The sequence below is a fragment of the Brachypodium distachyon genome, chromosome 1 (genome assembly GCF_000005505.3).
Source record: "Brachypodium distachyon strain Bd21 chromosome 1, Brachypodium_distachyon_v3.0, whole genome shotgun sequence".
Lineage (NCBI taxonomy): Eukaryota > Viridiplantae > Streptophyta > Magnoliopsida > Poales > Poaceae > Brachypodium > Brachypodium distachyon.
The window spans coordinates 36097428-36169516 of record NC_016131.3 but is presented as its reverse complement, the minus strand read 5'-3'; the positions used below and the strand labels follow the sequence as shown (position 1 = coordinate 36169516).

The window sequence follows — 72089 nt, the reverse complement described above, 5'->3', positions numbered from 1 at the left end:
GACCACAGCCTTGAGAGGTTGATATCAAGCCTTTGGCGGTTGAAGAGGTGGAATAGTTCGTTGAACTCCACACTAAAGGTGATAGGACGTTCCTGAATCTTTCCGGTTTCTTGGTCAAAGAAGCCATAGTTTTTTGGGATTCTAACATTGATCTGTTGGGCATACTGTTTAGAACCAGCTGATGCTTGCATGTAGAACTGATGAAGCTCTTGCATCTCTCTGGACATGGCACACAGGGAATCTTCGGTGACCATCGGTCTTCCAGGATAGTAAAGAAGCACCCAGTCGAACTCCCTAACCACGAAATAGGATCCGTCTTCGAATCTCTGGCCTTGATATGGGTTCTTGATGAGAATGTCAGGCCTATTGTCCTCCCAGACTCCAGTTATGTCAGGCACACGGTGCATCTCATGTTGAATGACAGTGGAGGACTCCTTGATGGTCTTGAGGCCGTGCCCCCTCTTTTTATGCCTCCTCTTACTGTCCCATGCCTTCTGCTCCTCTGCCTTGTACTTGTCATCAATCTTGTGGCCACCCATGGACTCAGCGGCACCCAAGAGAGAGAAGGTGGGAGGGACGCTTCCAGCCTGTGCCGACCCTGTGGTCTGGCTATCTTTGAGCTGTGCAGGCATCGACATTGCCCGCTCTTCATCTCTGCTGGCATCAATAGGAGGAAGTATCCTAGGGGAAAGGCCGAGCGGCGAATGAGAAGTACCTTTTTGGGCGGAGGGAGATGGAGTCATAGAGGGCCAGCGCTGGTTGTAGAGAGATACCAAGCTCTTAGGCCACATAATTCGGTAGTTTGGACAACCGCCTAGAATATCCACGCCTTCCTCCGGAGGTAGCGGGATAGCATAATCCCGATGGTCGTCGACGACGGAGTCCACCATCACACTCACTTGTGCATCGTTCATGAGAATGCCGTGCACCAGTGGCGGTGATTGTCTGGGCATCAGGCGGCCAATGGCGCCTACAGGCTTCCCAGGCTTGTCAACATGGATACGACACTTCACCGGTGCTTGCGCGTGACAAGAAGAAGGCATATGTGCGTAAGATCTTTATTCATGAAGGTAAGGAGTGAAAAACAGTTTGAAAAGCTTGCTTACAAGGATGTTGTCGCTCGGACCCGGATCGTTATCCCGGCTGCCCTCGCTTGGGGAAGGTTGGCTAGCGGGGGGGTTGTCCATGCTAGGAGCCGGGCTGTAACCTGGGGTGTAGGTGTCTTCGTCCTCCATACGTGTGTCGGAGGCGGCGCTGCTCTTCAGCGGGGTGCTCTTTCGCGGGGGAAGAGGAGGAAGGAGGTTCCTCAAACCTTCCACTCCTCCCCCGAGTATGGCGCCAAGGGCGGGGTGGTCTTTGGCCAATGCCGACACCAAATGATGGACGGCTTGCACTGCATATTCCCGCGACACCTCTTGAGACACGATAGATGCCTGCTCTCGCGCCTCCGCCTTAGCTTGTTCTATTATCTCACAAGAAGCGGGGAGCTTTTTCTGGACCCTGCTTCGCTTCGGAGCAGGCGGGAAATAATCATCCCAGCAGGCCCCTTCGCATTCTCCTAGAACACGGCCCGTGTGCTCCGCTTTTTGCAAGCCGGTGGTCACAGCCGACTCCCACCTCTTGCTCTGCACGGAGTTGTCGGAGGTTTCTGACCTCTTACTCTCCTCCCATTTGTGGGCATTTTCCTGTTATCATATAAGACAGGACGGGAGTCTATATGGATCAGGAGTGTCATAATTAACGCCGAAAACAACTAAATGCACGTGAACCCTTACCGTAAAAATTTTAACAAGCGGCTGCATTGGCTCAATGCCTGCCCACTCCTCGGGTGTCATGTGCTGACGTGCATATTCTCTAGCATGTTGGTCCTCCAGCATGTCATGCACTGGAGGCACCCTGCCTGCCGCCTCGAGAATTTGGTTCTGCTTGCGACAGACCTTCTTCTTCCCCTCTTTCCCTGCACTCCCTAGCCTGTGGTTCAAGGGCTTCCTTAAACGGAGCGCCCTCATGCGTTCACTCTTCGCAATGAAGGCAGGGTCAGACGATTCCTTCTTGAGCTTTTCCCATTCGGCCTCATCAGTTACCGACGGCCATTTCTTCTTGATGATCTCGTACGGTTTGTCCATCCACCTTCTAGCGGTGGTTTTCCAATTAGCAAGTCCATTGCTGACTGCTATGTTGACGGCCGCTAGGAATCGCTCGCGCCACTCGTCGGTGACTTGGAACCTCCTTGCAACGTCCGCGATGCACGTGTCTCTAACGACTTGGGGGATGTCACTCCACTCGTCGGTGATCTTGCAATACTTGCGTGCAACAGCTCCACAGGTCGTTGCGAAGGCCTTCTGTGCCCTCTCTGGGGACTCCAGGCGGCCTCTCTCAGAGTGCCGGGTGACCACGTAACAGAACTCCTTCAAGTTGTGGATCCCCCTCGGCGTCTTCTTCCTTGGCTGATGTGTTGAGATGGATGAAGTTGAAGTTTGATGAATAAATTTATGCATTTTGTCTAGTTTTTTTTGCTAAATTTGGATTGAATTTTTGGGAGTGACAAAGCCATGTACTAACATGCATACACAAAAGTACATCGATCACACATTTCTCTAGTATTTGACCAATACAAAGTTTCACACATAATTTCACTTAGTAGAAAGTTTGCATTAAGATTCAGTACGAGTACATTTTTACAATGTGACTGCTAGTGCTTCTCCTTCCTTCGGTAAGTCATAACTTGACTCCTCGCAGAACTGCTTCTGAGGTAGGGTTTTTGCGGTATTTTCTCGCTCTCGCTCCCATCACTTCTTCTTTTCCCTCTCCTTTTCCTCGTTAATATCGTGCGTTCCGCTTCTTCGTCATCTGCGGCGGTCGTCGGATCATGGAAACCTTCATAGTCTTCTTGTGAAGTAACTCCGTCCACTCCAACAATGCTTCTTTTCCCTCTTCTTACTACGACGCGGCCTTTATTTGCCGGGTCGTCTATGTAGAAAACCTGCTTGCATTGTTTAGCAAAGACCCATGGTTCCTCTCTTGCCGGGATTTTTCTCACGTCAACTTGTTCACGAGGGATCTTAGGAGGTAGCACCATCGTCATGAACCTATGACTTTATTCTTTGTCACCTTTGGTCCATCTTACACGGAACATTGGGATCTGGGGTCTCAGCCAGAGATGGCACGCGGGCGTCGCGGGCGTGACGGGCGCGGCTTTCCTTCGGGGAAGACAACCTTGAAAGGTGGGTCCCACCTGTCAGTGGCAGCTCTGGCGCGCGCGGCGCGGCTGGGCTGCGGTCTGGCTTGGCCGGTCAGCCGTGCGGGAGAGTCGGGCCGGTTCGGCCCATTTTGCCGGGCCGGTCCGTTTCTTCTTTTTTTTCTTTTTCTTTTTTCTTTTTCTGTAATTCCTTTATAACTTTTGATTTTGAACTCCAAATCAATTCAAATAAATCCCAGAAAATTTGTAAAATCATATTATAATATGATTCAACTTATGGGACTAATTTGCCCTCAAAATAAAATAGTTAAAAATAGATTTGCTTATAAAATTGCCTTTAGGGCCTTATAGATTATAAAACAAAATAGTTTTTGTACCCAAATTTAAACACCAAAAATATGGGATAGCTTAAGAATGCAATAAACCCCTTTTTTTCTCAAAACCTTATTGGTTTTAAAATCCAAAACTCAAATAGGTAAAAGACTAAGGTTTTAAAATGGAGGAAACTCTTTTCAAAGCCTTTTTGGAATTCAAATCTTGGTTCAAAAATACAATTGTGGCATGATGCTCATGAATGCAATGCATATGAAAAGGTTTAAAAAAAAATTGGGATGTTACAGCTCCACTCCGTATAATTTTTCTCCCTGACACACCACTGTGAAAAGTTGCAACTGCAAATGGCACCAGTCACTATTTGTGCATGCCGCGTCTATTAATTTTTGTGAATGCAACCGTTATCAAGTTTGATGCTTTATTTACTGCAATCATCTCCTCAGATTTTTGCTCAATTTAATGCAATCATCCCCTCAGATTTTTGCTCAATTTAATGAAAATCATCCCCTCATATTGCTGCTCAATTTAATGAAATCGCTAGATCGATGCAGAATTTAATGCAATCACCTCATATTATTGTAAAATTTAATGAAATCGACTCAATTGATGACGAATTTAATGAAATACCTCAGGTTGCTACTGAATTTAATAAATTATAAATGAAATCTTACTAAAATAGATATCAGTAGCAGTTGTATTAAATGGAACCACGGTGGATGTTATTTTGTTTTGCTTTGAGATTCATTTTTAGATTGGTGTCGCTAATGAAGCATGGGGCCCACATGTGCGATATAAGGGCATCTTCAACAACAAGCTGTTACTAATTTCTATTTTATGGTTTCTCTCTTTTCTTTCTTTTTTTTATTCACTTCTCTTTCCTAATGGACCCATACGTCATCCTCCTTTTGTTCTTGGTTCCCGTGTACATGCTGTTACTTCTACAAGTAACAGGTACTATTATTTTTTACCTATCTTTCCGCCACATAGGACTAGTACCTGCTTAGTATCAACCATTGGAGATGCTCTAAGGCTCCATCCACCCCGTAGAAGATTTTCCCTGCCACACCGGTGTGAAAAGCTGCAAGGGCAAATGCCACCAATCACTAGTTGCACATGCCAAACCGTTATCAAGTTTGAGAGCTTCATGTGGATAGAAGCACAATGCTTCCTATAGTCATCGCAAATTAATAGGGTAATTTAATTTTACACTTGACATGATGTAGATTCTCGGCGAGGTCATCCTCAGATGCTGCTCAATTAAATGCAATCATCTCCTCAGATTTTTTTGCTCAATTTAATGCCATCATCCCCTCAGATTTTTTGCTCCTTTTAATGAAATCACCCCTGAGATTGGTGCTCAATTTAATGAAAACGCTATATGGCTGCAGAATTTAATGCAATCACCTCAGATTATAGCAGAATTTAATGAAATCGCCTCCATGATGCTTAATTTAATGAAATACCTCATGCTACCGAATTTAATGCAATATAAATAAAACCTTACTAAAATACATATCACTAGCAATTGTGTTGAATGGAACCACCATGGATGTTATTTTGCTTTTGCATTTATTGAGATTCATTATTAAAATGGTGTCGCTGATTAATCACGGAGCCCACAGGTTTAGATCACACCTCAGTACGCCTTGCCGCCGCCAGCGACCGCGCGGCACCCGTCGGCCTCCTCTTACGGCGGCGAGGAGAGAAGACGAAGTGGAGAGAGCAGGCGGTGGCTGCGTCGGAGCGAGAACATGATTTTCGGTTCTTTTTTACGGCCTGGCAGTTGAACTGTCTTTTCAATTAGAAGAAGAAAACAAAATTCAGCGAGTATAAACTAAAAACACACCATCAGGCAAACACCTAGAACAGAGATCCCCTAGTACAAATCTCAAAAGCTACAGTGATTTTCGGTTCTCAACTGCCAGCTTTGATACGTCCCACTTTTTAGACGGTGTACATGTGTGTTTCGTGTAATTAACTTTAAAAGTTTTACAATACTAAGAAAATGTTAAACTGGGATTGAAGCATCTTTTGCTAATACTGATATTCATAAACTACTACGGAGTAGTAAATGTTGAGTACCTTTCGAACAGATCAATAATAATGACAAGCTTTTTTTTTTGCGGGTGTATAGTAATGACAAGTTGACCAGATAAGTGCCCGTACTTCTTGTTGTACGCTCGTCGTATGTATCCTTATATAAAATTCAATCGATGGTAATGTTACACATAGTTTAATTTAACTAATCCTGCCCAAAAAATTAACTAGATCTTGACTTGGTTAGTGTACTGTGTACACCATTTGACAATGTTCGCATCGGCATCGATCGGGCTGCGTAAGATGGGAAAACAAACGGATCCCAACAAAAGGACGACGCTTTCTTCCTACCTAGCCAGGGCGTCCTCAAATTAATCACTAGTCAACCCAAATGGCGCTGATGAGCTGCATGCTGTGTTCAAATTTAGCTGGAAATTCATTTCCTTTTTGTACTCAAATCAAGAAATTAAACAAAGAAAAGCCCTTTCCATGTCTGGAAGAGCTACTCCTCGATTGAATGACCGTCCAGAATCCGATTAAGCTTAGCTCTTGGCCCTTCTCACCCACCAGTTAAGCATGTTCGCTGTCTCGCTGATTACAGACTTCCATCAGGAATTCAGGACAGCTACGACAACATAGGATTAAGAGAATTCTCTGTACTCGCCAGTGTGGCAACTAAGGAAATTAATTGTACACCTATTTATAAAAATATCCTGATTAGATCAGTTGCCGTACTTCTTTGTACGACCCCAACCCATCCAATCAACTCCTTATCTAATAATCTAATCCTAGTGGCTGTAGTTACTGTCACATGCATGCACCTCGGCAGAGGTTGCCCCTAAAGAACTGACAATATCATGAGGCAAGATGCTTTTTGAAATTGGTGCATTCAAAATTAAGTACCATGTCCAACAAAGGATGTCTCAAATTTGACTAAATTTGAATGCGTCTATACACTAAGTCACGCTTAAATACATCCAAATTTTTGACAAACTTGAGACATCTTTTATTTGTAGGGAGTAGAAATGAAGCTTCTTGTTGTGACTAGGGCCTAGATTCTCTAAAGACACAACAAATATGTATTATATACGAATGGCTTATGTGGTATCAGTGATATGGTAGAGCAGGTGATTTATGTCGTATACGCTGCAAGATTGTGTTGTTGCGGGAAGATTCACAGACGACGGAAGAAACTTTTCATTTGTGTGCTAATGTGCTGACTTTCCTGTACACACATACAAGAGTGAATTTATTGAAGTCTTTTCTTTTCGCTCAAGCACATATATTAAGTTTGCGCTCATGATAATCCTGTATATTATTATGACAAGAAGGATCTTAGCGACGATGGGTAACAACATAATTTGCGATTCCAGGTTTCTTAATGTTCATTCTTCCCAGTTGTAACTTCTCTCTCGTTGTCATTTTCCTCCTTGCTAGACCTTATGGCTGTGTGAAGCGCTTGTGCAAAGTCCGGATGCAAACTATGTTTGGATATATCTCCTTAATGCAACTTCTCAGTTTAACATTTGCTTTCCATCATTCTTAATCGGCACCTGTTTGTGGTTGTATTTTTTTAATTGCTCTTAAGTGTTTGACCAAAACACGCATCCGACCACGTACAGTACACGTACATTAACCTGCCCCAGCTTACAACAAGTTTCTTTTTTCTTTCTTTTTTGAAGCGCGTCTTTTGGGTTTGCATTGTCCATGTGATGAAAATCAAGGAAGTAGGTGATTTGTTAATGTCACCCACGTCTTCCTATATATTTTCTTGCGAGATTAATTAGTGTTCGTACTTCTCGTTGTACGCCCACCAGGACCTAGCTAATTAGCATTTAATTAGGTACTGTAATACTCTAATCAACTTTGGTACTTATACTTCAAAGCGAGCGAGCAATAGCTTACCGGTCATCACAGATAATACTATTCAAGTTATTCCATCAACATAGATCTTGAGGGAAGCATGAAATGAATAATACTGCAATACAACATTCCCATACGACATTTATTTTAAGGATTGTTCTCCTTCTTTAGTTTTTTTATATGAAAGCTTAGTGCTACTAACATTAATTGATTCGTTTTTCCAAGCTAACACACATTGTGTTTTCTACGAATTGAACGATTCAAGATTGGATGCTAGCTAGCCTAACACTAACATATACATCAATATGTCAAAATCAAGTTCATGTCACGGATCGAGTTATCAAAATCGATGAAGCTCTTCTTCTTCTTCTTCTTCTTCTTCTTCAAAGCTTATGTTGATCATCGTCTACGTATACGTATGAATTAAGAATTAACAAGCTACATATACATATGCATGAAGCTACCTAGCTAGGCTACCATATAACAAGAGGAGACCAACAAGACGCATGCTGGATCGACGACGTTGCCACCCGGTCCATGCATGCACATGTATTTGAGTGCTTGATGACGTCTAGCCGTACCGCATCATAGGCTCGTTTTCTCAAGGAAACTTTCACGGCCGTGCTGGTACTCTGGTACATAGAGTCGTTAACTTAAGAATTTGCAGGCGACTAAACGTTCCAAAGATGCCAAAGCACATGGTGTGACAACACAGTAGATGGCTTTTATTTTATTTTATTTTTGACGAAAAGACAACAGCGCTGCTTTTCATTAATTAAGACGAAAGAACAATTTAACGGAGTTAATTACAAAGCCGAGAGGGGCAGCTATAAACTAGGAAGAACACTCGGGAGGACGAACCCTATGAAACCAACAATTCTCAATCATCTAGAAAGAGGCGGCCGACTTGCATCCTGCAAACTTTCAGGCCATAAGCTCATCGAGCGCTAGCTCACAAAGCTTGCGGACATAGAGGGATTTGGAATGGAAAATCCTCTGATTGTGCTCGAGCCAGATGTGCCACCATCCAAGCATGACAGTGGTACCAAGCCGCTCACGAAAAGCAAGCTGGAAGAGCAGCGCCGGGCTTCATCAAACCACCATTCAGAGAGAATTATCAGAGAGGTGAGGCAAACAGTGAATGTTGACCTTGGCTTGCCGTAGGAGCAGAACCCAGAACGGGACGCAAAGGAGCAAGCGGCAAATAGGTGGTTGCCATTCTCCGACGAGGTTCGGCACATCTGACAGATAGGATTATCAGGGATACCTTTTAGAGTTAAACGATCGGCAATGAGGCATCTTTGGAGAGCTACAGTCGAGGAGAAAAATTTGACTTTCGCGGGGATCTGAATTCTCCAAATGAGAGCAGCTTCCAAAGAGGAAATTCTTCCAAAGAACTGAAAGTGGTAAGCAGAGGCAACAGAGTATCTCCCAGACGACTCAAGCTTCCAAGAAATTGAGTCTGGCATGTCGGTGAGGGAGATGCTTTGAGTATAATTCCACGGCTTAATGAATTGCAAGAGAACTTCATGGGAGGGCTCACGCTTGATGTTGCGGATCCAGCAGTGGTTATGGAGCGCCGTCTTGACACAATTGCCTCGGGCCCGCGAATGATGAAAGAGGACAGGCGGATCCAGAAAGAACACTTCGAGCCATCTCCGAGATGAAATTTGGTAGCAGCATGAAAGAGAGCAAGCGTCGCCTTATCTTTGGCGAAGTGGCTGAAAAGCTCCTTATTAGCCCGTCCCAAGCAGAAAATAACCATCGACCTCTGAAGGCTCTTCCATGCCGAGCAAGATCAGGAATTCCAAGGCCATAGTCTTTATGAGCACAAACTTTCTGCCATGCGACAAAAATTTTAGCTCCTGTCGGAGAGTCTGAACCGGACCAAAGGAAGGAATGGCATAGCCTCAGGAATGGCTTTAATTAGATATGCAAGTTATGATATAATGAATTTCATCTATCGTTTCATGGATTCCATTCCGTCATGGCCCCTCTCAGAGGCTACGCTGTTTGTTTGAATCTGAATAACATAGATTATGTAGGAGAAATACCTAAATATAATTGTGAGTACCAGAATTTAAACCCTGATAAGTGGAATCATGCACCCACAAATACACCACCACATCGTCAGAAGGTGTTTCTCGGGAATAACATGAATTCAGAATGATTGTACTCCAGTTTATTTTTTCCTCAATCCTGTTCAAACTCGAGCAAATCAAAACTTGGCTGATGGAGAAGCTAGGGGTGGAAAAATAAACGACCTGACGCCAAAAAGAATATAACAAGGTGACACGACAGAATATAACTTCCAGGTTGAGACGATTCCGTGCAAGGGTTGACATTACACGCAAAACGGTGATGGAGATAGCTTATCACCTATAATTAAGTATGCAACTCGTACGGACAGGATGTCATAGATAAGCATGGCTGTGGGAACTAGATATATTCTGGCTGCTTAAAATAGTACCAAGGCCGTACGTATACACCTGATAAACGCAATTACCTAACGTACGTCATGCCGGAGCTCAATGGATCCTGACCAGCTGGTTAAATGGATGTTCCACAACATGTTCACATGCATGTTGTCAGCTCTAGCCTTTCCCGGCCCCATGTTATCTCTTCTTTGATTGGTTCTGTTCATCGTGTCGATCGAGACCAAATTAAATTGAATGTGTGTGCGCTGTGCTACTTATTTGGCCAGCCAGCCTAAGTCTAACTAATTGGAGGTTAATGAGTCCATACTATATATGACAGTACCGATCAATATGTCTAGGTTACCTGCTAATCGTGCGTGCATAGGTGGGGAGGCATGTGCTCCACCTCTTCAGTTTGAATATGGGCGATTTCTTTGCTAAAATGCAGTCCATTCAGCGTTAGCAATTTTGTGAAAACACTTTTCGAGACAATTTCACAAGTATTTTATAAATATATTAATTAGCGGTCAAATTTTCAAAAGTTTGAGTCTACGCATGTTTGAAATAAAAGTGAAGAACTGTATACGCCAGGTCCGGGTAATTAAAGGGAAAAAAATAATCCTATAAAACCCAACAGAAAAAGTTGGATCCTTTGATGCATTGATTCAAATCCAACGCAAATTTTCAAGCGGTTCAGATCCAATAATACAATAATGGGTCCAACGCTGGACCACCCCCCCACCCCACCCCACCCCACCCCTCCCCCACACACACACAGACACACTACCAATGGTAGCTGAGTCAATGTGACAAGCCAAATCAAGGCATCAATGGAGAAAACCAGATCAACAGTTAGCACCGAAAGGACGAGAAACTACGACCAATATGAAGATATTGATGAAAGCTTCTTCTTTTTATCTCACACGCAAGACCATTAGTGTACATCGAGTGGTCACGCGAGCACGCTACCACCATTCATTAAGGAGGCTAAGCAAGGGATGGTGCAGGGATCCCTCACTTATCCTCGCTACTAGAGAATGATAGCACACAGTAGATGAAAGACACGCTGCTACCACCACTAAGTCGGTGGCAACAAACTAGAGGAGGATCCATGAGATGGACATGCATGCATGGTTTTAGTTTCCTTTTTTATATTAAACTTGGTGGTGCCGTAGATGTCCATCTACAAGGATCCTCCTCTTGAACCGCCTCTATTGTTTAAAGGTTGCCAATGGTCAAACCCGGAAATCTCTTGTGCGGTCTCCTATCTCCAGATCTCAGGTAGGGAATTTCAGGCACGGCCCACGGAATGAAAGGCACAAGGATTTTTTACCTATTCGCATATTTCTATCACCGGTCAATTAGCCAACGTGACGGTCAAAGCGCCAACTGTCTGGTCAGCGGATTGTCGGACACATCACCCTTCTCCTCCTCCTGCGTAGGCGTTCTAAGCGCCAACTAGACGTTCTATGTCACCGCCCTTCTCCTCCTCCTCGTAGCAGGCGCGGCCTCTCTCCTCCTCCTCGCAGCCTTTGCAGCCTTCCTCCTTCTCCTCCTTGCAGCCGTTAGTTATAAATTGGGGGATTGAGGGGATGAAACGAGAAGATAAAGGGCGGAATCGGTTCTTGGGGTGAAAGGAAATAACTCCCATGATTGGATTTGAAGATAAACATATGGGAGCGAGAGAATTGAAGGCCAGTTCAACACACCTACACCAGAGTTGCTCTCTCGTGGAGGTCGAACGGGAGGAGGAGACGACCCCGTAGTTGGGCCGGGAAACATGGTCAGCCAATTCATGGGCCATGAGGGGGAGGTGTGGCCCAGGAAGGAAAATATGAAAAGAAGGAAGGAGAGGTGGGCCGTGGCCTAGTAAATGAGCAATAGTTAAAAATACAGATCAACGGACATAATTAATTCTGGCGAGAGTACTGAAAAGTACTGAGAAGTACTCGACAATCACCGTAAAAGAGCTCTTGTGGAATTTGTTATGGTTTCTTTTAAGAACAACGAGTTGACATCATAGATTCAGAAAACAGAGTTCAACTATAGATCAAAAAGACTAAAACATACACAAACAACCAAAAACTTTGATAATACAAAACGTTACACAGATTCCTTCAAAGTTAACAACTCTAACTCAGTTCTTGCATCTTGATGTTTCTTCATGTAACTGGAGACGAAATAGCTGAAGAGACGAAACATTCACAACCTAGACTACTCATAGATTTTCAAGGGCTGCATGAGCCTTCCATCCCAAAAGTTGTGAAGCTAAAATCGTTGTACAGTATTGTGGATTGGGACACACTCATCGCAGGCTGCGAAAACAATTTTCTTCGTCACCGAATCAAAAGTACGACCATAAAAATCACTAGCTCCATGAAACAGATTGCGATGGTTATACTAGAACGGGAATAGAGCGGCTGGCCAGTGGCTGGCTTGATAGGTCGCAGTCGGATCGTTAACAACTCAACGTCTCCTCCACAACAAATCGAGATTAATTGATCCCATCCAAAGATCGGGCTACCCAAGCAGCTATCATGCGCCGATGGCTCTTGATCTGATGGGTTGTTTTCTGGCAGTTCTTCCTAACTTGGCGGTGGCAGTGGTCAATGGTGATGTATTTTTTGGATGATATAAGTTTTCGTTCTCTTGTGCTCTCGGTCTTCTGTTGTGGTACGGCGACGAAACCTGTGTCGTAAAGAGTTGTGTGCCTAACCACAACGCGTTTAGCAATCTTGGTTTCTTACCCGTTGGGGGTGGACGGCTCATACGAGCATTCAAAACCATTAAGGTTGTGCATTTTATCTTCAACAGTTTCTTCACCAGAAACATGCATGATGTGCTCTAGATAAATCAGAACTATGTCTTCTACGCACAAAGAAAGAGGCCTACTAGTTGGAAATGTTTAGTCAATATGCGAAAGCAAATGGGTCAGCTAAGTCAGCTCTCTATTCTTCAGTGACCGGGGTAAACAATCAATCTGGCAATCAGTTTGCTTATTCAGTCAGCCACACCAGATTTTATTTCTAAGATAACGAAAAAAAAATTTGCCCTTGCTTCAAAGGAGTTGGATCAGCAGAATAAGCCAGCTCAAGGACGTGTTTTTGCAGTAAACCAACAAGATGCACAAGCCACAGGTTCGGTCATTCGTTGGACTATGCTAATTTATGGTACATCTGCTAGACCCTGGTTCCACTCACTCTTTTCTGTCCCCGTTATCTGTACCGAAGAACAATAGGGTTCGCCGCTCCATGTAAGTCTTTTAGTAGCTACTCCAATGGGAGATTCCTTGCTTAGGAAATGAAGGTGGATCTAATCGTTTTATACTTCGATATTTTGATGCTGGTATGGATTGGTTTTCTGCATACCATGCTCGTGTGGATTGTTTTTGGAAGACAATGATTTGACTCAACACCCTGTAAACCATCGTTTGAACTTGTTGGAGTGTGTGATGAATATCCCGCTCAAATCTCGGCCATTCATCCCACTCCTAAGGACAGAGACATCCGTGCTCTAAGGCAATCATAGTACTACCAGCATGGTTACATCGTTCAACTTAAAATCACCTGATTTGGCACCAACCAAAGGAGTAGGAACATCAGCTGGGGAAGCACCATTACCATCCATGGGAGGTTGAATAGCAGCATAATGCTACGTTCGGCATTGCGGTGGATTTTTATAATTTCGTTTTTCTCACCCATTTTTCATTATTTTCGTGTTTGGCTAACCAACTTTTCGCTACTTTCGTGTATATTTTTTCACAGCAGATTATAAAATAAGTTCAGCACAAGCCTAAGTAGGATTAGGAGCATGGGCACTGGGAAAAGATGAAAGATGCAAAAGGTGGAGCATGTATTGAATTAGACGCACCAACCAATTCACTGGAGAGATCTTTTCTCCCAAACGTGTAATCAGTTGAGAAAAAGATTTCAACTGATTTCCCTCCGTTTCATAAAGATTGGCACGGATTTGAACTAAACCTAGTTTAAAGCCATGCCAATCTTTATGGAACGGAGAGAGTACTTGTGTGTCCTGTCCTCAAGTTGGTAAATGAAGAAGTACAAGATACAGGCACCTTTCGACGTGGCTCCACTGCTTGATTCAATCGCAATTCTGAAGTTACATGTCTCACCCTCATTCGCATCGGCATGCTTCTCCGGCAAACATCTTAAATTGGTGCATCAGCTGAAGCATCGTCCTTATCTATGGCAGTGAAATCAACTAGTCTACAACATCTTAGCTTGAAACTCTGCCAAAAAGAATCGACAACATGACATCGAGGAGCCATCTTGTTCTACAGTCTACACGCCGTTGAGTGAGATATATGACGACAATGTCTAATCCTGCAGTTCTCTGCCGTACTAATCGGCCCTGAATTTGGTCCTAGATTGGTTCACACATCGAACGGTCGATGTAGAAACTCCCTAAGATACCTTGGCGTCAGATTTAAGCATGTGAGGTAATGTCACATGAACACGTCAGTAAATTGTATCCACAAGTTTTTTTGAGCGAAATTGTATCCACAAGTGATATAGTATATACATACTGAATATCCAGGGGTGTCAATAGAATGTTACGACTTACATTAACGTGATATTAATGGGCCTTGTATTCCCAACACGAAAGTGAGGTCAAAACTGCATACCGAGCACAAACATGGTACAACTGCAAATATCAGAAGTCACAAATATTTTTTAATGAAATACAAAGCTCAAAAGCATGCACCCCAAGATCTGACAGACATATAACACGCAGTAGCTATAAGCATATAATCCTAAGCTAATGCCTTGGATACAGGATCTAGAAACCGCAGATAGTTCATTACCTTGTAAAGATCAAATCTTGTATCGTCGAGCAATGCTTCTTATCTTGCCAAATCTCGGTACAGGCAGGTCTTTTAGACTGCACACGTGACTACATGATCACTCATTGAACAGTACAACCTGGGCCACAGAGGTCAAGGAATGCAGTTAGAAGTGCTTGTAATCAGGACAAAACCTTTTGGATTTTCATTTCCAAAGTCCTGATAAGCATACTCAATTTTCCAGTAATGTATGTGGTCTACAGGAATTCCTTCTCAGTTATGACTCCGAGCTTTCACCTACAGATGTTTGGTGTTGGCGTTATCAGGATGTTCGTTTGCTTTGCTAGTGCTAGTAACATTTCCTGACATGGTGTTAACAACATGGGATGAAGGTGCTAACTCTTCCCCACAATCATTACTGCTAATTAAGGACTTGTTATCACCAACAGATACCGTGTCGCTGCCCCTCTTAAACTCATCAACCAGAACATCTGAAGGATTTTCATCTAAGGCATCTCCCTCGGACCTTTGAGTTCCTCCAAAAACACCCTTGTTATCTTTACTTTCAGGATCATGACCCTTCGGTAAGTCCAGGTCATCACTCTTTCTGTCTTCACAACCAAATTGGTTGTCAATGTCATGATCCTGCTGCAATTCGCTCCCTGTCTTTTCTTTCATCAGAACATGAGTAGAGGGCTCCGCGCAATCAACAGTTGGGACTTCACAATCTTCATATGATGTCTCTAGGAAATCCTTTGTGACCTGTGGCTCAGGACATGTGCTTTGTGAAGCAGAGGGTTCCCCAAATTCTTTATCAAGAGATGTCCTATCCTCTGTTGCACTAGCTGCATCGTCCATATCACCAATATATTGGTTAGTATTTTCCTGAGAGATCTGTTCTTGATGAGGACATGCAATAGAACCCTGCTCAGTAACAAGTGAAACAACTATAGCAGAATCTGCATCATCCTTCGCAGCAGTTGCTGGAAGAGATTGGAACGTGTCCCAATCATCATCCCAGTCATCATCACTAACTTCATTTTCATCCTGCTCTTCAACTGCATCAGCATCTGACACTCTGGCAATGGACCCAGGTTCACTGCTAGAATCCTGAAAATTCTGTTCTGACTGTGCACTCATATTCATCGGCACCATTATCTGACCATGGCTGACCGAAGCTCGGATCATATCCTACAAAATATTACGAGCACTTAGTAAAACTATGCAAAGAATGCACATATTTGACAACTACCTACAGAACAGAAATGGCCCAATCCCGTATCCCGTCAAAAGAAAGCAGTATGGGAGCTCAGTACTTAGTTAGCACAGGGGTCTTGAAGACTTTACACATGCACTCGAATGACGGAGCATGTATGGCCAGGTGACAATAATCTTCAAAAGGCGTCATGAACAAGGATCTAAAGGAGATAATAATGCACAATACCTGAAGCTGTTGCCTTTTTGTAGGTGGTGCTGATAGCATTATATCTTTGATTTGTATGGCAGCTGATGGAATCTGAATAAAATGAGAGAACAACTTCTTGGAGATGGTATTTAATTCAGCAAGTTCCTGAAATAAATCAGCATAGACAAAGATGAACAACACCACACTCAATAGTAGATCACGTGATGAAAAATGGGGAATATATATCGATTTCTACCTGTGAGCCATTATCACTAGACAAATAGAAAACCATCAGTAAGGCATCCAGCAGAAGTATTGTAGCATCTTGCTGGTATTTCTGTGATTGTGCTAGTGTGTGGAAGAGGAAAAGTAGTTTCAAACATTCATCAATGATGTTGACAGATTCCTTGGTTGAACAATTCTGGAGGAAGAAAGTTGTTAAAGCATGACATTTGCTTTTCAAGAAATGTCAATAATATCAAAACTAATAAAACTTCCACCCAGTACCTTCAGTGTAGTTTGCATCACAGAAACCACATCCCCTAGTAATTCCCCAAGTAACATCATAAAAGAATTTGTCTTTGTTTGTAGAACTTCAGTTAGCTCTTTCTGTGCACAAGTTTTAAGCACATGTATCCCCAGCATTTGAACCTGCTTAGTTAAATCATCTTGTTAGCTACCAACACAACTAGAAATTTTACGTGCATATAGTAGGCAGAGCCAGTTAGATACCTGTATGTTGGTGCTACAAAGTGATCCCTGAATAATGTGTATGCAATGTCTAAAGCTGCCCCACATGTGCCCATAATTGTTAGTACCATTTTCAGCAACATAACAAATCTCATGAACAAGCTTTCCAAGAGCAATGCCTTCTCCCAAACAGAAAAATAATATCTTTGCAAAGAGCCTGTAGGAATCAGAAATCTTGTTTGCCAGCATCGAAATCCTATTTCCGCACTCTGTACAGAAGTATGCCACCAGGCAAATCAAAGCTCCTAAGGCATCTTTAAGATCACTGTGCACATCACTTGGTTCAACTCTTTCTACAAAACAAACAGTCATGATATTTAGAACGAACTGTCCTTTTTGGTCCACAGTATTCAGGCAGATAAGTTAAAGCTACAACTTTCTTTTTTCACAAAAATATGTTTTTGGTATAAATAACTGATGGCCATACAAACACCTATTTTCAGACTGCTTTTACCAATCTTCGTGGTTCAACAACATGGATACAGAAAGGACTTTCACTAATTTCGAAAGCGCACTTGTGATAATAATAATAATAATAATAATAATAATAATAATAATTACTCGAGTCTAGAAAATAAATACGAGTGGAACAATAGTTAACCATTTGTGGGGCAAATTAAAACTACTTGCAGAGAAATGGATGACCATACATTGAACAAATCACAATTTCTATAAAGGAAAAGAAATATAGATAGAAGAAAATAATAAGATAGAACTAGAATATAAGGATAACAACGAAATAGAGCTATCCGGATAGCTATATGTTGCAAGGGGACATCTCAAATACACAGAGTTTGCAAGGAAACTGGCAAAATGTTCTGGTAAAGAAAGTGATTCATCATCAATCAATTCAAGAACAGATGGTACCTCTAAAACACTTCTTCATGAAAGGCATGATATTTTGAAGAAAGGAGACGATATTTGACATGCATAGATCAGTTGAGACTTGTTGAAATGATTGGTACGATGTGGATAGTAGAACAATCATCAGCTTCCACAAATGCTGCCACAAGAATCAGCCTATTCAATTACATCACAAAAACACTTCAAAAGGGAATAAGGCACTTTACACAGATATAACAAAGGATAATTAGCTGAGATTGCCTCATATCAGTACCTTATTTTTCATTCGACTACCCATAGCCTCAGTTACAAAAGATAGTGCAGGAAGCAAAGTTTTACTTGACCATTCCAGAGAACTTCCCTCCCTGCTGCAGTGAGAGAAAGAAAATAAAGAACCACCAACATTATGTTGGAACAAAAGGAATAATCAGGAGCACAAAAAATGGAAAATGGAGTTAAGCACATGACAGTGAAAATTACCTTTGAAGTATCATGGCAAGACAATGAGAGTATAATTCCAATGTTGCAAAGACAAACGCTTCTACCTCAAAAAAGTTGGCAGGGCAGAGCCTGACAATCTGCATGAAGAAACAATAGTTGTCAAAAGTAGCCAATGAAAAGCATGTTAGCATCTGGAACAAATACCCAATTTCAAACCAGCAGCATTTTTGTTATGGCACGGAGAAATGTTCCCACAAGCTTCCAGGACACGTGAATAAATGATGATCTTATATTTGGAAAAGAAATGCAATATCAGTGAGGTTTTTTCTCCAAGAAAGCACTGCGTCTTGATGCATTGATAGATAGAATTAGCCGAGAAGACAACATCTGAGTTACATAGATTGGAGTTTAATCTGTAGATTGTTTGCTGCAGATGTTGGTCAGAGTTATGCCTCCGCTTGGTACACAGCAGCCTAGCGACGTCTGGTGCCTGACTGTCGAAGATGACAGCATTTCAATGCTCCTGAATCCACCATGAGGACAGCATTGTGAGGAAGGCGACATCCTTCCTTTGCACATTGGGCATGTGTATCGCAAAGCTCCAGCACTCTACAGAGTCATCACAAACCCCAGGTATCTATCCAGTGGACTGACTACGCAATAGGACCTCAGGCAGAAACTGATGTTAGAATGAGCAATCAACCAAGGGATGCTGCATTGTTGCTGGCACTTGGTCAGCCAGCAGATAGCCAGAAACACATCGTTGTGTGGTGCCCGTCCGTGGCCAAACACTCCCTTGTCCAGCACCTATTCTTGCAGTGAGACTTGTGAACACATTTTATGTGACTTGGCACCCAGGTTTTAGCGATGAGCTGCAGGTGTTGGACTGGAGCTCACGTTAGACTGTAACACGAGCCGTTCGGTCCTGCTTATCATGTTTGCTTTACAGCTGGGCAGGTGACCCGTGATGCAATCAAACAACGCTCAGAATCAAGCCATGGAGAAACTGCAAACTGACACCGCTGATTGGGAAATCTCTCAACTAACTAATCAAACAGTTTGTCAGCTACTCAGCTTGGCAAATTCTTCCTTGCTGCAGTTAATCAGAGTGGTGGGACGCATCGCTGATCTGTCATCATAAGGGGCTGTGGCACCCCTGTTCCCAACATTGTATGTGCTCCTTATTGACAAAATACCATTTACGGGCCAAGGCGGTTGCTAAACGGAGCAAAACCTTGTCGCGACCGCCTTGCTCTTTGCCCATGACCATGACATTGTTGTCTGATGCTACCCTTCATGCCAGGACCTCTTTGCAATTACAGCGATGTCGACATTTGTATTCCTGTTGCCGAGAGCTTTGTATTATACTAGTAGGCCAATGTATTTCCGTTTTATTTCTGATTCCTACCTTTTATCTCCTGACCTGTACTTGCGTACATATTCACTTAGAGCTCTGTTAAATAGATCAAGTTGTCACTCTTAACATGGCCAACCCTGAGGGTTATCTACGAACTTTGCTAAGTGTTAGAAGGCTCATAATCTGCTGAATTATCATGAAGTTGTCATGGATCTTGTGTCTACGGATAGATGCACACTAGTCTGTACACACAATAACTGGAAGCTTCAGAGAGAAGTGTGGTGCAAACGCCTTGGCAAAGAGCTTAGCCATAAGGGGGGGGTGCAATCCGGCTTTTCCATGATCTTGTGTGATCAGCTGATCACAGCTTTATCAGGACCAGGAAACCACAACCACGGAGCGCATTGTACACATTTTGTTGAAGGCATCAAGGATGCCTTTCACTCTGTCCCAATGCTGTGAGAACTTCAGACGTGAAATAATCTGGTCCGGGAGCCTTGTCCATGGGCATCCGTTTGACCAAACCCCAGAGTACTAACCCTAACTACAAAGCGAGCAGGCTCGTTAGAAATGGACTGCTTGTGGTAGGGATTGGACGATAAGGTTCATGTTTGCAACTTCCGAGTTGTTGGACCAAGATTCCCTTTTCAGTTTACTCATTCAGTAATACCTAACCATATTTTACTTCATAAACCGGTGTCTGTTTTTCTGAGAAACTTGTGTTTCAACTCTCATCTTCTTTTCTTTGCACGTTTTTGTGTCGGTTTTTCTGAGAAACTTATCTTTCAACTTCCATCTTTTCTTTGCATGTTTTTGTGTTTCTACCTTAGGCGAGCACTAATAATCGTATATCCACCAACATACTATACAATGAGCAATTGAGCATAGTGTTCGTATTTAGAACTACTAAATACAATGAAATGCAAATATGTACTGAGTACCTTAGCACCAAAGTGACATTACCTGTGTGAACAGAGATAAAATAGGAGCACTTGAGCAATCAACATATGTGAGAACCTGCATTACCACAAATTGTCAATGTAAGGATAGTCTTGAGAAGGGTACAACACAATTCATGAAGCCAAACATACAACAAAATAGAACAGTTACACATGTCTTGGTATTCTATGAAAGTCTAGATGGTAATCACTCTTCAGATGGCATAGTGAGTATTACAGTTGAGCATTGAAATACTTGTGTTAAATAATGAGTACATAATGTTAAGCTGTAGGCTCTAGCTGTGCTATTATATTTAGTCCCATGTTTTGTTCCTAGATTTATGTGTACTTGTACTTGCACTCCTGCATATTGGCTCAATAATCCACAGGAGTAATGACTTCTGTTTCACAATATATGTTAAGTCGACATGCATACAGACAAGCGACGTACCAAATCTGGGAATAGTTACATATTGATATTACACCAAGCATAGATATCTTTCCAGAATGATATATTGGTATACTGCAACTACTCAACCTCACTGAAGTAGGTGTTGAGAGTGAAGACATACTACAGACTTCATTTCCTCAATCAACTAACAGTGTGTAACAATACTTCCCAGGGATTAAGTTCCTAAAAAAACTGATCCCATTTTAACTTCCTAACTAAACTAGTATCTTTCCGTAAAAAAAAAATCTCTATATCCGACTTTATTTGGTAGCTAACTTGATCCTAGCTGGCTCAACTTGCAGCCACGCACCTCTTCGAATAATTTTCCTTGTAAAACATAAGGGTTTGTAATCACTCAAATTTTAATGCAGGCATGAACTTTACCCTACTAGAAAACTCTAGTGGACACTAATCAAGTGCACCTGAGAGTGGATTCGATCTAGTATGATCTCCTAGGGGCAACGCTAGGGGAATCCACTATCAAGTCTTCTTCGATCAGATCTGTCTTTAGTAAGACTGCTGCCAACTAGACCTCGACGTCATCATTGAAATCTTGTCGTGCATGCCTTGATTTCCCATGTCTTCCAGCCGATTATCGGCGGTGATCAAGCACATGTATGCGGCCTGACACGTGGCAATGGAGAGCAACACCAAAAAAGGCATTCGAAGAAGCTACATACACCAAAAACGCAGTGCTGCTGACCCACCATGAGTTTGAGAGGGAGGGGGGCGAGGACGCGAGGTGTTAAGAGTTGTATATATTTTCCATGTATTTACTATGTATTTTACCCATTGTATAAGGGGTTTCCTGCATATTTATACTGGCCCTTGGCTTCCAGGAAATACAGGTTGCATATTTCCTCACATTAACAATGGTTACCATGGATATTTAAAATTAAATATTTATGTTTCTCCTCACAAATTGTAGAATGGAACATCTAGTATGAACCATCAAGCAATTTTAATTTAGTCAAATCTTTTCAATGCACAATTGTTGTGGATTCCAATTTATTTATAGGAAAGGTGCAGTAGAACAAGTGTTAAAGATGAACTATAGTTAAGGAAGAACTCAACGATTTAATAGTTCTCAAAAACACAAAAACAGTTATCAAGAATCATGACAACATAGAGGATGATTCACCAGTGATTAGAAAAATATGACTTGATTTGGCCTAAAAATTCATCCTGGTAAACACTTGTAATATCATACTCCCTACTAGTTAAGCATACAATGACCAATGTTGTTCCCTAGCACTAAGAATTGCATGGATATTTATAGGCTCGACTAATTCAAGGTTGACAGAGATATACTTTTAGAGCAATTAAACTAAAGAGCCATCAAGCTAATTATAGAGTAAAATGCACCGCAGGTCCTAACACCATTCGGGGTGTGTCAAGTGAGTCCTAATTCTATCAAAGTGCATATTTGGGCCCTAATTCTTTGTAAGTTGTTCACGCGTGGTCCCAATCGAGCCTGAGCCGCTGCTGACCGAACAGGTGGCAAGTTGACTGCCATGCTGGCTAACTGCCGGGTCACTGAAAATTGAAAATAGGCCCAAAATTTCCGTTTACTCATTTCGCGGTCCTTTCCCCGGTTCTCCCCACCCCGCTCGGAGCAGTGGTGACATGGCGGGCGATTCTAGGGTTGCCACTTCGGCGAGCTTTGAAGGGGGCCAGCGATGAGGCTAGGGGCGGCGGCGTGAGCTGCTCAAGCAGCGGGAGAAAGAAAGAGAAGTGTTGAATATAGTTGGCCCATGCTGGCCCAAGGCCCATTAAGTAGACAAAGGGTTTTCTTCCTGCTCTCTCTCCCGTCCTCCCCAAGAACAGCAGCCGCCACACCACAGACCACCAAAATCCATAAGCCCTCAGCCCTAGGTGAGGCCTTGTTCCACATGGTATCAGAGCCACCGGCGGCGCCGGTTCCTGAGGCGACCCCCACGATTTCCTGTGCGTGAGTCTGGTGCAGCCAGTATGGGTCTTGTCGGCGCGTGCAGGCTGCAGCGGCGGCGCTGGGAGGCACAGGACGAGGTGCGGACGAGTGTGCAGGCGCGGGGGCGGCGCCAAGCAGCAAGGAAGCATGGCGCAGTGGTGAGGTGATGTACAGCGGCGCAGCAAGGGTGACCGTAACTAGCAGCGTGGAGGAGGAGATGGTGCAGTGCACGCCCCTTTATTCTGCCAAGGACTCTCTCGAGGCAGCGAGGGCAAGGACAGTGCAGGAGATGGAATGCAGGGGGAAGGTCCAGACATGGCATGATGAGGCTGCCGGGAAGAAACAGAGGGGCGTGGTTGAGCTGCTCCAGGTCAAGGAAGTGGAGGCAGTGGCTGCAACTGGGAAGGAGGAGAAGATTGAAGGGAAATTGATGGAAGTTCAGAGATCGCATTCAATGGGAGCGAATGTCAACACGAAGAATCTACAAGTGTTGTCGTTAGTTGCAGAGATATTGGAGGTTGTGGCATGCAGTGGCTGTGGAGAAAAGAAATGTAGGCAGCTGTTGGAGAAGCTCCAGATGATGGTAATGAAGATGGACAAAGCATCGTTCTTGCAGGATGAGATCAAGCAAGTCAGTGAGGAGGACAAACAAGTTTGTTTGTATGCAAGTGAAGTTGTTGCTGAAAGGGCATCCGTAGCTGTTCATGGCACCAATTCAGAGTGAGTGTTAGACTCTGGGGCATCTAAACACGTAACTGGAAATTCAAAGGAGTTTGAACTATATAGTTCATATTCTCCCACACACGAGGAAACGATACAAACTGCTGATGGCACTGCTCGGCCTATCAAAGGGATTGGATCAGTGAAATGTAGACAAAAAATCAGATTGTCTTCAGTCTTGTACATCCCTGCATTTCCCGTGAACCTTGTGTCATTGAGTGCTCTTATAGACCAGCAGGACTGCGAGATACTTCTGAATAGAGCTAGATGTGTGATCCGAGATGGTGTGACAGGCTAGAAGATTGGGACTGGAACCAGACATAGAGGATTGTGGTACATGGATTGTGAGGGACTCGGCCAGATGGACAACTCGATGTTAGTAGCAACGTTTGGAGAAAAGGAAACAACAGCAATGACACACCACTGTAGAATGGGGCATATATCATTTGAGAAGATGTACAAGGTGTTTCCTGATATGATGAAAGGAGTGGATAAGAATAAGTTGAAGTGTGATGCCTGTGAGTGGGCAAAGCACACCAGGGTGTCTTATGTGAGTAAGGGATTGAGGAGCATCACACCTTTCATGCTTGTTCATTCAGATGTGTGGACATGTCCTGTTGTGTCTATTAGCAACATGAAGTACTTTGTGACCTTTATTGACTGTTACTCACGCATGACTTGGATTTATCTAATGAAGCACCAGGATGAAGTCTTCCAATGTTTCAAAAAAAATTATGCCTATGTGAAGAATCAGTTCAAGGTGCAGGTGCAAGTGATACAGACCGATAACGGTACTGAATATGTGAACCAAGTCTTTGGGACCTTCTTGTCAGAGCATGGGATTCTACACCAGACATCATATCCAGACACTCCGCCTCAGAATGGTGTAGCAGAGAGAAAAAATAGACACATACTAGAGGTAGCTCGGTCATTGATGTTCACCATGAATGTTCCAAAATTCCTTTGGAGTGAAGCTGTGATGACCGCTACATATTTGATCAACCATCAAGAGTATTGGGTATGAAGTCTCCTTGTGAAATGCTGTTGGGGGAGAACAAATTTGTAGTACCCCCGAGACTATTTGGATGCATTTGTTTTGTCAGGGATCACAGGCCATCAGTGGGAAAGTTGGATCCGAGGGCTGTAAAATGCATCTTCATTGGGTATCCATCTGGCCAGCAGGGTTACCGATGTTGGTGTCCGTCAGAGAGATGCACATTTGTATCTCTGTGGCACCAGATTCTATCTCTACGGCACCAGCTGAGGCGCAGAGAAGGTGGCCTAGGCCACACGAGGAACAAAATCTTCGAGTGTATACAAGAAGGAAAGTTCAGGGGGAGCAGCAGATCCAGGGGAGAGCAGCAGATCCAGGGGGAGCAACAAGCAGAGGTTCAGAATGAGACACGAGGCAATGATGGTATTTCTGGAGAGTCCAGAACTGATTCAGAGACGACAAAGGACTTGCCCATCACCTTGAGGAAGGGTACACGTGCTGTGGTAAACAAACCTATACAATGGTATGCAACGGTATGGCTTTGAAAATGATATAAGCAATTATGTGTCATATGAGTCCTTGTCACCCTCTTATCGAGCATTTGTAGCCTCTCTCCAATTAGTGTCCACTCCCACTGATTGGAGAGTAGCACGGCAGGATCCTAAGTGGTGCGCAGCAATGAGGGAAGAGCTAGAGGCTTTAAGGAAGAATAGGACCTGGGAGTTGACAAATCTTCCAGATGGAAAGAAGGCAGTGGACTGTAAATGGATTCACACGGTAAAGCAGAATTCTGATGGTAAAATTGAAAGATACAAGGCAAGACTTGTGGCAAGAGGGTATAGCCAGACGTATGGTATCGATTATGATGAGACCTTTGCACCTGTAGCGAAGATGAACACAGTGAGAATTCTAATATCTTTTGCGGCCAACTTTGGGTGGTCATTGCATCAACTAGTTGATGCCAAAAATGCATTCTTGCATGGGGACTTGCAGGAGGAAGTCTATATGGAGGTACCACCTGGTCTCATAGAGTTTGGAACTGCCGACAAAGTATGCAGATTGAAAAAGTCTCTTTATGATTTGAAGCAATCGCCTAGAGCATGGTTTGATAGATTCAGGCAGGCTGTTTGTGACATGGGATATGGTCAATGCAATGGGACCACACTGTTCTGCAGGCATTCCGAGCAGAAGATTACAATTCTAGCTGTCTATGTCGATGATATAATCATTACGGGAGACGATGAAGCTGAGATAACAAGACTGAAGAGGAGCTTGAGTAAGACTTTCGAGGTCAAGGGCCTTGGACAACTTAAATATTTCCTTGGCATAGAAGTGGTTAGATCGTCAAAGGGAATAGCTCTATCGCAAAGGAAGTATACACTAGATCTTCTCGGTGATATGGGCATGTTGGGATGTAGAGCTGCATCAACTCCGATTGATCAAAATCATAAGGTGACAGCTCAATCTGGAGAACTAGTGGACAAGGAGTCATATCAGAAGTTGGTTGGAAGGTTATTGTACCTCTGTCATACACGGCCAGATATAGCTTATGATGTAAGTGTCGTGAGTCAATATATGCATGAACCAAGGAGTGGACATATGGAGGCTGTTCATAGAATCTTAAGATATTTGAAGGGAACACCAGGAAAGGGGTTGTGGTTCAGAAGCAACGGGCACTTGAATATAAATGGCTATAGCGATGCAGATTCGGCAAGCTGTTTTAGATGACAGAAGATCTACCTCAGGCTATTGTGTCTTTGTTGGAGGAAATTTAGTGTCATGGAGGAGCAAGAAACAGCCAGCGGTATCCAAGTCAATAGCAGAGGCTGAATATCGAGCTATGTCACAAGGGTTGAGTGAAATGCTATGGGTCAGACATCTATTGAGTGAGCTAAAGATTTTGAAGAATGGATGTTTAAATCTGTGGTGTGATAACAAATCAGCACTAAGTATTGCAAATAATCCTGTTCAGCATGACAGAACAAAGCATATCGAAATTGACAAATTCTTTATAAAGGAGAAGCTTGATGCTGGAATTATCGAGATAGAACATGTCTGTTCAGGACAGCAACTTGCAGATTGCCTAACAAAAGGATTGGGAACTAAGGATTGCAATCTTGCATGTGACAAGATGGGAATGATAGATATATATCACCCATCTTGAGTGGGAGTGTTGAATATAGTTGGCCCATGCTGGCCCAAGGCCCATTAAGTAGACAAAGGGTTTTCTTCCTGCTCTCTCTCCCGTCCTCCCCAAGAACAGCAGCCGCCACACCACAGACCAGCAAAATCCATAAGCCCTCAGCCCTAGGTGAGGCCTTGTTCCACAAGAATGAGAGAAAATTTGCCAACTGCAGTCTCCATTGTTTATAAGGGGGTTTCTGCAAAGTTCCAGACCACAGGAATGGCGGGAAAACTCCCGCCCAAAGAACTTGGCCTACATGGTGGCAGTCAACTTGCCACCTGGCTGGTCAGCAGCGGCTCGGTCTCGATTAGGACAACAGATGAACAACTTACAAAGAATTAGGGTCCAAATATGAACTTTGATAGAATTAGGACTCACTTGACATACTCCAAATAGTTTTAGGACCTATGGTGCATTTTACTCCTAATCATATGTGACAGCTTGTAAATGCACTTCTCAAGTATGTACGCATTAACATTACATTTGGATTCTAGTCACAAATTTCAGCAAATATCTTATGTTAACATGGGGAAACAGGTGTTAAACATTAAGGTAACAGCAGAGTGCACTGACCTGGAGAAGTTCCTGGCAAATATCCACTGAAAGGAAATCCTTGCTGAAAAAGACTTCAGTTGTGAGGGACAATAACACAGGTAAGACCTGATCACATGGTCTTGGATTATGTAGTCCATGGAAAATAATATCCCCAAACTTTTTCTCTTTGCTATGATCAAGCTTCATCTTTACAGAACTATTCACCATTGATTTCCGTGCATGAAATAGCACAAGGACCGATAGTCCCCAGAGAAACTGAAATTCACTTCTTTCCAGTTTGACCATACTAAATCCAGCAATAAATGTATGTGCATGCACATCTTCATCATCCGTGCCGAACTCCACAGGAGCTGCATCAAGAGCTGTTGCCTGAAGAATCAGTGTCCAAACTTCATCAAGATACTTCTGTACCTTTGACGAGACCAATAATGACTGAATTCCATCTAGGAATGGCTTGTGCTGTTTAAAGAAGACAACATAAGCCACTACATAATCTTAGGAGTGTAGAAATTGGAGTTTGGTGGATGCTCTTACATTAAGTCTTGAATGCAAGCCAAAGCTTATAGAAATATAATCTTTGAGGGCTCCAACCCAATATTTTCCCAATAGAGTCGAGCTATTTGCCAGTAACGGTGCCAAATGCTGATGTTCGTCAGGAACATTTTCCTTTGCCCTCAAGAATTGATAGGTGTAGCATTTTACTGCAGCATGTGCAGTAAGAAGGCGCACTTTGATCTGTAAGATTCCTCAACATAGATCACAAACTATGGCAGTACCAGATAACAAAACAAATAACAGAAGAGATGTATCACTACATAAGATGGTCTAGGAGAAATACCTTACACACAACCCAGTCGGCAAAAGATGGGTAAAACAGGCCCTCTATGTCACTTAGTGGACGGGATATGAGTAAAAACAAACGATTAAGGGCTACTCTGTCCCCGCCAATGATGCTGCTTGTCATAACCTGGTGTTCACAATCATAGATGTTCGATCAATATTGTGGTGTGCAACACTGAAGGGAGGAGTAGGAATTATATTTGGATAGACCTTGGTAGCAAGTTCAAGGCCAGCCTCCAAGAGAAGTGGACCAGAAGCAGTACTTATTGCCGTTCTTACAGCAGAAACAAGTTGAGCCTGAATTTCAAAGCACGCAACAGTAGCATTAAACAATTGGTCCATTACACGATTATAAACCATATCAGCATAGCTTGTTTTATTGGCATTCATAAGCTCCATACATGTATTTGATAACACAGTAAGAACACGGGCCATCAAGACTTCCTTTTTTACTCAAAAATGGCATTAGGAAGTGAGGAGATCAGAGAATCACCTGAAACTGTTCCAACAAGATATGTCCAGGAAATTCAGGATCCACTGTCATGCCAAACTAGGGAAAAAAAATACAAGACGCAAGACTGAGTTTAACAGAGCAATGAGGGGATTGAAGGAATGACATAATCACAGAAAAGGTAAACCATGCAAAAAAGAAGACCATTTAAAATTTCTGTGTCATATAAAAACTACCACATGATTTGTACAAACAATAACGGCAGACTTAGTTATTGCATGATAGACAGACTAGAGTTGTCAGGTGCGTAAATCATTTCAGAACGCATGGATAACTTTATACTTCATTAAACATGTACTACAGTTTGGTGTCAAAGAAAAAAGCATGAACTAGAGTTTCACGGCTTTTGTAATAGCAACAAATATGCATGGTCAACAAGCCGTGAACGCAACCAGTTCATTCCTATTCCAATTGAAATTACAGACAATTGCCATTAAAAAGATATAAATGTGAGTGGCTAATTGCATGACTAAATTATGTATTTATGTCAAGGTAATTATATATTTGGAAGAGCCAAGGTACCTTGTACATTATCAAACATAAAAGTTGCACGCCTATCGGTTGCATGCCTTCAAATTGTCCAGTACTTATCTGCCATGCAAATGTAGTTGTCAGCTTATATTGGCAAATTTGACTTGACAGCTTACGATAGTTCTATGGTCTAAATGTAAAATCTTTTCAACATTAATACCTGATACGAAAGCGAGACTAACTCCTGTAACTTAAGCACAAGCCAGTCATTTGACAGAGAAATCCCTTTAGCCATTGCACTCCTTGCCAACAAGAGATCAAAATGAGCAGGTTCTATTCCAACTGCAACTGGTACATGGCTAACACATCTGTTTCATCACAAAAACAAAAGGTGTAAACGCTAACTTAGAAACAAAAAATATTACATTATCTTCAGGATACTTTGGACTTGATAGAAGCAACAATCGTATACATAACAGACATACTCTGCTGCAAAAAGTCTGGTGCGGTATCTGAGGTGTTTATTTCTTCGAGGAAACTGACTCATAATAGGAGCAGACCAGTTTACTTGGTCCTGCTTTGGGCCAGAAATCATATTATCTTCATCTTCTCCATACTGCACATCATTCTCAGATGTACTGTCAAGGGCATCATGACCAGAACTGGTCAGATGTTCACTTGTATTTCTTGTAACTGATGTAGCAAGAACCTGAATGGTAACAAAAATTTGAAAAATATTAACATAAGCCTACCAATTCCAAAGCATGACTTTCCTCCTGGAGAATTCTGCGCTAACTTAATGAAGGAACTAATAAGAATGTAATTCTCATGTATACTAGACCCAGCGAGAAACAACAAATTCAGAGACGAGAAAATGTTCAGGCATATACTAGCCTTTTGTCACTTTGGTAAGGAGAGAAGTTTTGAAGTTGTGTTGAATATATGTATGGCCTATAGTTAGAATCGGATACGCAGAGGGTTAGGTGTTGAAGTCAAACACATGTAACCTGGCCCTAATATCTAAAGGACCACGGGGGGTAGCCAAAATAGACTAGACGAAGCTACTAGGCATAGACACATGATCAAGAGAGGGACAGTCTAGACGTTCATGGCAGGGGTGCCTAGACCGGACTCCAAGCTTCCGCAGGCTTTGTGGCCGGTCGTATTATGATGATTTACTGCACAGCAAAGAGCACCCAAGCAAGGGCTCCTGAAGAGGTAGCCTTCGGCCGAACTCTGTCAGCAAACATTGTCTCACCATCTACTCTGCAATGGTCTGGTCGCTAAGTTTCCTAACAAAAAAAAGATGCTATCATGCTAGAATTAAATAGTATGGAACATGCTAGTTACAAGAATTTACAGGAGTTTGCATGAGAAAATTGACAAGAGGAACAGTATGTTAATAGAGACATGGTATCTGTACTTGACACAGGATAAACAATTGGAACATGTACTAACATGATATGTTCATTCCAAGCAATTGTAGAGTAGTACTCTCTCTGATCCATAATAAGTGTCATTGATTTAGTACAAAGTTGTACTGAATCAGCGACACTTACTATGAATTGGAGGGAATAGCACATAAATTTAGGACAGAAACTGTATTCCTCTTTCACTATGGTGTCACATGTCTGTGTTTATGGTGGGGAGAAAGCGATGGTAACTATACTATTACAAGTTCCGCATAAATACAAGAAGCCTTATAAAGTAAACAAAATATATTGAAGTTCAGTGCAAAGTGTGAATTAAACATACCATATTCCGCAGAACAGATAACCACCGAGATGGACGTAGTGGACATGATGTATACAGTAAGCGCATAATTGTCGTGCGAACCATTGTTGCTATTCTACACATTTAAAAGTCAAATAATTAATCTGACTTCACAACTGATAAGACCTTTTCACACTAGGAAATTATATACAGTTCTAGTAGCAGACAAAGTAGTGAGTTGAGAAATATTAAATAGGGTGAAAAGTAGCAGGAAAAAATTGAAAGTTAGGTTACAAGACTATGAAACAAGTGTATTGTAAAGTATCCTGCATGACCAGCTTCCTGGTAAGATAATTAAAAATGAGTAAAATGCACCGTAGGTCCTAAAACTATTCGGGGTGTGCTAAGTGAGTCCTAATTATATCAAAATACATATTTGGACCCTAATTCTTTGTAAGTTGTTCACGTGTGGTCCTAATCGAGCCTGAGCCACTGCTGACCGGCCAGGTGGCAAGTTGGCTGCCACGCTGGCTAACTGCCGGATCGCTGGAAATTGCAAATAGGCCCAATCTTTCCATTTTACTCATCCCGAGGTCCTTTCCCCGATTCTCCCCACACCGCTTGAAATTGCAAAATGGAAATGTTGGGCCTATTTGCAATTTCCAGCAACTCGGCAGTTAGCCAGCGTGGCAGTCAACTTGCCACCTGAGCAGCGGCTCAGGCTCGGTTAGGACCACGCGTGAACAACTTACAAAGAATTAGGGTCCAAATATGCACTTTGATAGAATTAGCACTCACTTGACACACCCCGAATAGTTTTAGGACCTACAGTGCATTTTACTCATTAAAAATCATAGGACTAAGACATACTATATACTATTCACTGGCTTATGTTTGATTGATCAAAACACGACGTTATTAAATTTTTGTCAAGTTTGTACTGTTATCAATAACCAATAAATTATCTATTTACATTTTTAATCACCACAAATTTCAGGTAAAAGGAAGCTCTGGTATTGAGAACTCCAGAAAGTTAAAATAAACTGATATCTTAAAGCATAGTCACATTGATACAGTAGAGACATGCAACTGAAATGATTCTGCCATAGTCACCATAATCTTAGTAATCAGAATAACACAGCATACTAAACAGAGTAAATATCAAGGAACACCCAATCTTTGAGGAACAAGTCACACAAAACACAACTTTTGGAAATTTTATCCGACAGCCACAGTTTTTGGGGCAACTATCACACCCCCAAAATTCTCTCTTTCATCAAACTAAACACAGAAACTGGCATGCATAGCTCACATGCCAGCTCCCACGTGGCAAGGAGATGCCACACAGGCCATCCACCGCATATTTCATGTCGGAATGAACTAATCAAGTTAAACAACACCATTTGGAGCTCAAATTCCATCAAATTTTCATTTTATCCTCTAGCAAATCCCCGATTTTGTGTAACCATAACTGGGGTTCTGTGTGACTAGTGCCCCCAAGATTAGGGTTCCTTGAATTTACTCTACTTATAACAACCTGAATCAAGGGAAATAGAACAATTTAAACACCTTTCAAAAAATTATTTAAATAGAACTCTTAACTCAAAATAGGCGTCAGCAATTCACAAACGTACGACCATTGAATGATCTGTGATGCAATATAGAACGCAATGGTGGTAAGATACGGATGGGTGCCGAAATATGCAATGATGGCACCTAATTATGGCACACTCCATCCCTTCAACTCTAAACCTGTAGTATTCCACCTTTTACATTGATAAATACTTATATATTCGTAAGATTTCTATCCAATCTCACTGATAACTGCCAAATATGACAATACCAGTCATGGCAGTTTTACGTTATGCAGCAAAAGGACAGCATCCCAGCATGGTGATGCATCTGAAAGCAATAAGGGTAAAATGGAAACACAAAATCTAATTCATGAGTAAAACTAACTTGTTTACTTGGAAACAGCAAACATTTAAGAATTTGTGGGTAAAACTTTTGACGAAATTAAAATAATACTGGATATATTATGGATGCAAAAAATAATAATGGTAACATACTCGGAGTCAGTTTCCCCATCAAGCATACTGAAGAGATTCTCTTCGATGTTCTCATTGATCATTGCAGCCTGACAAGACTCACAGGCAAAGTAGAAGGTGAGAATTCTGGCCAAGAGTCGCATGCATTTTACCATAGAGATGCGAAAAAAGAATATGTTATGGAGAAATGTTGAAGTAGCTATTCAATTTTATTCAAGTGGAAAAGCTAAATTTAATACACTAGTGAACAAGCTGTCCATCAAAATTATATAAAAAATAAAATAGCAACAAAACAAACATCGATTTGAAAAATATGATGAAATAACAAAAAAATACATTTAACTGAAAAATCAGATCTTACTGCATACAAAGTTAATGAGAACCCAAATAGCAGAATCGATAGTGATTAGTGAGTGCTCGCCCTCATACTGCTATTGGGTTTCGCTTTGTTAGGAACACTTCGATGACATATTTTTTTCAGAATTGTCAACAAGTTTTAAACAGTTTGTCTTGCAAGAAAATTTCAATGCAAGTGTTGCGTTTACATCAAAATAAGAAAAATTCAGTATGAGAATATATGCCAAATAATATGCACTGATATGTGGCCTTCAGAACTAAAATTCTCATTCTGTGCTATGTAAAAGGCGAAACTTACGAACATTTTTTACCAGCATGTAAATGATACTACAGAATGCCAGATATTTAAAGCTCGGTACTAAAATAAAAGGTTTCAGTTAGAATGCCTTACCGGGTCTCTTTCAATCAGATGACGCAGTGTCGACACTGCCAAATACCTATGGCTTGGCTGTTATAGAAATAGGCTTAGTGAGGAAAGTAAATAACAACATCACCAACCTGTCTACAGAAAGGAAATGCTAGTAAGAAAGTAAATAACTACAACATCACCTACCTGTCTCGAGTAAAGTGTTGGGATAAGACTTCGAACATGGGAATGAACGGGAACAGCTTGAGGAGCAAATAGAACAAGCTGTTGAGCAAACCTTACTGATCTGCAATTTTAATGTCATGTAAAGCATTACTGCCATGTGCCATAATTATCCAATTAGGGATAAGATAGTTAAAACAAGGGATAAGATCCAGTTGTTAGGAAAGACAGAAGTAGTTTCTTAGGAGCCAAGTTATGCATCTCTCTATACAAGAGAGGGTTTGTAGCCTGTGTGGCCGTGTCAATCAAGCCTTGAATCAATCAAAGTTATTTTAGTATTCTTTGTTAGCACAGTTAGTAGTAGCTATCCCAGTATTTATATACCAATTACACATATCAGAAAAACCAACAACTTGTTAAAGAAAACAGAAATTAATTATACTCGCCACTTACTCTAGAAGTGTAGCCGTTTCATTTGAGGAGCTTATCTCTGCAATGACAGACTGAAACTTAAAAATTAGTTGAGTGAACAGGTTTCTCTATAGATGAGAAAGGAGAAAAGTAACTGCAAGTAGAATTCCGTGCATGTCTTTTAAATGCAGTAAAATACACAACAGAATTAAAAGGCTAGAATAACAAGTTTTTGTTTATGAGAGAGCACTAGCAGAATCCAAGGGAAAGTAGGATGCAATTATTATTTTTCTTGAAGGGTGTACAGTAGAAATTGTCCAACCTTGCAGCGTGAAAAGAATGTGCTACCCGGAGCAAGTTCAGGACCAAGAACTGCTACTATTGCATTGATAAGATGACCTATTTCCTGTCTAAGATCGACATATCCATTTTCTTCCAGTAATAGAATTTCCATGGCAAGGAAAAGTGTCCCCTGTGTAACAAGATATCAAAGACCCATTACAAATTTACGATAAGCAGTACAAGGATACAACTTTTAAATCCCATTGTGATCAAATAAAAATACACAAGGTGATATTAAGAATTAGGTATGTTTGGCCAGGGCCTAACCATGCCACACCACAAGTTAGGCAAGTTTGACTGGGTGAGGTATGTTTGGGCTTTACTACGGCATTTGTGGCTAGATTACTTTCCTGCGCACGTGTCACTGACTCAGAAAAATGTGGAAAGAGTCCCTTGTAAAAGGGGTGTGGAGACACATAAGGACTTGTTTGGCACTAGTGTATTTTTTAGTCACAAATATATTGGGTATTTGAGGGGATTGGGTGTTCACCCAACACTCTCAAATCCCCTTCCACCTCAAAACACTAGTATGAGAAGTGTTTTTAATTGATACAAAAATGAGGTGTTTTGTGGGGGGAAATCTAGGGATAATGCCCCATAATCCCTCCCTACCAAACAACTCATGTGGGGTTTCTAGTGTTTTTTAATTTGGGGGGACAAAACTCTAGAAACACCAGAAAAACACAAGTGCCAAACAAGGCCTAAGAGCATCTCCAGCCACGCCCCCTAAAGGCCCCCCCAAACGGGTTATGGGGGCGCCAGCGCCAAAAAACTGACCCAGTCCGCCCCCCCAAAACCAAAAAGTAGCCGGCCTGGCGCATCAATTTAGCCGGCGCCCCCAATCAACTCCTTTCTCACAGGGGGGCTAGCGGGGGCGCCTGCTGAAGCTGAAAAGCAATGCGGGCCACCACTATCAATGGGACGAACTAAATTTGGGGGAGCGATGTTTGGGGGTGCGGCTGGGTGCCGGTTCCACCCCAAACAAATTGTTGCGCCGGCGCCTCCCCTTATGGCCATGCGCCAGATGAAATATAGAGGGCACGAGTGGAGATGCTCTAAGAGGGGAGGAGATCCAGCCACGAAACACCCTATTTAATTGGCTAGGTCCTGCTTGAGCCTAAAGGAGAGAAGATACATATCTTTTTTGAAGAGCAGACGCCAGGAACCTAGACTAGGACTAATATTGTCAAGATTTTCCCATTATGATGCTTCCAATTTTGCCATGCGCAGTGATCAAGGCCTCCTTGAAGAAAGGTCTGTTGAAACTTGATTTGACACACTGGCAATAAGGGCGCTGTGATCCCAGTGAGAAGCAAGTTGAATGCCAGTAGAGCTCGAACAAGATTTACTGGAGGGCAATCAGGTAGCACAAAAGATGGCAATAGTCTCGTCTCGCGGGCCTCCCCTCCCACGGCGAGCCCATCACCCCCCGCCCACACACCCCTCCTCCACGGCCCTCCCCACCAGCAACCACTCCGGTCCCGGCATCCACTGCTCCTCCTTGCCACCTGTCCTCCCTCCCAGCGGCGTAGCCAGGATTTTGAACCAGGCTGGTCCAATTGAAACAACATTTTTTATATCACAAATTAATGTCAGGTTTCCCAACTTGTCTCCACCTAACTTCTGCCGTCATCGGACGCCTCAGCAGCTGCCATGCCGCTGAGCTCTCTGCTCGTTAGGGTTTGAGAATTGGGTAACAAAATGTGAGTGTTTGAGTAATCGTATTGAAAAGCGTGAGATCAGGATCAACAAGCATACAACTAATACAATGAAACAAATATGTCAGTACGAGAAGAAGGCCGGACACTCAAGAAGATACTGATCTGGACATAGCACAGCTGGGATTAGATCTGGCTATTTTATTTTATTTTTGAGTTTTGGGCTGAATCATATGGATATTTGAGCTAATGTAAAAATTACAGGGTGGTCCGGCTGGCCACCCTCTAGATACGCCCATACTGCCCTCCTATCCTCTCGCGCTGATTGCAGCACGACATCTTCAGGCACTGATCTCTCCGGAAGACGCCTTGTTGGGCAGGGTTTGGGACGTCAGCTCTTTCCCATCTTATGTGTCCCTTCACTTGGATTTTTCTTTATGCGGATTATTCCCCCAGGGCTGCACTCATGCGGTTTGCCAGGTTGATGCTCTCCGTCGGTGTTCCTCGGACAATGTGGATGACCTTGCCTCTTTCCTCAGTTGCAAGGCCGAACTCGAGGCCGATGCAAAGCGATGGCATTCAACGTCCGTTTAATCTTCGTGCTCAAAGGATCTTGTTGTCCCTGGCTGGTGCAATTCCTCGTCTGGCTTCCCTGGTGGTGCTGGGCAGCATGCAGTTGCAAAGCTTGCATCGGTACCGGACTTGGCGGCTCTTGTTCCAGCTGTTCGTCCAGATTGCTAAGAGCTTGATCTCACACCTGGCTTCAAGTTTAAGCGCATTGTATTCCATCGTTACCGTCAACCAGTTCATTCCTTTTGTTGCAAGGTGAATTTCAGGATGATAGTTTCTTTTGGAAGGTCGAGTTTCAAGCTTGATGAAGCTTCGGTTGCTGCTGCTTTGGAGGCATGCGCTGAAGGCAAGATTTGCTCCAAGTGGAATTTCTCAGGGACCGTTCGTTCAACTTTTCGGTGTGCAGCAAGAATGTTAATTTCCTGATTATTAGTCTGAAATGCTTCAGGTGCGCCACGTTCAAGTGTTTCTTCTTTTTATGCGGCGATGGTGGTCTGAATTGGAGGAAAGAGCATCCAGACTGGCTTCAGGAACGTGAGGAAAAATGGACTTTGGTTCAGCAGAATAAGCGCACACTTAGTCTTGCGTTCAACACCATGGATTTGGGGAAGAAGTATGGTGTTTGTTCAATTCTGAAGGATAGGGCTTTTCGTTGATGCCTGGTCCTCTAGTAGGGGTGCAGGGACTTACTCTTCGCCGCACTTCTACAAGTCCAAGTTTGAGGATATGGCTACTGATCGAGTCATGTATCAGGTCTGGAAATGCAAATGCCTCCCTAAGCTCAAGGTCTTTGCTTGGCTGCTGCTGGATGATAAGCTCAATACTTTTGACATGATGACTAGAAGACACTGTAATAGATCGAAATCATCAGCTTGCCAGCTCTGTGACTTACTTGGAACATCTCTTCTTCAGGTGCCCTTTTAGCTCTGCCTGCTGGACCAGGATTCCATTGTGTGGGGATCGCTCGGTGTATGTCAGATATAGAATCAATGTTGCAAAGGCCTCGTTCAGATGGGCTAACTTTGTCCTGATTTTTTTTTTTGCGCAGCATGGCATATCTGGAAGCAGCACAATGGCCTTATCTTCGATAGGAGCCCAGCTTCTTCTGATCGTTGGTTCTGCTGCTTCAGACAAGCGTTGTAGATCATAGGTTTAGGTTTAAGGAAGATAAGTGGTCTTTGTTGTCTGATTGGCTCACTTTCGTTGAGGTCGTAGCTTAAGGGGCCTGTTGTGCCAACTATGGTGTCTTGTGTCCTGGGGCTCGCCCCTTTTGTGTCCCTCGTCCCTTTACATATTTCTTCCCTTTTGCAATATATTTACTGTCGGAGCCTCTCCTATACTTTACCCTCAAAAAATTCCGATAGCACATCTATTTTCTGTCATTCGATGTAATCAATGTCTGGATAACCATGTAATTTGGACACAGCAATTTCCCGATGTTGTACTTGGCCACTAGCAGAGGCTCATTTGGTCTCTTTCTTTCTCTCTCCTATATCACTCCTCTCAAGTGCAAACCTCTGTCTTCGTCTCCCCGACTCCTCTATCAGCCGGCCGGAGTGTGAAAGGAAGAGAAGGTTGGCGCTCTTATGTACAGTACTGTAGTGATGTAGCTGCCTTAGGGGTAGATGGCGTTATGCCGTTATCCTCTCTCCCCTGGAGCTACTCGCTGGCAAAATCGGGCTCTCTCCGACGATCTTCTGCAAGATCCTCTCGCCCAGCATCTTCCCTCGGGCCACCTGGGGTGGAGGCCGTTTCTCGAGGCAGGATCTTGGGTCTAAGCTCCCCAATAAGCCCACTGGAGTCCCTGATCTTGAAGGTTTTGAAGGTCAATTTTTCTTTCTCCTCTGGTCGTCGTAGTGGCGAGTGGAAGAAGGAGAACAGGGATCTAGAAGATCTTCTTCGATCTGGCTCCGTTCTTTCCTTTATTTTCTCTGTTTGGTCTTCCTGCCTCCTAGTCCCTTTTGGGTAGCCGGTCATGGTTATGTTAATTTCTCTCCGGCACAAATGCAAATCTTCTTTGCTCTCCTCTTGGTCGGAGCTGTTCTTGGAGAGTCCAGCCATGAAGAACCTGCTCCCATTTCAACCTCCACATGCGGAAGCCCACGTTGTGGTTCATGGGAAGTGATTTTCACTTGTTGGCTTTCCAGTGACGCTCCTATCTCGTCGGGGAGCCTTCTGGCCACTGTAAGGGTCATTTTCCTTTTGAGGCACAAGTTACACAGAAGCATATGGCCTTGGAAGGCTTTTCTTCCTACGATGCAGCAGGCTGTTGGGCGGGATAGTTTCCTCGCCTTTGACCAGGATCTCGTCAGCCTGAAGAATCTTGATATCCGACGAACGGCGGTGCAACCAGGATGGCAGTGGGAGTCTCGCTAGAAACTTCCTCTCCTGTTTCCTGAACACGTGGCCCTCCACGTGCACCCTCCCTGCGTGGCTGGGTGGCACGTGCATCAAAGGGCATTTGTGTAAATTGCCCTATCTATGGGGCTGTAACTTTCATGGTTTAATATATGGCAGGAAATTTCCAAAAATAATCCCGATGTTGTTTCAGGTGTGGTGGCCAGCAAGCCTGCTGTGTGCCAAGGTTAGTGAAATCTATGTGTTTCTATTAAAAAAATATATATATCCAGGGCCATCTATCAGTAAATGGAAATCCCTAGGTAGCACAGTTATGAATTTAATATGTAGATCCATATGTTACCCCTCATATAATACTCCCTCCGTTCCATAATATAAGGCGCCCACGCATTTCAAGGTCCAACTTTGACAATCAGTTAGACTAACAAAATGTGAATTATGTGTTATAAAAATTATACCACTAGATTCATATCTGAAAGAAGTTTCTGAGGGTATAATTTTCATAATACAAAATTCACATTTTGTTGGTCTAATTGGTGGTCAAAGCAAAATCTTGAAATGCGTGCATGCCTTATATTATGGAACGGAGGGAGTATTGAACAAAACCCAAGGCAAGCCAGTGCGGCCGGGAACGGGATTAATAGAAAGTGCTACTGTGGGGTTTCCCTTGCGATAGGAATGATGAAGACTAAATTTTGCATCTTATACCCTTTTGTAAAGAGAGTTCAACGATATGTACTTAACACTGGTGCTGTTCTATAGATCTCTGCACAAGGAATACAACAGCATAGACAGTTTACCAACAAGGTCGTGAGGTATGTATGGCATATGATACAATGTCAAAAAGAAACTCGAGACACTTTTCAGCTACGCATGGCTGTGACATTACAAGATTTCTCTGTGCGCATCAGATGAGAAGATAACTAAGATGCTGTAAGAACAGGCACTGAAATCCCTTGTATCGCCAGTGTATTTGTCAGTATCCACGCATTTGTAAAGGTTTAACTCATGTGATTCATGCTTCTAGAAAAAGTGGTGCTTGTACAACTTAGGACATATGAATACACCGACCAATACCTGAACTTGGGAGACATAAGACAAGCCAGCAGCTTCAATGGTCAAAAGAAGAGCATGGAGTGACCACAACTGCAGGTTGGAATTAGAACTCTTACTCAAATGAGAAAGGGAGCTCACAGTTGGAGTAACCAGACTAGATAATGCCATTCCCCCTGCACTGCACCAGAAAATATTGCATTACTGCAATGACCTCCAAGTGTCAAACATAACCATATAAGTACATTTACCTCCAGATAGGTAAAACATACACCATGCACACCACTACATCAACCCACAGAACACAAGAAGTGAATCGAGGTGATACATTATTTGCTACACATAGAAAGGGACAGGCTCTTATACCTGGGCATGGGCATCCCGGTCCAAAAAAGGGGCCAGCCCAGGCTTGCCACCTGGGCCAGGTCCATGCCTTGATTTGGAGTCTGAAACATTGTTTGGGCCAGTCTCAAGCTTTCATTTTCAGCCCAACAATAGCGCAGCCTGGCCCAGAACTGTATGTTAGCCTAAGCCGTCGGGAAACTTGACCACCGGATGTAGAAGTGCAGGCCCAGATCAGTTTAACACCATGCAAAGTTGAACATATCAAAAGCAAGGTGGGCTCTGTGTTGCGAGTGTAGTGGGGTATGTCAGCCCGGCCGACACAACCCGACGAGGTTGGTTTCAGCTGTTATGTCGGGCCAGCATCGCCGGGTGTAGGTGCGGCATCCGGGGGGGCACAGCGTGAGCATCCTGTGCAGCTTGGGCTGTGGGGTGCCCGGGTCAGTGCATCGTCGTAGCTGGCATGCAAGTAGTGGATGTTGGGGCAGCGGCCAACTCCAGCCACCCAGGTAACTCCGCGGGCAGCACTGTGGATGAGAACCCAGTACCAACTACCACCATGGCAGGCCCCGCTACCAAAGATAGGAGGGGTCCTGTTGCTAGCTCCAACGGTCTTCTGCCTCTGCTGAAGTGATGGTGATCACGGCGCTAGCGTAGGGGAGCTGTGGCAGCAACCCCAGGACACCGTGGAGGTGCAGGGAGCAGTGAGGTGGCTGTGTTGCTGGCTTCGTTATGGCGGCGAGTAGGCATCCATGATAGTGGGGGGCACGGCAGTCTTCCCGACGTGAGGTGTCACGGTGGCTGTTGTGCATGTATGGCAGGTGATAGCAGTGGAGATGCGCCCCGCAGCATTTGTCTTGGCTGACAGCGGTTGCAGGGTTATGAGGAGCCTGGGAAAAGCCTAGCTCCAACCTAGGTCTGTGCTGGCGATGGCGCAGTGTTCCACTCCTTGGAGGCACCGTCGCAGGTTCTCTGGCTTTTCTCCAGTCATTGGAGTCCTCGGTCCTCCAGGCAAAAGCCTAAGTTCCTGTTTCTTTCCGGGGCAGGCAGCAGCACCATGCTCGCCGCTCTATCCTTGGAGGCGTCGTCTTGGAGGCCTTGACCATAGTCGGACGAGCATTTGATGTGTGGGGTCCAGGGAAGCGGTTCTAGAAGACGGTGCAGAGGTAGCAACGGCCCCGGCCCGGGCCGGGGCCACAACTCAGCATGACAGGGTGGCAAGGTCTTTCGGCCCAGCCGACGTGACCCAACAGGGTAGGTTTTAGCTGTTACATCGTGTTGAGATATGTGTCGGATATGTGTATGAGTAGGGTTACAGTTGGACTTGTAATTAGCGGAGGGTTTGGTGTTGAAGTCGAACACGTGTAACCCAGGCTATTGGTGCCTCGAGTTTCATGCACGCTAATTAGCGGAGGGTTTGGTGTTGAAGTCGAACACGTGTAACCCAGGCTATTGGTGCCTCAAGTTTCATGCACGCAGTCAACGATAGTGAGGATGATGAGTTCAGGAAACTCATATGTGACACCTAACATGTGAGTTGTTTACTTTCACATAGATCAAGGAAGGGGCCACCAGGGTGACGATACATCGGTGTTGTCGGATATGGTGACTTTATGATCGGTGTGTGATGGTCTTGAACGGATACTCCGGGAAGTTGGGAACGCAGGACAAGGGTGTAGAAGAACTTATTTTCGCGGAAGCATTAACTGTTGTAGGTTGAGGTTGCAGGTTGAGTCATGTGATATCAAGGATAGCAGTGGAGCTTCAAGGTGAAAGTGACAACGAAGGTTTGTGCATGACGACTTCAAGGTGGCGAAAGACATATTCACCAAGGTGGAGTTTGTTGAGATATGTGTCGAATATGTGTACGATTAGGGTTACAGTTAGACTTGTAATTAGCGGAGGGTCTGGTGTTGGAGTCGAACACGTCTAAGCCGGGCATAATATATAAAGACACCGCGGTGTAGCCAACGAAACCATGACAACATAATAGCAATAGTCTCGCAGGGAGAGCAGCAGCTTGTGCCGGCGCCCAGGGTGGCCACTATTACGGTATTATGGGGGAGGAGCGCCCGTAGTCATGCCACTGGGATGTAGGCTTCGGCCGAACCTCGTTAACAAATATCGTGCCTCGGTGTCATCCTTGATTGTGCATCCACCAAATTTCATAGCGCATCGGGGCTACAGCCCCATTTGTTGGTCCAGCGGACGGGGACTGTGGGTCGAGGACCTAAATAGTAAGGGCTGTGGGATGGTCATGCAGCATCGCAGCTTGCATGCGAGCGGTGAATGTCGGTGCAGCGGCCCAGGATTGCGTTGTCGGCGAGCTGCAGAAGGTGCGGCGGATCGGCTGGAAGCTGGTGCGGCGACCACGGGTGCTGTTGGTGCAGTGTTAATCTTCCATCGTGTGGGCGGCGAGGCCATCACAGATGTTGGTCAGCTCCAGGTCTAGTTTAGCTAGGCAGGTGCGCACGATGTTGGGTTTTCAGCCAGTTATCCTTATAAACCAGACGTGTCTGTTTTTTTTATTCGGTTCGGTTTTCCTTATAAACAAGATTAATTCTTTTCCGCTTAATGAAAAGGAAGAAAACCTGGTGATTGCACAATAAAAGCATAAGAGGGAAGGCCAAGAAAAGAACATGCTCCCTCCGGCCAGAATTACTTGTCAAAATATTACATGTATCTAGACGTTTTTTAAACATAGATACATCCATATTTGGGCAAATTTGAGACAAGTAATTTCAGCCGGAGGGAGTAATAAAAAAATAGAACTTCCACATACGCACTCGCAATTTGCAACCCTGTGGAGCCTGAACTATGAAGTTTTAGACAAAGGAAAAATTAATACAACAAACACAACTTACGTTCGATGAATGCAGCCCAATGAAAAAGCAACAGATGCCGTATAGCTCAGATCTACTGGTGTTGTAAGCTCTCCAAGAAGGGAACGGGCCTAGCAAGTTTAAAGAACACTTCCATTACAATAGAATCTAGAAAATGAGGACTAGTTTGGCGGGGGGGGGGGGGGGGTGAATGTACATGTACATCAAGCGTGGAGAGATAACTATTCAAGTGATAAAATAAGTGTATAAATTACATAACAAGGAGGGAAAATACAAAGATTTTGCGCAGGCCAACCAACTAAAAAATGAGAACAAAGGAAAAGTGTCCAGTGATAGATAGAGAACTCAATTAGAATTCCCAGGACATGGATAAGGATTAGTATAAATATTTCATTTTTTTATGTGAAAGATCAGTATAAACAAGGACACCTCATTCTAGAAATGCTAGCTTTTATTCTCACACACTAGTGTTTCAAGCTGCTGCTTCCCAGAGGTGAGTGGTCAATGAAACAAGATGCTTTCAGTCATGCATGCCTTTTTTCGGACATTTTATATTATACACAGACTGCTGAAAAAGAGAGCTTTAATCATACAGGTTTGCATAAAATATGGTTTCACAAATATGGTGGAAATGGTTGTTTTTAAAAATACAAATTCCATAAAGCAGATAAATATTACTACTCACAGATATTAACGGCAAAAGTAAAACTATAGCCAAGAGACAAACCATTCTTGCGGTGAATATATCATTTCCAGCACGTGCTAATAAACCAAGACCTTCACATGCTGCTCGTCGTTGTGCTGTAGAAATTTCACTCTCCAACAGAATGCCCTGATGCAGTGGACAAATTAAATTTGCAGGGACTGGGGGGAAGGAGAGGCAGAGAAATTTCATAATTTTATCACATTACCTTGAATATTGATTGGACCATACTTAATATGTCAGTTGGCAATGATTGAGCCCCACGTAAAGTCAGTAACTCCTGAAAGATAGCACGGTAATATAAAAAATAAGATAAATCATATTGTCAACTCCCAGCTCATAAAACATATTAGAAGTACCTTTAACCCTGACAATAGAGCAACACAAGCATTTGAAACAAGAAACATAAACCAAGAATACTTCTTCCCAGCCTTGAGGCACTGGTCAAGATTGTTCAGGAGTTTTACTTTGGCAGTATCGTCCTGTCAACAGGCATATGAACAAACAACAATAAAGAATCATTTGAGAATCAAAAGAAGCAGAAATATCAAGTTCAAAATTGAATGAATCCCTGAAGTCGAGAGTGCACCTGACATGCAAAAATAGAACCGTAGCAAAGAAGCATCTGATTAACAAGCATTTTGCTAACTGATTCTGGCTTCAATAAGAAAAACAAACATATATTAGCCCATTTAGAATTTCACCTGACTACAGAAAGTCAATGGCATCCACATGTGTCAACACAACCGTACAAATATTAATTAAAGTTTGACTTAACATATTTAAGCAGTATACTAATGATTAATGAATGAGTATAATCAATCAGCAACACTGCAAAATTCAACCAAATTGGAAAATGGCTTCACTTTTTTGCTGATATGTCACTTGACACCCTAAATCCTTAGTCCTCGGTCCTCAGATTTGATGCAATTTTCCCATGTGTACTTTGCAATGTATCATTTTTGTCAAAATAACATTAGTACAGTTAAAGGAAGAAACAATATCGATTTTCGGAATAGTAGTATCCCTCAATATGCAGACCAAAAGGGGGTTAACGGGCACAGGTAGCTAGTTAACAACTGTTTCTCTCGCAGAAGGGAGAAAACAAAAATAACCTTTGTAGGTATAATTTTGATGTAAGATTATTATTTCTAATGCTAAATTAGTTCCTTCCTGAACCAGTTATTTTATTTTAGAACTGGCTAGAGCGCTGTTTCTCAGTCTGGGTGCATAAATCAATGTCAGGTCGGCAGAGTATTAAAAAGATAGCTACCTGAGGGAAGTTGCTTATTTCGTCATCCCACACACATGGTAGAAATCCATCAACACCACCATCAAAAGCTCGTAGTTCATCCTCAAAAGAGTCCCTGCTAACCAATAAACCATCACAATGAAAAGAGAAGATCAAAAAATTGCTATACTTTCAGTACAGCGAGAACCCATACTTGACACCCTACCTTCCTGGTATCCATGGGCCCAAAGAAGCATCTCTTTTATCTAACAGAAACTTCAAGCATGAGCTTTCTTCCCATCCAGAAGGGTCGCTACTTCCATTAATCAGAAGGTTAAATACACGGAACAAAAGGAAAGTAATACAATGCTGCAAAATGAGAAAATTGAAGTGCAAAACGCTAAAAGATGAATCACATGCTTTAAATATTTAATGTTGTAGAACACACCAAGAATAGGGATGACCAATAACGCAATTATCTAGAGACTACAAAGTTCTATCACAATTGGAGTTCACATAGGCAGGTTTGGGATGAAGCATATGTGAAAATAACAAATCAAATAGAATTGTCTTTGAAGATCACGATATTGCCGTATAGGGAACCATCCAGGGTTTTAGAAAGCAACTCTTGTATAGAATAGGAATAGTTGAAGTATAAGCGGATTGCCCAGCCTAGCCCTTTCCATCAGATCAGTCTTTTGGTTGCGTTGGCTAGCGCATGAAACTCTTCATGGTATCAGAGCCAAGAGGTCTCGAGTTCGAGACCCGGTTGCCGCAATTAAATTGCGACGCACTTTCGATCCACGTTTAGGCCTGCGGGAGCCACACGTGAGGGGAGTGTTGAAGTATAAGTGGATTGCCTGGCCCTTTCCATCAGATCGGTCTTTTGGTTGCGTTGGCTAATGTCTAAATCCTGGCAGTGCTCACAACAAATCAATCATGCAAATAGCACACATTGAATCCCATAAGCATTTTCTAAGAGTGTTAATTGCAGTTCAACGATGCATGGCAGCCCAAGTAAAACCTTATCTTATGCAAATAAGATGCACTATTGACTAGAATACATTAACCGAAATCCTAGTTGAACAATTCCAAGTAGTAGAATACATCCTACTAGAACAATTCTAAGGAGTAAGGAGTTCCAATACATTTTCAAAAATAACAAAAGTGTAATCGCACAGAATTGATTAGTGGACGGAGTCAAATAACAGAACAAGTTAGAGCAATTGATCACACAAAATCAACTTCATGATCTTTCTTGCAGTATAATGTTTCCAAACAGTCGCAATGGGGTTTTGAATTTGTTTGATAGCTTGTATAAGTGCTCATTACTAACTTATTTCTACATTTTGATGCATAATGGTACGTCAAGCACAAAAAAGTAAACGATGCTATTTAAAATACACTACCTGAATGGGGTTGAACATAGCTGAAGCATCTGCTCGTGCTCTGATTTATAAACCATTGGGTTGGAAAGGGACTGATACGCCATCAGTGTTCTAGTCGTGAAGAGGCTCAGTGCAGACTTGACATTTGGCAATTGCTTGGTGCTCAACGAAGATATAAGGGATAAAGCTCTGCTTCATATAGTTTACAAATTAACCACCATAAAATACAGACTAAAGAGCATAAAATAGGGAATTCTGTAGTAAATATTACGCACCCACCAAGGTAGGCCAGCACCGGGTTAAGCAGGATTCCACCATTAGTAGTTGCAATAGTTGGAGAAACAAAACTTCTTATGAAAGCAGTAAGTGCCTCAATGGCAACTGACAGAACGCTGCAGCAAACAAGCTAAGAAATCAGTAAACCTATCATTAACTGAAAGAAATGAAAACTGTAGCAATGTTATGGACTAGGGTTTTGGGGAGGCAACAGCCCCAGGAAGCAAGGTAGAAGAACTCTTCTTCTATTTTCCTTGCTTAACTTCAGAGAGTACATGATATAGTTTCTTTATTTTTTATTAAACTGTAGGAGAGGACACAATTGCCAGCCGACAGAATGCGGCCTTGAGGGGTCGAACCCTGGTGGGCAGCCTGCATACCTCGCTGGCCAACCACCCGAGCTGAGCTCGGTTCCCATGATAGGCTTATTATATAAGATGGCTTACTTGATCCAAAAATGATATCTAGACTTGAAATCTCAGTCCTAACATATCTGGATTCTTCCTAATTAAAAGATAAACTGCCTAATTGCTGGACTCTTCCTAGTTTAAAGGACAAATTACCTAATTAAGACTTAAGAGATTATGAGGATCCTCTCCCTAACTTGGTGCTGCATCGACCATGTACCATATGTACTGTCAGGGCCTTCCCTGCAGTTTTTCCCTAAAAAATGAATAACCCGAAGTTCCAGAACACCCCACCATCTCCAATAGGTCTATTATCTATCTACCCTCAATTGCCCAACCTTAGTATCCAGACCCTTGCCCAACCATGCACGTGACAACTTGGTATCGAACAAACTATCATGCAAGAGATAATAATACCAAAATTGCAAAGTTACATGTAAGCACAGACATCCAAGAACACAATGAATGGTATGCTTAAAAAGGTGCATGATTATAATAATATGGTAGGAACTAATGAAACATGCAGTCCATATGTAGTTGGTGAAACAAACCGCAATTCTGATGCCCAATCCTGTATGTGACGAAGGTATGACTCAGGATTTCCAGTAAAAGGACCAGCCCATAGCAAAAGAACATCAAAGACCTGATCTTCCAGCTCCTGCATACATATCATACAAAGCGTCGTCACTACGACAGCTTATACTAAATTACATACATCACACAAGGAGATAATATCTGTAATACTTCTTTTGGCATTGATGCTAAAAGAGAAGCTAATAGCAACCAGCCAGCTTCACGCTGTATGGTAGCAGCCACTGGATTTCGGCTAAACCCATTAAGCATCTTTTTGGACAATTCGAGTACAGACTTGGGCAACCTGTGAATATGACAGGTAAAATAAGGCAGGGCAAACAATTAAAGAAAATAAAGAGTATTCATTTGTCAGAACAGGCATAATTTCCATTGAGAAAAGATTAGATTGATCCTATGAACCAAAAGCTGTGAATGAGAGTTATTTCATCCATTCTAACAATCTGATTTCAGTACACATTGGCAGGCATTAAGAATGCTTATCAGAGATATGCGAACAGGCAACAACCATCCAAAAGAAAGTTGGCACAACCTAGAATCATGACCATTACATGCCAAATATAAGGTTCAGATTTCAGAATATTAGAACACTTCCATTGGGTAGGTTATCTTCACATGAAACACAAGGTAGGTTGTGTATCAACTACAGAGATGTACAGCTAGGTGGTACTGTGTCAATTCAACATATTCAAGCTGCCAACAGGTGAACAGGCTGACACCAACAAATTTGATGAAACAACATGACTCAGTACACATCGGGGAAGTTCGAATACTTCTTGGAGACATATGAAGGAATGCAACGCAGTATCCAAAAGAACACTGGTGAAACCCAGCATTTACCCAGCTGGCCCACCAGATCACCACTGCCAAAGACCCAATCTAAAACTTGGCCCCAGGCTCCAATTTTTACCAACCAACCTAGGAATACAGCAGCAAACTGGCGTAACACCACCTTTGGAGGCAAATTTCTAAAAGCTGCAAAATGCTGTAAAACGTAGTCATAGCAGGCCCGCAAACTACTGCCATGCACAACGAATAATGGAAAAACGTATCAATTCACTTTCCCTTTAACAAGTAGGGGGAAAGAAAGAGTACGCACACTTCAGAAAGATATGTTTGACCAAAAGGTACATCCTTTGTTTATTTACAATCAAAGGATTACAACTAAGAATGCATGGCTTAGTATCATGAATGAACCTTGCAGGGTAACCAAGAAGTAACTTTGGAGAGATAGCAACAAGAGTAGCTAATACTGTAGCCTGTCCATGTAGCGAATCGAGCTCAAGGTCCAGACTTTTACCCTGCTTTAAGTAAATTTATCAAAATTATAGAAGTTAAAGCAGTAAAAATATATCATGAGAAGGTGATGCCAAAATAGAGTATAAAGTTGCTTATAAACATATATCCTGCAAAGACTAATAATATGTTACAGAACTGGTGCCAATTCATCTCATAGGAACTGACGAACTGTAAATGAGACTAGATCACTGAACTTTCTTAATAACTAATGGGTGAGGTAACTTGGGTGAAAACAAGTGTACAAGACCTTGTCTATCAGTGCTAAAAGTACTTATAGTCATATGCACAGTGCATAGTTTGCACCACTTTCTCTTTGTGAGACAGAAGGAAATGGTTGCGAAGTTGCAACACTGATCAGCTCACAAGATTGTGACATGTTAGAACTTCAATTGCAAAATGTAATAGGGACATTGGCTAACTTCACATGTTAAGGGTGACTATATATATTTTGTAAATATAGCCAAATGCATTGCCCCCAGTCTCCCACTATATGGCAGCACCAAGTAAACAGTATAGCAAACACATGGAACACAACAGACAAGTGCAACATTATACCTTATCAAATGATAGAGTCTCTCTGAGAGCATGTAATGTTGTAATACCATATGAAACTAAACCACCAACACATGTAGGATCAACTTCCGCTAAAGCACGCAATGTCAAAGCTGCCTCAACACGAACCTACACAGATGTCAAAAGAAGATATTAGGGTCATCCGATCCAACCACTCTAACTACTTGGTACAACATACCCAAAAGAACACTTTGAGCATAGGTTGATGGATAATAGAAAAACGATGAATAGAGTTTCATTTCAAGAAAAAAAATATATATTGTGAACAGAAAAGGTACACCAATAGCAGGCTGTGCCAAAAATATTAAACACTATATTTTGAGCGTTCAATTTACTCATATTAATAGAGGGAACCTTGGCAGATCCTCAGTAGTCAGTGGCACAGTGTGCAGCAAGATCAACCAGAGGGTACACTGAACGTGAAGTTCCAGACAATGTGTGCAAATTTTGTATCAACAAACAGGAAAGTGGGCGATAAGCTATGTGGACCTTTTAAAGGGAACAGATTGATTGATCATGTAATGCAATCAGAGCAATGAATACTAGGACCAGAAAAGATGTCTATCTGTGTAGTTTTTACTGAAAATCAATGGCTTAGAATTTCTTTCATGTTTAAACAGAAAAAACAAACAGTCGAACAAAAGAAGATGATGTACTCCAGATGGAGTGAAGTATCACAAGCAATATTGCAATGGCACAAGCAAGTGGTTCTGTGCTTATGAAACTACATGGTTATTTAGTCGTTGACAAAATATCTATCCCTGAAAGTTGAATAGCATACTTGTACAGTATATATCCTTCATCCATAGCTCCTTAGTCATTTACACATTTAATCATATGGTTTCACCGCACACAAATTATAGCATAGATGATACGGTTACATCTACTTGTCAATTTAAGAGGACACATAATGGAAATCCTGGAAAAGCTATTGAAACATACATGCGCTGAAGAGTGGGATAATGCTGCAACAACTGTGTTATCAAGGACATCCTTGAATTCAGATGGAACCTGCATGACGGAACATGTGATATTACTGATGTATGCATAGCATTGATATATGGAAATAGATGACACAAATTGGAAAACAAGGTCACTAGAGGGAATGGTATATCAGGCCGGCGCCATATGTTAGTAACATATCGTACGGTATTTTTCAACTCCATGATCTTTGTGATAGTACTGAATGATTGCTCATAAACAGATTACCTATAAAGAACTTCACTTTCGCCAAAGAGTACATAAAGTCATAGGCACATGCTAAAAGTAAATGGAAATGCATAAAGTATGCTACATTGCCACTCCCTCCGATCCATAATAAGTGGCGGTGATTTAGTACGAGTAATTGATTGAATTATCCCAATCAAGGCTGCAAATTAAACAGGAAAAAACATACATAACACATAAATCTTTTGAGCACAAATACCTCGCCCAAGCTTCTCAACAGGTAAGATAGAATGCGTAATGTAGCTACTCTTCTCGGAGCAGTATAATTTGAAGACTCCAACTGCACTCAGTAATACTCAAAAGTTATTAATGCAGTTAACTCACATAATTTTTTACTATGTTTTAGGACCAGATTGAAGCTAACAGTACCTTTCTTCCCAGGAATACCAAAAACTCACGCTGTGTCGGCTCAGTCATCTGGTCAGCAAAACCAACTCGGAGGACATATAGAACACATGCCTGTGCATTTAAATTTAAGAGTAATTAGAAACTGTTAACTAAAGAAATTAAAGTGGAATAGCATTTTCTTCCCAGTATTTGATGTCCTGCTTTCTTAAAAAACAAAATTAGAAATACTAATCGGCAACAAGCATCAAACTGACGGTGTTTACCTTCTGATTTGAAAGGATATCCAAGAAAAATAAGTTATACTTGAAACAAGGATTTAGCTCCACAAAAAATCAAATGCAGCATTATATGCGGTGTCCTTCTTTTTTTTTATTCAGGGCATAATGCAACTGCTGCAGTAATTAATATTTTTATATACATGCTGAACAAAAGCAATGATATTTTGGTGGTGGCCAACAACATCGAAGCTGAAGCAGAGTGGTGGTAGGGTGGCAGCAGGCCTTCAACTATCGGTTGTGTGAAACACAATGGGGAGTAGCTCTTTTGTGTTGTAAGCATTGCTTGCACTTTGGTCTAGTGTGGGCCTTTTCATCTCGGCACTAGCTGCCTAACTCTTCTATCAATCTTGCTTCTGCTCTTATAATGAAAAAAATATATGTGAAAAGGCGTGTTTGCATGTTCCCTATAAAGAATAGTGGTCAGTACACAGGTAGACAACACGGCAATTAAATATTGATAAAAGTGAGAATGGAAAAATCACTAGAACAAACATGACACAAATAACCTGGTTGTAACGGAAATGCGTCTCTAGTATAAAAATTGATCCAATTGGGATGGGCTTCTTACAAAGTAATTTTCAACTTTTTGTGTCACATTGCGTGTCATCTATAGGTGAACTCATTCCATGCGGACATGTCACCTTGTTTCTAGGTGAAATCATGCAGCTGCCTCAGTCCATAAATAAATTATGATAATTGATAAACCGCGAGTAAGAAAAAAAGTCACTTCTAAAGGGCATTTTCTGGCAATGCAGGCAAATTAACAAAGGGTGCTACCAATGCATGTGGATCGGGAGAACCATTCTCTTGAAGAATTTCCATCACTTGTATGGCATAGTTTTGGAGTTCACTATCTGGGGTGCCATACTTCAAATGAATCATCTGCGCCATGTAACTTTTGTTAATGGAGTGAAATGAAATAAGCACCAACTTGTGAATTAAAGTAAATTTGGAAAGAATTAACTCTCTAATTCAATTGGAAGACTTATGTGAGCATACCTAGTGGGAAGTAGATAGATCTTTCTCTTTTAAAGAACATAGGCACCCAAATTAAAGCTAAAGAGAACTAGAATCTTGTTGAATAGTTGTTGCTGGACAGTTAGTGGGCTGTGTAGTTGGCACATGTGGCCCATTTACCTTTCCCTGTCTACTGATAATATAATCCCACTGAGGGAACCCTAGAGAGCTGTGAGAATAGAAGGCTAGCCCCCATCTCTTGTCCTTCATGGTATCAGAGCTTCTGGAGACCACACTATGTTCTATAGGCATTCAAACAAGAAGATCACAATCTTGGCGGTTTATGTGGATGATATTATAATTACAGGTGATGATGACGCAGAAATAGTCGAGTTGAAAAAATGTTTGAGAAATGCCTTTGAAGTAAAAGATCTTGGACAGCTAAAGTACTTTCTTGGCATTGAGATAGCTCGATCAAGGAAGGGAATTGTGTTGTCCCAACGCAAGTATATTCTGGATCTCCTAGATGAAACAGGAATGACACAATGTCGTGCAGCTGCAACCCCCATAGACCAGAATAATAAGATAACTGCGGAGACTGGTGAACTGGTTGACAAAGAAAGATATCAGAAGTTGGTGGGAAAACTTTTGTATCTTTGCCATACTTGCATATGCAGTAAGCATTGTCAGCAGGTATATGCAGGAGCCTAGAACGGGTCATTTGGATGATGCGTATAGAATTTTGAGATATCTAAAAGGAAGCCCAAGAAAGGGATTGTGGTTTAGGAGCAATGGTCATCTTGAGGTTGATGGATACAGTGATGCAGATTGCGGAAGCTGTCTTGATGAGAGGAGGTCAACTTCTAGATATTGTGTATTTGTGGGAAGAAATCTTTGTGTCATGGAGAAGCAAGAAACAATCTGTTGTATCGAAATCTACAGCAGAGGCAGAGTACCGAGCTATGTCACAAGGTCTGAGTGACATGTTATGGGTAAGGCATCTTTTAGGAGAGTTAAAGGTACTAAGGGAAGGGTGTCTAAATGTCTGGTGTGATAGTAAGTCTGCCATATGCATAGCAAATAATCCAGTTCAGCACGACAGAACCAAACATGTGGAGATTGACAGATTTTTCATCAAAGAAAAAATGGATGCAGGAATTGTTCAGATTGGATATGTAAGTATTGGACGACAGATTGCGGACTGCTTAACAAAGGGGTTGGGAGCTAAGGAATGCAAGTTGGCATGTGACAAGAGGAATGATAGACATCTATCATCCATCTTGAGGGGGAGTGTTGAATAGTTGTTGCTGGACAGTTAGTGGGCTGTGTAGTTGGCCCATGTGGCCCATTTACCTTTCCCTGTCTACTGATATATATATTCCACTGAGGGAAACCTAGAGAGCTGTGAGAATAGAAGGTTAGCCCCCATCTCTTGTCCTTCAAATATGGGTGCCTAGATTATGCATATACTCCCCCACCCAAATGAGCTAGGCTCAGTTCCTAATTCATTTGGACAACCTAACCAATGTACAAGACCAATAAAATTAAAATCAAGATGGCTGATGATGCATACTTACGGTGGGTGTAAAGGGCAACAACCCTTTGAAGAGCTAGACTAAGCAACAATTTCACATGAAATATATCTGGAACCCTCTTTTTAGACGCTTCATGCTTCATAATCATTTTGGTAAGTTGTACACATGAGATAATTCAGGACAACTGTTCTATTAGGTGTCCAAGCCCACCTAGCATTTAAATTATACAATTTTTGCACATATTTTCCCTTTGCAACCCATATCATTCTCACTTTGATCTTTTTATAGTATTGCTTACTAACAGGTCAATTATTTTACAGTGTTCAATAGGTTATTACATTTTGCATTGCTGTGTTTACTTCCTAGTAAAGATTTCTCCTTTTTTTTCAATTACCTGCAAGAAGAACACCCACGATAGAGCCAAACCAATCCGTAATTTTTTTGCATTGGCTCCATTTGCTGCAAAAAAACAAGCAACACAGCATTGAATGCATATAATGCACATAAGCATGGATTATCGGTAATACATAAACATCCAAGTTATCTGTGCCAACATAGAAACAGCCCACACACCTAAATTTGCAATTTTGGTAAACAAAAAAAAAACATGGCATAAAAAAATACAGAAAAAAAAACAATGAACAGTTTGCAATAACAAAAAAAAAGGGACACGGAGGGAAGGAACTGCGGCGATATATTCCTAAATGGAAGATGGGATCTGAACCTAGGTGGCTTTGTTGCACAACCATGTGTGCCACCATTGAGGTACCCAGGAAATTCCCTTAGATTGCAATATTGCTCTATTCAAACATTGAATGCTAGTCCTAATACATAGTTGTAAGCAGATACTAGGATCAATGTATATTTACAGTAATGTGTGAATTCAGCAACAAGTTTAACAATTATGATAAGAATTCGGAACTAGTTAACATATAGTTTCACTTCACATGCCTCTCTTTTGTAATGCTCTGATATTAGTTCCTTTCTAAATAGAAACAAGCAAATATGCAAGAACCTGATCACAAAAGATGCAGCACTCTAGTTGGTGCTACAATAACATACATAGGCAATTAGGCATTCATGTTTTTGATCACACACTAAGATAAGGGCACAATTTCATTTACCTTTAACAAATGGTAAAATTAAATGCTTCTGTAGACCATCATCAAACTTCTTTCCAGAAGCATTTTGCTTTTTTCCTCCTTTCTTTACCTGTCAGCTACAGTCATATATAGAAAATGACAAGAAAAGAAGTCAAGAAATTGTGGAAATTATATACCTGTGCATCTGGGTTTACTGCAAGAGCAAGTATAGCACCAAGTGCTTCGGCAAATGAATCTCGAACTGCTGACAAATTGTCCTCCAGGCCCTATAAAAGGCCGTCAAAAAAACACGGATTGAGCGAAAGAAAAATACAGCAGCCATTGGTTTTCCACTTGCAGTGAACAAGAAGAACAAGAGGAGGAAACAATACCTTAACACAACAACACATTGAAGTATCAAGTTCAGCCATCCCCAAACCAGGTCCACCTATAATAGCAAAGGCCTTCAAGCATCGTGCTGCTGCTACTCTAACAATATATGATTTGTCACTTATGCCACCTCGCATGATTATGCGGAAAGCCTCCAAATAAGCTGCACCACTACCACCACCACCAGAGCCTTCCAATGCATTCTCAAGCAAGAGGAGTGCATCTTGCCGCACAAAGTCCTGAAGTCTCAATCAAGAGAAAAATTGTTTTTACTGACAAAAAATGAAGCAGGACCACAAATTTCCACCAAGAAGAAGGCTGGAAGCCTGCAGAAACACTACTAAGAGAAACAAAAAGAACAATAAAAAAATCGAAGGAGAAGCACACAACCTCATGATACTTCATGAGTTTCGCTACGATGTTTGATGTCTCGATTAATCCTGCGGTAATCTTGCGCCCAAACAAGCAGTAAATTTCTCCTAGGCATTGTGCTGCACCTGTTAGGAATTATTGGGTTTTAGAACATTACAAATACAGATTGTGAACTATAACGAATTAACAATAAATAAGAAGACCGCAGGATCTTATATCATTGTAGTGTGGCTTCTACAAGAAACGGAGGAGATATCAGCATATCATTCCACGATGGACACTGCAGGAAAATGCAGAGGTGGAAACGGAAAAGAATGAGGTGAAAGGGAATAGTAGCTCCTATGGTTTCTACAGCATTTTGAGTTTGACAACTAGTTGATGCCAATTGATACTCGAATGAATATATCGCTGGTAGATACTGTATGTCATCATACTGGTACTCTTTCAGGGTGATAATCATAAACATATAACATAAGCACATCTCTTTATCTGATAAAGGTAAGTAAGGTTAGGGTCTGTCTGCCCACACATTAGACTGACATTATGGAAGTGTTTGTAGCAGTAGGCCTACCACCCTGCTGTGTCGCGGCCACTTATGTGTTGGTCTTGGTCATATTGGAAAAATAGCAGCTGTGTTTCGAGGATTACTCTAATTTGCATGACTCGTCTTATTTTGTAACTCAAAGCATGTGCGTGTAATATTTCAGTGATAAGATTCTCCAAGAAGCTAGCATTTGGGGGCTTACTAATGGGAAGCTTCAAAATCTAGTTTTGCAGGAAAATTCTTTGGAAGGAGAAAATAGGCTTATGCTTATACGCAATAAATCTCAGAAGTATTATTCTTCGCATTGAAACAGTGTTTTGCCTCCCATATTTCTAATTAGGCAAGCCAGCCATAGTCACAAGAGTGGGTGCGATATGTATTATTATGTCAACATGTGCTTGTGCATATGTATTATTATAGTTTCAGCAATTTTTCCAATTCTCTATCCCATCTTTCCTGGGTTTCCTGATGCCCTGTATCCCCTCCTGTTACAAATCAGCTGGATGGCTTCCTATTGGGCAGTGTACATGGGGCTGGTACCAACAGTTAGTTTCTTTTTTTAGGAAACAGGAAAGTTAGAGCTGAGACAATTCCAAAAAAAAAGTTAGGATAGAATTCCAAAAAGAAAAAGGTCAAGAGTTGAGTGTTCTTTTCTGATGTGAAGAATAAGCTAAGAAATAAAAAGGGGAGGAATACTTGAATTATTGCTTGGTTACTTTTCTTGAGATAAATTCTTTGTTTTAGTGAAAGAGTGAGTCCATCATTTCTCAATTTCAAGTGTCAAGCAATGGAGAATAATACAGGTCAATCATAATTTTCTTCATATTGTTGTAATCTTTCTAAACTATCTGTGTCATTTGTGCTAAAAATAATTTGCATTTTAATTGTTGCTATTCGACCTTTATGTCTTTTATTTTAACTTAAAAAAAATTGGCTTTGCATACCCAAACTTGAAATTCTGGCTCCACCATTGACAGGAAGACAGTGGCTTCGACGGGTCAATCAAATTAACGCAACAATGGATGTTCCTTCCATTGTCAGTTAAACCAAGGGCAAGAGGGCTTTGAGTGATAAGTATCTCATCAACTGAGAATCAGTTTGGCCAAACACACAGGGAGCAGCAGCAGCAACAGCTTAAAGTGAATCATCGACAATGCAGCAACCACAAACTGTACATTGTAGAAGTACAGAGACTAATTTTCAAAATTAGTGAACTCGTCCAACAGAATTTCGCATGGTTAAAAATGACCGCTCAGTGATAAAGGAGGTGGGGGTGCAAAGACAGCCAGGAGGTTTGCCTAGAAGCAGCCACCCTTTAAAGAGTGCGTAATAGCTCACTGATCGAGCGCCCTTGCACTGAAGATGAACGGGGCTAAGCGATCTGCCGAAGCTGTGGGATGTCAAAATGCACCGGTAGGGGAGCGTTCCGCCTTAGAGGGAAGCAACCGCGAAAGCGGGGGTCGACGAAGCCACTAACAATTGCGTGACTAGGTGATGTATTCATGCTACTTATAAGATGTATCCATTACACAATTATAACACCTCTAGCATATATCTGATTAAGCTGCACCATTATTACTGGTTCAAAACAAAAAAACAGCGTAGATCCTTCTTTGTCATTTAGCTAATGAGAGAACTACTACACTTCTATTTTTTTCTGATTCAACGATAATTGTGAACTTTTAATGTCACGCGATCATTACATGTACATAGATGAAAGAGATTTAAAATATTCAAGATACAATTTTCCAACACATTTCCAATAAGTCAAGGAATATATAAGACCTGAATTACTATTACTGACCTGCACACGCCATGGGATCTGCTCTTTTTCCATCTACCAACCACCCCTGCAAGGTACTCGCTCTTGAGTATACCGATATTGCATCACCTTTCTGAATTATCCGCACCATTGCTGATGACGCCAAGCGTCGAACAGGGCGGCAAGCCCCAAAGACGAGCAAGGATTGGAGAGCATCCTCACATTTCCTTTGCCAAAGCTGTATGGTCTCCTGAATAGCAACAACAAACACACGATTCAAAATCAAAGGCATCGGTACCAAGCTAATCCACCATTCACGACCTGAGGCTGCATGTTGCACTTCTAGGGTCCCTAAGGTACCTGTACCTCATTCTTTACAAGTTTGATCACCATGACCCACGCAAGCAGGAAGGGAGGTACTAATGTCTAAAACTGTGAACAATTATTCAAACATGTCTTTGCTTAGATTCGGGAAAATTGGAAATAAGAGCAATCACGAAGCATTTATTTACTTCTTTTGTCCCCTCCTCACAGCTAGACCCGATACTAGGATCCTCCAAGGCTCCAACCCAGCACTAGAAAACAGTAAGCTTTGCCAGGACACCAAACTCTAGGGCAGTGAACCAACCAAATTACTCTCGCACAACGAGCCAACTCAAGCAGATCACGGCCTAGCAACACCATTGGTTACTCGCCGGAGATCCATCAGTGAGCTCGTACGGCAATAGCATACGCGTAAGCACTACTGTTAGCAAAAGGGATCTGGAAGGTGAGATCTTGAGTTAGGGGAGGGGAGGCTTCCGCCGTGACCTTGGGGGCTTCGTCGAGGGCTGAAGAGAGCTCGGAGAGGAGGTCGAAGCAGAGGAGCGCGTCGGGGGGCTTCTGCCTGGCCGACGCCACCACGGATTCCAGCTGCGCCACCAGCGCACCGAATCGCGATAAAGGGATAGGGTCGCCGGCGGCGCCGCGCTTCGCCATGCGAAGGGCGGGGGAAGAGGGGAGCGGGTGTTTGGCCCTATGGCTTTTTTCGGTCCGCCGAGAGTGAGATGGCAATGAGAGAGATCTAGACTAGACGTGCAGCCTGGTCGGGGTTGGGACGGCGGAGTTCTCTGCCAAGGCTGCATTCGAAATTATACCGCCCATTACTTCTCCCCTGTTTATGTCTAATACTCCGTATAATAGCTTGACCAAACAAGAAAAAAAATACTCCGTCCGTTCCATAGTTTTGGGAGTATTTTCGTGTATAAGAGCATATCTGCCATATCCCGCAAAACATTTCGATCCGAAAAATAACCGTCAACATAGGTAGAAAAAAAAGATCCAACAGATCACGTAAAATCGTTGCCTTCTGGAAAAAAAATCAGGGATCTGAACTCTCAAACCAAAAATCCCAATATAATCACAGGAATCGGTTTTCATCTACTCACCGATCTCCTAAAAAAGGGTTGGAGTTCGCACCCGCGCTTTCCATTTCCGTCCGGACCCCGCCTTCATCTTCCTGGCCACCGCCGCCATCACTGCCAAACGAGGCTCCTCGGGCCGTCGCTCCCGCCCGCCATCACGCACACCACCGCCACCACACCCGCCTCCTCAGGCCGCCGCTCCCGCCCCCAGGAGCCGTCGCCGTCACGCATGCCGCTGCCCCAGCTTCCTCTGGCCGGCTGCTTCGGATCTGACCCTGCCGCCCGCCGCAACCCAGACGGGGAGAAGCAAATGCCATGGCACCACCGGCCCACTTAGGAACCCCTCCCCTCCATGGCCGACCCGGCAGAGCACCGCGGGGAGGAAGAGGACCTCGAGACGGATGGCCACGGGTGTTGATTTGATTGGATTTTGGTGGATTTGATTTGATTGCAGTGTAATGATTTTGATAGTTGTCAAATTCGTGTGTTTGAGAGTTGCTTATTTCGTGTGATCGAGAGTTGCCAATTTTGATTTTGATAGTTGCCAATTTGTGTGATTGAGAGTTTCCAATTTCTTGTGATTGAGAGTTGTTAATTTCATGTGAATGAGAGTTTCCAATTTCGTCTGACCAAGAATTGCTAATTTACAGGCCGAATTTACGGTCATGTTTGTTTGGACTTCTGTTTCAACTTTTGCTGCTTATAACTCTTTAAAAATCACTTCTCCCGTTTACACATGAAGCTGAGAAGCACGTCAGGAGGTGCTTCCTGCAGCTTCAGGAGGGAAGCTAAACGGGAGAAGTGCTTTTTAGAGAGTTAGAAGCACCAAAAGCTGAAGTAGAAACCCAAACAAACAGTTTTGAGCGCTTTTGGGCGGAATAGATCCCGTAAACTAGTTCACGGGCCAAGTTTAAGGCATACGTTCTGTCTGGGTAAAATTGATACCGCAAAACATATTTGCGGTAAGTTGCTAACACGTTTTTACGCATCGAAATATGGGAGATCAGCTAGAAATGCTCTGATATATTCCACACCTACTAACTCACATGTGTTTTATTGCTTGTCCTAGTAGAACTAGTGTATATGCAGGCAAAAGTCAAGGTTTCCTGTTCAGATCCTCAAAGAACCCACGCTATGTTAAGCAATTTTTATCGTACGACACTATTCGATCCGAAACGTCATAGCGTGTAGCGTTGTTAAATCTTTTTGCATCAATCAAACTACTGAACTAAATCCCGTCTGCCAAAAGGCCCAAAAGTGCCCAAAACAAGCCACCAATGAGTCATTGTTCAATTCGCATATTGCATAGCATATTGTAAAATAAGTTCAATATAATATGGTTCAACAACTACAAACTAAGATCTCTTCTCGATGGTTGTTTTCTAGCCAATTACCATGGTTAAAATCAGAGTCAAGAAAACTCTTTACCAATCCAAAAACAATGTTGTGTCAGTCTTATCCTTACCCGGTTTCATCCATTTACACTTGGAAAAGATTAGCGAGCAAAGGAGGCCCTAATTTGTTTCCATCGGTTAGTGGTTACTCGCTACGAGGTTATCTTTGTAGATGATTTCTCTCACCACACTTGATATATTTTTTGTCTTTTTTTAGTGAGTTCTCATTTGTCTTAGAAAACTAAATCGAAAATGAAAGATGAAAAAAAACTATTTTGTATATTTTTTTTGTTGAAAACAAAAAATAACAAAAGGAAAAGCCAAAGAAAAATAATAGTACATTTTTTGGTGTTTTCAAAAAAGTCTTTTTAAAAAGCAAGACCCAAAAAAACTTTCTTTTTGTTTTCAAAAACTTTAGAAAAAACAAGAACCAGAAAAAAAAACATTTTGACAGTAGAGGTCTGGCTACAATGATTGCGTGATGATTTTGGTGTTTCTATCGCTAGACTGACGGCCTTTCTTGCGAGACAATAGGGAACGTTTGGATTAGTAGTTGATCTAGCTTTGTCAGGCTGACTTTAACTAGCCTACTTGAGCAAGAGCCAGTGGGAGCAAGATGGTTGTTTGGTTGCAGTTTGCAACCAGCTGGAGAGCTCCCCTAAAAGGGACAAGTATGAAATAAGTGCAGGGTGGACCAAGACCCAATACTAGTGAGTTAATGAAAGATTGGGGGCTGAACAGGCGAATACCAAATTTTATTTTTTTCGTTTTCTTTTCTAGAAGATACAATCACTTAATTCTAGGATTTACTAAATTCTCTAAAGTGAATGCAACCCTAGTACGAAGTGAAATAGCCGAAGTAACAATAAATAGCAATAATGTAAATGGTGAAAATGATAACACATGAGAGACGAAGAATTTCACTAGAGTACTACCGATTGGGTAGTTGTATGTCTCCGTTTGGAGGAGCACTCTGCCACAAAGATAGAGACGTCACAAAGGATCACCCCATTCTCTTCTCTCAACACCACAAAGGTGAAGTGAGCTCCACTAGTGACTTCCTTGAGAGCGAAGTCAGGACCCTTACCCGGGAACCTCTCGAGTGATCTGTACGCACTCAAACTCGTAAATACAACTCAAAACAGGACGTAGGGTATTACACCTCCGGATGGTCCGAACCTGAGTAAACTTTTGTGTCTACACTTTGTGTCTATCGCCACGCCGACGATCGCCGGAGCGATCACCTCGTCCTCCACTGAAAAAAAAAAAGGTGTGTCCGGCATCCTACCGTGCTCCGACGTAACCGAAATAGGGGAAAAAAACCGAACTACAAACGACGAGGGAAGGATCGATCGGGGACTTCTGTTCGCTCAAAATAAAAAAAAAGGAAGACCAGGGACTTCTGCTACGTACAGCCTTGTCGATGTTTCTCAGTGGACTGATCTACAGCTAGACCCTTAGTTTTTAATAAAAAACGGAAGAATCAATCGATCGATCGATCGATGCATCAAGTCTAGCGCGTGCATGCAGAAAGGACATAATCCTTATCGATAAAGATCGATTTCTTTAAGTTCACCGTTCTGTGAGAGGCCAGTTCACTCATTGTCAGAGCAAAGTACATGACAACGAGTTGAGAGAAATAGCACAAAGTAAAGAGAAGTACATGGATGAATAAACTATGTTTGTTATTTTTCAAAACAATAAAATTGTGATGTAACAGACACCTTAGGATGTATTTTGGGCAAGATAAAAGTATATTTTCGGTCCCTCAATTTACATCAAAGTTTAGAAATGGTCACTCAACTCGAAATCGTATCCATTTGGATATTTGGTCCCTCAATTGTCAAAACGGGATACTTTAGGTCTTTCTTCCGGATTTTGAACGGTTTTGACCCCACATCGACCGCCCTCCCCCCCACTAATTCTCGATGTTGGATGCCTCGATGGCATTAGGTTTCTCCCAGAAATAGTCCCTGAACTCGAAGTTATGTACATTTGATCCCTTGACTATACATCATGGCATCCGACGTGTAAAATTCTTAGAAAAAACCACGCCGTGTGGACTCAAAACCGTCCAAAACCAGAAGAGGGATTAAAATTATCCGGTTTTGTCAATTCAAGGACCAAATGCATATGATTTTGAGTTGAGGCACCATTTCTAGAGTTTACTACCAATCGAAGGATAAAAATGTACTTTTCTAATTGGGCAATGCGCATAACAGCTGGGCAGTTGCTTAACTAGCAACTGGCTGGCAGCTAATTGATCCCAATTCTATTGTTAACACTTTCATGTCTTCTCCCTGGACGACCTCACCACTTCCACTTCCCCGTCGTCCATTGCTTCGACTCTTGTTCATCCGCCGTATCGCGACCCATCTGCTCTGTGATGCGGCAACACCGCTAGCCCTCTGCATCAGGACTCGGGACTTTTTCAAGAATGCAAACTCAGGACTTAGCATGCCTTGCAGCACCACAAGCTTCTTTAGCTATGACCCGAGCAAGCTTGATCTGCACCTTTGCCGGTACGGGCCAATGGGGGCTCCACGCTCCCCTTTTCGCGTGATCTAGGAAAGTCTGAGTAGGCCGGGCAAAAAACCCATTACCTGAAGCCCGAACCCGATCCCGAACAACCCGAATCCTAAGAACTGAACAGAATTTTCGGGTGACAAATCAGAAAACCCGAAAATATTTTGGGTAATTGGTATTACTTTTCGGTAGGATATTCTTTCCGATACCCGAATAAACCGAATATCACGAATTCCCGATTTAATAGAAAAATAACAGAACACATAGAATCTGGCTGAAGCCCAACTCCCCCACTAACAGCCCAACCCAACTCAACTTCTCTCTATCCCGTACTGGCGAGGTTCCACTAAGGGCTTCTTTGGATTGTAGGATTTTTGAAAGAAAAAATAGAGGATTTTGATCTAACGAATAATTCCTATATATGTTATTTGGATTGTAGGATTTGCAACAAAGAAATTTCATAGGATAGGAATTTTTCCTCCAAATTTTGGAGGAATCCAAGCATGAGGTCTACCCTCTTTGAAACTTTTCTTTGAAACTTCCAATGCATCTTCTCTCTATCTCTCTCATTTCTTACTCCATCTAATCTCAAGATTCCTGTACTTTTCTTAGGAAACATCCAAACACTTTTTTCAAACAATTCCTATGTTTTGTATTCCTATAGTATTCAAAATGCCATGGCATTTCCATCCCATGCTTTTCTATTCCTTTGTTTTTTGCAATCATTTGATCCAAAGAGGCCCTTAATTTTGTCACTAAGAAAGTAAAACAAATCTCCCTCACGTGGTTCATCGCACGGGCGTGAGCCTCAAGGGACGACATCCGCGCCGCCGACCTCGCACAGCCCGCTCGGCCGCCTCCGGCACCGCTCTCCTCCGGCCCCAGCGCCCCGCCAACCACGCGCTACCCTCCCCTAGCCTCGGCGGCCGGCGCCCCGCAACTCTCCTGATCTCGTCGCTACCCCTCGCCGATCTCACTGCTTCCCTCGCTGGCGGCCGCCGCACCACACGCCGTCCTCCCCAGGCGCGCCCCTTCCCCGCCGCCCCCCGCACTGCCCCGCCCAGGTAATTCGGATTACCCAAAACCCGAACCCGGAATTTCAGGTACCCAAATTTTGGGGTTTACATTTTTATAGCCTAATTCCGGGTATCAGTTCTGTGAACCCGAATTCCGAAAAACCCGAGTAGCCCGACCCGAAATTTCGGGTTAACCTAACCCGAATGCCAATCCTGTCTGTGGCTGACGGCCTCGGCTCTCTTCTCCGCCACCCACCCTACCCATGTCCTCCTTCCTAGCCCCTCCCCCTCCACGGCTCCCAGGTGCTAGGGTTAGGCTCCAACCTCCTTCCGCCGACGCCGAGAGGCCGTCACTCAGATTTAGGCCTCGCAGAGCTGCTCCCAAGGTAAGGCAGAAATAACCCCTGATTAAACTGAGCGATTGTTTCTGCGTAGCTGGCCCTGTGGTTGTAGACAGGCTCGTAGCAGTATCAAGTGCTCGATTTTTTGTTGTATTGGGGGCAAACAGCCGTCGGTTCGTGAATCGTGTGTGGCTTAGTTTGAGAAGCATGTTTAAATCTTTCCTGATTTATCTGTAATTGGGAGGCATCTTCAATTCGTTAACTCGTTTGTGCATCAGTCTACTGTGTTACTGCTACAATGACAAGAATCTTTGTCCACTAGTAGAATTATTTTGTTAGGTTTCCAGGCTGTGACGTTGTTCCCCAACTGGTCAATCTAAATGCCATCAGTCTGTTTTTTTATTGTTAGAATGGCATAGTGCATGCAATAATATGAGTTTCTTTTTGTTTCTCGTGCTTGTTGTGTGCATTTAGGGACAGAGGCTGGTGCACATCTCATGCTTTAGGCAGGAGCAAGATGGGTCAACAACTTCTGATGATGGCACTGGACTCAAGTACACTGAGCTGGTGGAGATCTTGGGGGATGGTGAGCTTAAGGAGGAAGAGGGACAAAGCCCCAATGAGGAAGGGAAGAACTATGAAAAGGGTGATTGGTTTGTTGGATTGCAGAAGGCAAGTCTATTTTCAGCAGTCCAACTTATTTCTATTTTGAACAATATCAATTTCAGACGTAGCATGTGTTAGTTGGGTACTCCAAAATGAAAGCAGCATCACAGTATGCAGGACATAACAGAAGTAAAGAACTAAAAATACTAGCTTCGATGCTCAGTTCGACTTGCAATGCCATATGAGAACTTGAGATAAGGTTGTAAACACTAATCATGTATGGAGTCCTTGCGTAACACATTCTGAATTATTCCGTCATTCAATTTGAGCTCGTAACTTGTTTCATTAAATCTTGGGCATGGCTTTCAACTTTGTATACTGCATCACTTCTATACATATTAGTACAACTGTTTCCAAAATTAGTTTATGCGTGTGATATTTTTAGTCAATATACACTTAGGGCATCTTCAACAAGAGCTGGCACTTATCCCTTCTCTCTCCTCAATTAACTATGTGATATATTTTTATAAGAGAACCATTTCAGTTTGGACCCACATGTCATGCTCTCCTTTTCTTCTTTCTCGTGCCAAAGCTGTTACTACTTCAAGTAACCACTACAATTTTTTGGTCGCTAGTCAATGTTCCCTAGTCACATTTCAAGAGGTAAAACAAAGAATTTTGTGTAGTTTGTGTTTGCTTGAGTCTCAGACACAACTATTTGTTCGGAGATGAGAATGTAAGTGTTCGGATTTGAATCAGTGTATGTGAGCAAAAGAATGTTTAAATTTACTTATGTGAAACTAAACCAAACATCGCATCTGGATGAGTGATGCTGCCACCATAGGAATAAATCAATCTTTATCAATAAATAAATTTGGAGCCATGCATACACTGATGTGCATCAAAATATGAACAATTCCCAGGAAAATAAAATAAATGGTCAGTACAAATTCAGAGTTCAGGCACGTTTAATCAGTAATATAGTCCTACCTCCCCTTTTTTATGCATCAGAGGGTTTTGTCAAAGCAAAAGGGAAGTGGTAGGCCTTAATTGTATTGCTTGGAAGAAAAAGATGACGCTCAAAGGGGTAGGAATAAATGTTTACATTCCAAAATGTAGGTCTAACTGTAGATGGATTAGTTCATACAAAATGATGCCAATGAAAAAAGTTCTTTCGAATATAATGCAACATATCAATTTTGTATCAAAGAATGCACATGTAGGTGAACTTATAGTTGGTCAAAGTTACATTTTGGAAAACCTGCACGCCCTATATTTTGGAATGGAGGGATTAGTTAATATGAGGATATGTTATGTACTAGTATTAATATAGGTACTTCCATGTTTCTTTAATCTGGATGCATTTAGGTTTGGGTCTGACTTCAGTTCATTAGGCTCAAACCTCTTTGAACCAAGGTCCAATAGGCCAATGTCCATCCTACATTATACTTAATTCAAATTAATTGCACTATCATGATATAATTTGAATGTGTGTGCAGCATACTGCAATTTCTTTTCTTCCAATGCTGTATTGTGTTTCATGAGTTTATGAGGAACTTTTTCGATGACCAGTTGATAATTTCCATGTTTAAGAACGTATAGCAAAAAAACTCGTCCTTTTATATACAGCAGTCTTTGCTTTCTCTTTATTTCTATGATGCCTTGCACAGTTTCTTACCAGTAAATCAGAATTCTGATAGTTTCCTTTTGTGTTACTCTTGTTGCAAACATGTGCTATGTAGCTCAATTTGCCAGCCTTCGCTGTTAGTCCTTTTCATTGTTTAGACTTCAGTTTGTCCTGTGAGTCGATTAGAATTCTGAATATGTGTCGCAGATAAAGGACAATCTACACGAGAGAATATTCAGATTCTGGAATGAACGCTGGATGGTACCTTGGACTGGACAAACTATTGCCCAGGTTAGTTCTTCAGTTTAGACTTCTAATTCTAATGTGGGAATAAACTGAAAATCACAACTCAGCTTGGGCCTCTCCAAACAGGCTGGCTATTACAATATGTCTCCCTCTAAAGAAAAAAATTATGATCCATGTACTAGCAGGATGTATATAATAGAAAGGAATATATGGCTTATTAACTTCCCACCGGTAATATATTGGTTATTGATTGTCTGCTAAAGTTAACACTTAAACCGGCGATGCTGATTAAATCTTTTCTAGTGAGCTCTTACGAGTTCACATGAATATTGTACGTAGTGTTGAGAGAAACTCATTTATGCTTTCTTAATATAGGTCATGTTTTTGTGGATTGCTACATTTTGGCTCGTGGGTTCCTGGATAGTGCCATTCTTGGCTCATGCTGCTGGCTTTAACAAGGAAACATTGACGCACAGGGGGCAAGCATTATATAGCCTCTTGACAGACATAACTGAAGGCCTTGCTGGGATTGCTATCCTTCACCAATGCCTTGGTAGATTCCGCCCCCTTCCTCCAGGCTGGTTTGAGTTCAAATTGAAGGGCGGATGGCATTGGGATGTAGCTTTTGGGTGCCTGTTATTTCCATTGGTTAATTTGCTTTCTCATATCAACATCAACCTAGTTCATATGTCATCAGGGCCAGTTGCTGGGGTATCCAGTGTGGAACAATCAATTGTGGCTCGTGACCCGGTGGCAATGGCCTTATATGCTGTGGTAGTCACTGTATGTGCACCTATATGGGAAGAGGTTGTGTTCCGTGGTTTCCTTCTTCCATCTCTAACAAGATACATGCCTCTTCCATGGTCAATCCTGGCAAGTGCTGCAGCTTTCGCACTGGCACACTTCAATGCACAAAGGGTGTTGCCGTTGATTTTTCTTGGGGTTGTGATGGGAGGTGTCTTTGCCAAATCACGCAACCTATTGGCATCAATGGTGCTTCATAGCCTTTGGAACGGCTTTGTGTTCTTGGATTTGATGAAGTGAGCTATGCCGATATGGTTGTCCAGCTTGGTATCTCTGATGGACTCTCCTCCGAGTCTTCTGTTTTCATTAGAAGAAACTTTAAATTTTGTGTGGAGTATAGAAGCTAACACAGGTTAGTTGTCAGATTGTTTGTGTGGAAGAAATCATGCAGAGGAAAGGGAAAGGAAATCGCAGTCCAGCATTCTTACTAGAGAATAAATAACGGAAGACAACTTTCTGAAGAGTGTGTAGGGGTGATACTGCGGCCATAGGACTTGCACCAGAACCATCGTGCTCAATCATATAAAGTATATACCCATGAGAACAATTGTTCATTGTGTATGTAAAGAATTTTCCCATTCATAAACTAGTTTTGTAATTGTCTTGATTATGCGGTCAGAAAATATAAATTGATTGGTATGTCTTGTCCGGTGACTTGACTAGTTCATGTGTCAGCAGTTACCATTTTTTTTACCTTCAGTCAAATAAAATGTCAAGAATTATACTCCCTCCGTTCCTAAATTCTTGTCGTCATTTTAGTACAAATTTGAACTAAAACAACGACAAAAATTTAGGAACAGAGGGAGCAATTCCAGATAAATCATGTTATGTTTATGCTGTTGCTGGGAGCTATGCCGATATCGTATGCTTTATGAAACTCTGTCGTTACTGAGCAGATCAGTTTGTGAAGATTATCTCATCTGTTCCTTTTCTTAATTTGAAGCGTATTATCTAATCCTTCATTCGTAATTCAGTCCTTTTTTCCCCTTGAAACTATTTGCATGAGCAGATCAGTTTCGTTCTCGGTCTGTTTTTTTGAGTCTTTCTTGTGCCCAGTTCATGGGGGATCGATGCTTTCTTGGCTATAGGATCTGACGGGGTCGTAGTTTACTGTTATTATTTTCTTGGCTTTGTTCTTTGAATTAGTGCAAGTCTTGATCCATGCTTTCGGAATGAGGCGCCCTGATAGATCAGTTTGCAGTGATTTACTAGGCTGATGCAGCTTGATGGAACGATGCTTTGGTAATGAAACAGTACTATGCCTGTTTCTTGGTGCATACCTTAACAAATCCATGCTGAACTTCACCATATCTAAAGGATGATGCATTGAATCAGTAATACTGAAATGGTCCACGGTCTTAACCAAAAGGTTGTATATTTTCACTAATAAGGCCCTCCATCAGATAGTGATACCTGGAAGAATTTAACCGTGCACATATGCTGAGTTGTACTTAAATTTGAAAATGGTTTTAACTTGTAACATATATTGCTCACCAAGCTTCGATATATATGCATGTACTTGAAATGATGTTGTCTCTTCAACCTGTCTTCTGTTTACAGTTGCATATTGCACCTATAACCTGCATATGTAGTCTGCAAGGTGTTAGCACTACTGTGGTTATGCGCAAGCAAAAAGGAATACTTTGATTTTGTGGCCCTGTTACATTAGATTTACTTGGTGTGTACTGAAAGGAAATAGTACTCTTGTGCTTTGGCATGTTAGGCCAGTATGCTCCATTCTGATGATTGCACTTCAATTTTTTGGGCCGTACACACGCTGGGTCAGCTATCACTTGTTCACAATCATACTGAATTTTTCAGTCTCCATAGCATTATAATTTATATGCCTTGGTCATTCTATTGTTTGCTAAGGAGCTGGCACCTCACAAGCCTTCTTGCTAAGTTCCTGTGCTCCAAAGGGATTATCTTCTCTTTCTGGCAGGTAAATCATCCGCTCCTGCTGAAACAAGTTAGAACATTCCTCTCTTTTGCCCATGTCCTCTAAGTGTTACTAATATCATTTTGCATCAGTCTTTCTTCATGATTATATCTGAATCATTTGATTGAGCGTAGTGGTATTGCTGTAGTAATGTTGTAAGTTTAGACCTTTGATTCCTACCAGGTTGTTTGCCATGATTTCACATGAATGGTCAAGGGTCTTCTCTCAATGACTATTTGGTTGTAGTTTAGTATGATATATATTCACCTTATTTTCTTGTTACAGTTCATAATTATCAATTAGGAGCCTCATCTGCAATTTAAGTGTCAATGCATTAGAATTTATATGTTCAGACTTAGTTGCTTTTTCATAAAGGAGGGTTGCAATTAAACAACTCTGCAGTGCTACCTTTCCAGTGGAAAAGAAAGCTCGAGTAAAGTGTAAAACAAGCTTATGAACTATGTATTGCACCTTTTAAGGCACAACTTTATTCCAGTTGACATTCCCAGTGGAGCTTTCTTGTGAATGCACCATGTTGTCTATGGGTGCATCATGATCAGGCGACACGGTAACATGCAAACCTTGTTCGCTGTTGAAAACAAAAGAGTTTACATTCAACACCTGTTCATTTTAGCATAACAGTTTATTTGATCAGATCAAATGTGATCAAGCTCCTGGCTCTTGAACGCTATTGTCTTTTTTGCAGGGTTGTGCGCTGGATGTTTTAGCTGCTGTAGGTATCATTCAGTCCCACGATTTCTGGCTGGGCTTGGAGCACATCCAGGAGGCGATCCAGAACGTCCTGGTGATCCTTGAAATGGTCATCTTCTCGGTCCTCCAGCAATACACGCACTTCCAATGGAATCAAGCTTATTCTCTATGGACTTTACAAGCAAGCCACGGTTGGAGAGTCCGGAGCTGTAGGTATCATTCAGTCCCACCATTTCTTTTCCTTTCGCTCATTCTAATTATCTTAACTCTCAGATGATCTATTACTATAGACTGGGGTTGATTATTTGGGCATTTGTAACTAACACTGGCTGAAGTGTTGTTGGACTGGCTTTGATCTTGTTTCAGTTACACCTTAATTTTTACTTATATTTGTTCGTCTTAGGCTACAAGTAACAGAAACCATGAAAGTGTGGCTCGACGTGCATTGATGTCTTGGTATGTTTTTGTCCTTCAAAGTTGTGTATCTTGATGTATTTTCTGGTTCGTCTTAGGCTCCAGTATGGGAATTACGTTCCACACAATGTATCTTGATGTATTTTCTGGTGATGTTTGCAGCTTATCTTACATCCCTAAATGAGCCAGATGTCACTGGAGCATTGAAGGAATTCAACGCTGCTACCAACATGACCGACCAGTTTGCTGCCTTGGCTGCATTGTCTCAAAATACAGGTCAAGCCCGTGATGGTGCCCTTTTGGACTTCTATAACAAGTGGCAGCATGCTTATTTGGTAAGATAGTTCATGCTTGTACAACTGTAAATTCTTGCAAATTAATCCTAATATGGTATGTAAGTATAGACTAATTTTTGTTACATGGGGACTTATATTTGTTTATGTTCCAATAGGTTGTGAGCAAGTGGTTTGCTCTTCAAGCTACCTCGGACATTCCCAGAAATTTAGCTAACGTTTGAAAGTTATTGTCCCGCTCTGCTTTTGACATGCGGAATACCAACAAGGTGCTGTTAGTTGCACACTTCTTTGGCATTCAAATTTGGTATAGAGTTTGAGGTTCATACTGAAGATTTGCCCGCGGTTCAGGTATACTCTTTAATTGGAGGATTTTGTGGGTGACCTGTGAGTTTCCATGACAAGGATGGTTCTGGTTAAGAGTTCCTGGGCAAAGTTGTCTTACGGCTCCGGCTCGACAAGATAAATCCTCAGGTTATTCTGCTTTAATTACTGAATAAATAACCACCTCTCTTTGAATTTGTATATATGTTTGTAT

General features: G+C 42.2%; 2 protein-coding genes and 1 non-coding gene across 7 annotated transcripts; 2 read left to right on the top strand and 1 right to left on the bottom strand.

The window, feature by feature from the left end:
• Positions 1-13777: 13777 nt before the first annotated feature.
• MIR5174D (microRNA MIR5174d) lies at positions 13778-13881 on the top strand. The gene has a single exon (NR_126974.1). It is a non-coding gene; the product is annotated as a microRNA MIR5174d (primary transcript).
• A 485-nt stretch (positions 13882-14366) lies between these two features.
• LOC100834154 (protein SWEETIE) lies at positions 14367-59318 on the bottom strand. 4 transcript variants are annotated; one of them, XM_010229358.3, is made up of 48 exons: positions 59042-59309; positions 58274-58481; positions 55944-56050; positions 55556-55792; positions 55361-55450; positions 55206-55293; positions 54476-54540; positions 52367-52471; positions 51333-51422; positions 51163-51243; positions 50679-50747; positions 49719-49844; positions 49062-49165; positions 48018-48150; positions 47825-47931; positions 46866-46982; positions 46612-46779; positions 45429-45515; positions 45245-45338; positions 44561-44629; positions 44331-44453; positions 44180-44251; positions 43996-44100; positions 43290-43378; positions 40108-40264; positions 34425-34574; positions 34145-34194; positions 33716-33815; positions 33554-33610; positions 32827-32894; positions 30800-30893; positions 29530-29753; positions 29265-29412; positions 29096-29164; positions 28556-28612; positions 28273-28359; positions 28061-28189; positions 27757-27957; positions 27241-27681; positions 20413-20466; positions 18132-18229; positions 17926-18019; positions 17676-17811; positions 16791-17101; positions 16566-16709; positions 16315-16479; positions 16098-16223; positions 14367-15844 (listed from the first exon to the last, which is right to left on the bottom strand). In XM_010229358.3, the coding sequence occupies exons 1-48, from the start codon at positions 59207-59209 to the stop codon at positions 14951-14953; spliced, it is 6756 nt and encodes a 2251-aa protein (XP_010227660.1). In that variant the 5' UTR covers positions 59210-59309; the 3' UTR covers positions 14367-14950. The 4 variants fall into 4 exon arrangements, with proteins under 4 accessions (XP_010227660.1, XP_024313728.1, XP_024313729.1 ...); XM_024457960.1 differs by having other exon boundaries at positions 17926-18016; positions 59042-59308; XM_024457961.1 differs by lacking the exons at positions 14367-15844; positions 16098-16223; positions 16315-16479; positions 16566-16709; positions 16791-17101 and having other exon boundaries at positions 17676-17828; positions 59042-59318.
• Positions 59319-64758: 5440 nt separating this feature from the next.
• Positions 64759-68893, top strand: LOC100833844. 2 transcript variants are annotated; one of them, XM_014897002.2, is made up of 5 exons: positions 64759-64956; positions 65386-65583; positions 67352-67435; positions 67766-67943; positions 68088-68893. In XM_014897002.2, exons 1-5 carry the CDS (start codon positions 64834-64836, stop codon positions 68432-68434), a joined length of 930 nt encoding a protein of 309 aa, XP_014752488.1. In that variant the 5' UTR covers positions 64759-64833; the 3' UTR covers positions 68435-68893. The 2 variants fall into 2 exon arrangements, with proteins under 2 accessions (XP_014752488.1, XP_014752487.1); XM_014897001.2 differs by having other exon boundaries at positions 64775-64956; positions 67766-68893.
• The last annotated feature ends 3196 nt before the right edge of the window (positions 68894-72089 follow it).

What these genes read in the sequence shown, in the direction of transcription:
- LOC100834154 (XM_010229358.3), bottom strand. Translation starts at nt 59,209, where the DNA reads ATGGCGAAGCGCGGCGCCGCCGGCGACCCTATCCCTTTATCGCGATTC. An exon ending in CGTGGGTGTTCTTCTTGCAG is followed by an intron (nt 52,472 to 54,475) that starts GTAATTGAAAAA and finishes TACATGGCGCAG; the next exon opens with ATGATTCATTTGAAGTATGG. An exon ending in CAAAAAGGCAACAGCTTCAG is followed by an intron (nt 15,845 to 16,097) that starts GTATTGTGCATT and finishes AATATTTTGTAG; the next exon opens with GATATGATCCGAGCTTCGGT.
- LOC100833844 (XM_014897001.2), top strand. Translation starts at nt 64,834, where the DNA reads ATGTCCTCCTTCCTAGCCCCTCCCCCTCCACGGCTCCCAGGTGCTAGG. An exon ending in GGTTTGTTGGATTGCAGAAG is followed by an intron (nt 65,584 to 67,351) that starts GCAAGTCTATTT and finishes TATGTGTCGCAG; the next exon opens with ATAAAGGACAATCTACACGA. An exon ending in CTGGACAAACTATTGCCCAG is followed by an intron (nt 67,436 to 67,765) that starts GTTAGTTCTTCA and finishes TTCTTAATATAG; the next exon opens with GTCATGTTTTTGTGGATTGC.